The following is a 72,089-nucleotide window of genomic DNA, read 5'->3' as shown; positions in this document are numbered from 1 at the left end:
TTGATCTATCACGTTTACGGCCCCTATAGGACATTATTATGAACTTGAAAATTTTAGAATAAAATATATATTCAACATTAGTGATAAAATCTAATTACGACGAAAAGATTTACAAAATTATATATTAATAGCAATTTAATAAATTAATTGATAGTACAATTCAATGAAACAATGAAAACAATTTAATAAGCTAATACAAAGTAAATGGTTTGAACGTACTATAACGCATTCGAATGACAATTTTACGTTCGAACGATAAAATATATGGTCAAATGGAAAACTGAAAACCATTCGAACGTTTTAAAAATGTTCGAATGTCAAGGTTAAATCGTTCGAACGCGTTCGAACGAAAACCAGATCGAGCTCGGCCATGGCTGAGTCAACTCAGCGGCCATAAAAACACCCAAAAAAGCATCGATTTTGTGGTTTTTTCGACAAAACACATACTACTCTTCATTTCTAAACATCCTACGATGGATTTGTGGTGTTCTACAGTGACTATTGATGAAAAAATATAATTTTTCTAAAGAAAACAAATAAAACCATAAAATCATAAAATAAACGGTAAAATAACTTTTAAAATGCATACATTCACTTGGGAGGAAGAGTGTTTGATGTAGGTGCTGATTACAGCGGCAGACGGTGGTGATTGATGGGCATTCAAACCTTTTCTCTCGTTTTCAAATGGTGGGGACGGCGGCGTAAGAGAAAGTTCTACCCGCGATAACTTTTATGTGCATAACCGTTCGAACGTTATATTTGACCATTCGAACAGTTTTAAATTACGATTAGAACGTTAAAATTTACCGTTCGAACGGTATTTGTTTTAAGTTTAGTAAAAATTTATATTAAATGTATATTAAATTTATAATCCTATAATTTAATATAATATATATACTATTATAATATATTATATATACTGTAATATTGATGTAATATTATAATATATTATAATATATATTGTGATAGTATAACACTTTAAATGAAAACATAATAACTTATATATATATATTTTTTTATTATAGTATAATAGTAATATATCGTAGTACTTTATTATCAAAGTGTTATATATGAAAATATATATATATATATATATATATATATATATATATATATGATAGTATATAGTACTATATACTATGAGTTTATACTTAACTAATATATATGATATTATATATTCCATTATATTTTACTATATATGTTATATATGATACTATAAAGCATATATATATATATAGTATAGATTACTAATATACTATCATCTTATAAATTTCTCTATATTTTACTATGTGATCTTAGTATATTTGTGGCTATATACATGTGAGTATATATTACTAATACATATGATTTTATATTTTCCACTATATTGTAGTATAGTATAATATATATGATACGATATATATGATATATAGTATAAATTACTATATATCATATAGTATATATTACTATATATCATATAGTATATATTACTATATATCATATAGTATATATTACTAATAGATATCATCTTACATTTTTATAGTATACTTTAGTATAGTATAATATATACTATACTATATCTATGATATTTAGTATAGATTACTATATATATAATAGTATATCTTACTAATACATATGATTTTATAGTACTTTTCATTTAATGATGAAAATAAATATATTTAAACATTAAGGTGATGTATTCAAACGATATTAGTAAACCGTTCGAAGGCTTTATTTGCGTTTGAACTTATGAAAAAAACATTTGAACGATTTATTGTAGTGGTGGGAAAATATTCCGTCAATTAATGAATTTAGATTATTGTTTGAATGTTCTTTGTCATCGTTCGAATAAATTATTACAGTGGTGGGAAAATATCCCACCAATTAAAGAATCTTGGATTACTGTTCGAACGACATTTTTTGCTGATCGCGTTGCCTTGAAGAAATTTGTGCGGGCGGGAAAATTGGCACACTGAAATTATTTCGCGTTCGACCGCACTTTATTTACGTTCAAACAGTTGGTCATAACTTATAATCTTCTCACACGCTGTAAATCCCTTATTTTTCTCTCCTCTTTTTCTCTCTTCTCCATTTTCTCTCCAAAATCTTACATTTTCTTCACACAATCCTGTATTCTATCATCTTACAAAGAGGATTGCTTAGTATATTTTGCTTAAAGGTATGACTTTCTTTATCATTTTACTTCTAAATCTATCATTTTTTTATTGATTTTGTAGTTTATATATTGTGTAGGTGTTTGTTAGATTAAACACAAAATATGTTTGTTAGAGAGTTGCTATTCGAAGTATATATATTGTATGTTTGTTAGAGAGTTGCTATTCGAAATATATATGTTGTATGTTTGTAGTGTTTTCTGAATATGAGTTTATGATGTTTTGTGAGATTGTGTCTCGTTTGAACTGTCTGGTGTTTGGAATCTGGGTTGAGACCGTTCGAACAGGTAATATTCCGTTCGAACGGATAAACATATTCGAACAGTATATTACCGTGTTCGAACAGTTGTAAAAACTATTTTAAACTATTATATAAATATGTAATATTATAGTAGATTATATACATAAGAATTAATAAAACTTAAACTCATATTAGTATTTAAAAAATAATAGTTGTAAAAACTATCTTATAACTAACTTAAAATGGGCTAAAATTATATTATAAAAACATAAGAATTGTTAATACTTAAACTCATATTAATATTTAAAAAATAATAGTTGTAAAAACTATCTTATAACTAACTTAAAATTGGCTAAAATTGTATTATATAAACATAAGAATTATTAATACTTAAACTCTTATTAATATTTAAAAGATAATACTTGTAAAAACTATCTTACAACTAACTTAAAAGGGGTTAAAACTATATTATAAAAACATCTTGTATTATTAATACTTAAACTCACATTAATATTTAAAAGATAATAGTTGTAAAAACTATCTTACAACTATCTTACAAGGGCCTAAAATTATATTATAAAAACATAAAAATTATTAATACTTAAACTCATATTAATACTTAAAAGATAATAGTTGTAAAATCTATTTTCCAACTAACTTAAAAATTAATAAAATTAAATTATAAATAACTTAAAAATAATAAACATAAGAATTAATAATACTTAAATTCATATTACTACTTGAAAGATAATAGTTGTAAAAACTATCTTACAACTAACTTAAAAAGGGTTAAAATTATATTATAAAAACATGAGGATTATTAATACTTAAATTCATATTAATATTTAAGTATTAAGTAAACTATGAGGATTAACTTACAAATAATAATAGATAATTAACATTAAACTACCAGAACTAACTTAACAAATAATAAAATTAAATTTTAATTAATACTTAAAATTAACTATAATGTATAATTACGCTAATACGTAATACCCATGATATATTTAGGGTACTTAAAATACCCATGATATATATAATGTATCATCTTGTATTCTCGCATTTTTTATTATTGTTGTGTTTTAATATCGTATCTTCTACTTGGTATTGAAATAAACTTTAGACCCGTTCGAGAGTTATCAATCATATTGAAAGGTTGATTGATAACTCTTAAATTGTCCAGAGTGGACAGTTTGGGATTGTAAGATCATTCTCACAAACTATCAAACTATATTTATTGCATCAGACATTATGATTTTGGTAGAGTCATCCCTTATTGTTCTCTGGATATGCAGTTTCGGTGAAGGTGCATCGGTGTATTACTCGTCTGTGTGCATGACAAAACAAGCATATTTGGAGAACTATGAGGAGATGCTGCCGAAATTTTGTTGAACATGATAGATAATAGTTGGTAAGTTGACGATTATGATCTTACAATCCCGAATGGGATAGGACCAACTACTCGGTGAAATGAAGAAATTGCACAATATGTTAGATAATTGATTGTTTGTTAAAGTACGTAACTATTTACAATAGGATATTATACATAGATAAGAGTTGTATGCGAGTTAGAGATCGGTTGGGTGAGGATTAAAATGTATACACTGAAGGAGTAAAGAAATTTTTAGAGTTCGCATCCTATACAATTAGCAGTGACAGTCGTATTAGATGCTCATGTCAACTTTGCAAGAATTTACGTTCTCATAAGATAGAGCTGATGAGAAAGCATCTGTTTGTCAAAGGTATTGATCAAAGTTATACCGATTGGGTCTTACATGGAGAACCATATCCAATGTTATTCGAACTTCGAGATGAAGAAGAAGACATCGATGAAGATGTACATCCTGAGGTCGTTGGTGACGATCCCGAACAGGATATGGAGCAAATTCTGGGCGACATTGGTGCGGCAATGTTTATGGATAAAAGTGGAACAGATCCATCAAATTTAAATGATCCATGCCATGACACTTTTACTCGCTTGTGAAATGATTCACAGCGTGAGTTATATCCACGGTGTAGAAGGTATAATAAGTTGTTATTTACAGTTAAACTGCTTCATATAAAATTCATGTACCGAATATCTATTAATACTATCAATATGTTGCTCGAACTGTTTAAAGAGCCACTTCCATCAGATAATATTTTATCCCGCAACTTTTACGAAGCAAAACAGTTGAAAAAAGAACTCGATTTTGATTATAATGTAATACATGCATGTAAGAATGATTGTATGTTATTTTGGCGAGAGAATGTGCAGTTGAACGAGTGCCCCATTTGCCATGAATCAAGATGGACAACTGAGAAGCAGAATGTGCCGCGGAAGGCTGTATGTCACTTTCCATTGATACCTAGATTACAATGGTTATTTATGTCACGTTCAACGGCTGTGGATATGACATGACACTCATCATCTAGAGTCAAGAATGATAATGTTTTGTCACATCTTCCAGGCTCTCAAGTTTGGAAGGAATTTAACTTGGAACACCCATGGTTTGCTGAAGAATCTCGTAATGTTCAACTTGGGTTAGCAACAGATGGATTTAATCCGTTGGGAACATGAGTATTGGTCATAGTACTTGGCTAGTTGTACTTATATCGTACAATCTACCACTGTGGAATTGTATGAAAGATCCATATTTCATGATGAGTTTGCTCATTCTAAGTCCGAGATCACCAGGAAATTATATAGACATACACTTGCAGCCACTGATAGCAGAATTGAAGGATTTGTGGGAGAATGAGGTCTTAACATTTGATTTATCAATATGCAAGTCATTCAAGATGCATGTTGTGGTGTTATGAACAATAAATGACTTTTTCGCTTATAGAAACTTGTCAAGTTGGAGCACTAAGGAGAAATTGGCATGTCCGACTTGTAACAAATATACTTAATCTGAATGGCTTACGTGGAAATGGTAGATGGCATGGAAATGGTAGGATATTTGATGGCACTGTTGAATGGGGGTACCCTCCACCATTCTTGTCTGGTGAAAATATTATTTCACAGTTTGTGAATGTTGGAAGTAATGATTTTGGTAAAAAACAACGGAAGAGATAATGAAGTGCGAATGAGTTGAATTGGTCAAAAAAATATATATTTTTTGAACTCCCCTATTAGTCGACGTTAAAATTGCAGTATCGTCTCAATGTTATGCATATTGAAAAAAATATATGCGAGTCCGTATTAGGAATGTTGATGTCAATTGAAGGTAAAGCGAAGGATAATATAAACTCACTTAAAGATCTAAAGCGGTTGGGAATTAGATCTGAAATGCACTTGCAATAAAGTGGTTTGTCTGTTTACATACTAATTGGGTGGTATACATTGTCAATGAACGAAAAGGCTACATTTTGTGAGTGGTTGCAAAAGATTAAATTACTTCACGGGTATGCCTCCAATTTAACAAGCTGTGTGCGAACAAATAGCTGGAAAATTATTGGACTAAAAAGTCATGCTTGTCATGTATTTTTACAACATATCTTGCCTGTTGGTATCTGTTGGTTCTTGTCCAGAGATGTGCAGGTTGCGTTAATTGAGATGGGTGCATTTTTTTAAAGATTTATGTGCTGGAACATTGAATGTAGAAGCTTTGGATCGTATGGAATGGGAAATTGTAGTTATATTGTGTAAGTTGAAGAGTATTTATCCACCGTCATTCTTCGATATCATAGTTCACTTAGCCCTTTTTTTGCCACGTGAGGCTCGACTTGCATGACCAGTCCAGTATAGATGGATGTATCTCATTGAATGGTTTCTTGGAAAGTTGAAACACACAATTGGTAATAAGGCTCGTCCAAAATGATCAATTGTAGAAACATATATTGATAATGAGTGGCATACATTCTGTTCCAAATACTTCTACCGCGTTGACACAAGGTTTGATCGGCCGGAAAGAAACTTTGATGTTGACCAAGCAAGACAACGGAATGAATTTTCTGTATTTTCTCAACAAGTACGTCCACTTGGTACTCAGCGTGGTTATGATTTGTGTGAAAGGGAGTTCAAGAAAGTTGAGTGATACGTGCTAAATAATTACCCAGAGATAGAGAGTCACTTGAAGTAAGTTCAAATTAATTGTTAATTAATTATTGAATTTACTTATTAAACAATTATACAAATAACTTATTGTTAGTAATTTTTAATTTCAGTGATCATATTAACGTGCTAAAAGAATTGGGAGTAAATGATATAGACCAAAGAAATGAACAGGAGTTTCCGAAATAGTTTGAACAACGGATAATGACATTAATACAGATGCAATTTTGCACTAACATATTTTAAATAGAGATGATTGTTAACGGTTGAATGTTTATACTTTATTTAATATATAGGTTGTACAAATGCATGCGAGTAATTTGAACGATATATCAGACAAACTATACGCACTGGCGCATGGCCTCTCGAGACACACTGCTCGATATTCTGCATGTATTTCTCGAGGAAAAAGGTATCACACAATTGATCGAGAACTTTATAGGAAAACACAAAATAATTGTATCATTGTCGAAATGAGTCATGTGGAGACGATGTTGATTTCTATGGAGTTATCATAGGTATAATTGGAATGAGATATGTGGGGAAGCTTGTGGTTTATATATTTAAGTGTGATTGGTGGAATTTAAGCAATCTTCGAATGGGAAAATGCCATGATGAATATTTTCTGAGTATTAATACATAAAAAAAAATGGTATAAAAATGATCTTTTTATTTTGGCTTCCCAAGCATCTCAAGTATTCTATTTAGACGATCCTCAGTTAGGAAATCAATGGCAAGTAGTACAAAAATTTTCTCCTAAAAATATTTATGACGTTATTCCTAAGGCGGAGGGGCAAGATGAAGAAAAAGATGATCCCTCTACGCAAGAAGCATACCAAGAGAGTCAACCTGCCTTTAATTTATTTGTCGATTTGAGTCAATATGAGATGATCATATTATATATGGAAGATATTGAGGTTGGAATAGTTTAAGCGACAGTTGATCAAAGTATTGACTCATTTGAAGTATCTACAAAAATGAGAGCGAATCTATAGATGAAATTGATACAGATGATTGATTGGTTTTGTGTTCACATTACACAGAATCTCGCAATTATGCCACGAAAGAGGAAGGAAGTTCGCATCTCATCTCCAACTGTTCCTAGCTCTCTGTCTGACTCACTATTAGAGACTAGCATTACAGAACAAGATAAATGGCTAATACTCATTTTTTCAATTAAGATATATGATAATTGATACAAGGTAAATAACTAATATTATTTTATAGAGATAATAGTACAATCTCGTCACGGACGAGGCATTACTAGAGGCATGACGTTGGAGAAATATCGTAAAGTAGGTAAGATTAAGGTTAACATTCTTGACGAACATATCGGAGGCGAGGGACAACAAGCAGCTTGGCTTGCATCGCATGTGAGTGCTCTTATACAGACTTATGTACCTTTGGCTACGAGTTCATGGCTTAAAGTCCCGCAAGATGTGAAAGTATTTATAAAGAAGCGTTATTTAGTACATAATATTTAAATAATAAATTGTTATTGATATTATTTAATATTCTAAAGATAATATCTTTGTGTATATACTTTTTCAAAAATGACTTCGAACTAAATTTTGGTCAGAGAGAGGAGCATAGGACTGTCGAAGATGTAATGCATTCCACAAGTATAAGACGAGGTGTCACGAGTATTACAAGAAGTACGAGAACAAGGAAGATGCACACTAGCATCATTTTCAGGATGTCTGACCTGAAGAATGAGAAAAACTTTGCGACATGTTTGAGAATCCATCATATAAGGTAAATTAAATGAATTCTTTATATATCATATTTGTAATTTTCACTTACTACCTTTTACAACTTCTTTGCAGGAGCGAAGTTCTGTAAACAAAACGAATAGATCGAAGTTAAATATTTATCATCATGCAGGCTCAAAATCTTTACATCGCCTTTTTCAGAAATTGGTAATGTAATTTTTTTTTCTTTTTTTTTTTATTCTATATAGTTTGTTTTTAATATAGACTTTATATCTTAACAATGTCTCTTGTAGAAAGAGTCAGACACCAATTATGATATGACAAAATTATATGCTGCATCACATACTAATAGTAATGGAGAGTGGACTCATCCCGATGCTCGTGAGAATTATGTAAGTATTATAATTTCTTTTAATTAACTATATTTAAATTATTGTGTCAATATTAATTTTATATGTTGTATGTATGATAAAATGGTTGCCCTTCATGCTGAAACTGCATCATATCATAATTCATCAACAAGTGATGTTGAAATTTTTACACAAATTTTAGGTCAACGTTCAGGCTTCTTGAGGGGTTTGGGTCACTGTGTCAAGCCTTCAGGCTCTTCATCAACGTAAACCACTACTGTCATTGCGTCAAAGAATGCAAATTCTAGGATCGAAGAATTGATGGCAAAATAGTAGAAGTTAGTATCTCAATTGACAAAACAAGTAAATATGGAAATGAGCATAAAACAGCAAGAAAATCAACAAAGAGATATGCAACTACAAATAAAGAACAAAAAAGACAGATACACCTTCAAATGCAGATGCTTATGCAACAATTCAAGCCTCTAAACAATTGATTTTCATTAGAAGTGTTTTTACATATTGAACAATTATATATCATGTACTGCTAATTTTATTAATATTATTAGTATTTTATTTATTTAGTTCTGACTTATTATATTAGTTTTATTTATATTGAACAATTTGTAATGTATTTTTAAAATATAAATATCTATTTAGTTTTAAATTAATATTGTCGAAGAAAATAATAACCATTCAAACTCTCATCAAACGTTCGAACATATATTAATCGGACACAACCGTTCGAACATTGCAAGTTAGAGTTCGAACGGTAAAAATTAAGCACCGTTCGAACAGGCAATTCACTATTTATGTTCGATCATCAATTTTTTTGTTCAAACGTTTCTTCATGTGTATTTGGTCGAAAGGACTAGTATCAATCGACCGGTCATGAAATACCCGTTCGAACAGTTCCTCATTGTTTGAACATTACTTGCTACGTTCAAACGAATTTTCGAGACAAATTTAAATCGTCCCAGAAAAAACATTTGTGTGAACGTGATCAAACAGTCAAGCCTAATTTCATCCCAAAAGATATTTTTTTGGACAAATTTGTGATTTTCGTCCCAAAATGCCTTTTGAGACAGTTTTATTGGGACGAATTTAAGACAATTTTTTTCATCCCAAAATATACTTTGGGACGAAATGCCAGTCTTTTTGAATGAAAATTTTTGTTCTAAAAGACCTTATTTATAGTAATGGAGGCTTTCTCCACTGTGCAAGGGATACTCTTTGACACCTATAGTTTGGCAGCTGCATTTGATTCGGGTCAATTTTGACGGGCACTGTGGCCAGCCACTTCATTTGGACGGCCGTTACAATTGTTCTCACGCCAAACTTTAGGTTGCGTTTGCATTTTTTAGGTTGAAAAGTATAACCCTTCATTCTATAATGTCCTCTTCGTATTACTTAATGCATGATCTCTTATTAATATATCACGGTTTGTCTTTGTATGTTGCATTAAATTGCCTTGAACCTCGTGATACATATCCAAACACCTAGCTATTCACATTTTTCAACCTCAGCTCGCCATTGAGATTGCTTGCCTGATCTCCTTTATCCACCTTTGCTTTAAGACTCATTTGATCAAACGCTAAAAATATTTCAAAATATTTATAAATAATCGTGAAATAATTTACGAATAAAAATGAAATAATAATAAATAATTTATAAATAATAAAACAATCTAAAAATAATTGTGATCCTAAACAGATCCTTAGTCACCTCTCCCTTTCTCAACCTCCACATTGCTCGCCTTTGTCTTGCCTCACCATTGAGAAGGGGTAAGCTGGTTTAATTCGGACCAAACTTTTAGCCACAGTACTGGGCTCACAAAGCTCAATTGCCCTGCAATAAGCTACAACTTAACACCGTAGTCTCCTTACTGATGATGGTAATTTCGGCTATAATAATCATTGAGGCTCATGTAGGGTTTAAGTTCATCGAAACGTCAGCACACATGTTTTCACCGCCAATTGTTTCCATCTCCCCATGCTAATTAACTGTTGTTTCAATGCATGATCAGCATTAATGACTACCTTCGATATATTGTTCTGCCACATTTTTCGAGCCTTCCGCGGTTTCTAATACAACCCAATTGACCCCTATCCTCGTACTTAATTGTCTTGTGATTAAGTGGCATAGAAAATTATTGTATTGACTAGCAGCAGTATCTGGAACAGAGCTCTAACATATAAATATATATATATATATATATATATATATATATATATATATATATTGAACTGTCCAAATGTAACCACAAACGTCAAGACCTAATTCATTATTGGCTGGATTCTCAACAAAAGTCCATGAAAATTGACCTATAATACCTGATCTTCAAAATGCTAATAAAAGGCATGCCGACAATCAAATCCACTGTTTCTACACAACTGGAATGAACAAATAGTTCATATCTAAATCCCTTCCGGTTTTAAATCAGTAGTAATATACCTTTTTTTATCTTACAACGTACAAGAAATTTTGCTGATTGACACAAGTTTGGGACACTATAGTACAATGTATGTAATCATAGAAAGACTAGCAATAGAATAAAATTTTAGGTGGAAAAATATTATTAATAATCTTTTTAATTATCGTCATTTTATTATTCTTGATGATATATTATCAGATATTGAAAAACTATTTGTTATTATTACGCTCGGTAATAATATAAGGCCATGCTAGTAGATATATATTATAACCTCAACAAAATTGAGTATTTTTATTTCCTTTTAGGTTGCGTTTGGATGTTGAGCTGAACTGACCTCAATTCTTTATAAATAGTAGTGAGTTGAGTAGTAGAGAGAGTTAAGTGTGGCCCATCTAAAATTAGTTTAAAGTGTATTTAGATGTTAAGATGAGTTTAAATATATTTATAAGAATTTATAAAGTTGGTGGGACCTATGACTATTCATTGGAAGTGCTTGTCCCCCATCGTGCCAACCTACAGTGATATTTTGAAAAATAAAAAAGACTTGTGCTAGCCGGAAGAAAGAAATGATAGAGAGAGTTGATGGCTTGTCAGAGAGAGAGAGATGATTCTTGTCAGCATAGAGAGAGATAAGGTTGACAGTAGAGAGAGTTACGGAAAAAATAAAGTTGCAAGATCATTGTCAGTCCATCTACAAGAACAAAACTCACCGAATTCATATTTGAAAGCAGTTCACTTGATTATTTGAATGGTTGAAAGAGTTTTAAGTGAAAGGAATTTAGCTGAGTTTGGAAACTAAACACAGATTTAATTAAAGTTCTTTTTCTACTTTAACAATATTTTAGATTGTACTGATTAATTGGCTTGAAAGGGGTTCAATGGATAACATTAATCTTGAATTCATGTCCAGAAATGAGAAACAGAAGACTACATGAGAAGGATGCTTTTAGAACTAAGAAACCAAAGCATAGTACATTACGGATGAACAGTACAATGACTGGAACAGTGAGAAAAAATGTTGATACAAGTAGGCGGCGGCCTATATTGGGAGAAACCGAGATGTTTAAGAATTATGCCATTACTAAACCAGCCACTGCACGAAAGTACTATTTCCTTGTATGATTTTGCCCATGCCATTGCCGACACTGATCAGTTTCCAAAACACTACCTAGCTACTACATATTCATGATATATCAGAAACTAGATCACCTTATGATCATTGTATATTATAAATAAGGAAAGTTTAAATCTCATATTAAAATAATTTGGATCGTCACATCCAAAACTATATTATATATATATATATATAGAGAGAGAGAGAGAGAGAGTATTATACAAAGCGAAGATAGAGATAGATGTGCGCTCACAGCTAAACCAACAAAACATCAAGATATTTTGGCTTTGGATACCTTATTTTTAGTATGTTCGATCGGTACTAATTATTCATACCAAACCCACAATATAGACTGATTTTACACTGTTATCAATGACCAATTAATCCCTTCCTGAGATTGGCCGATCGATTTGGGATGCCAAAACCCGTGGTGGCAAGTTTGTTAGCAAGAGCCAGGGCATTACTAGTTATATGAGTAGCATTAAAAACCCGATTTCGAAGTAACTTAACCTGCTCTCCCTTTTGGCCTTCAAAACCATCCAAGCAAGTATCTTCATCGGTGAGCACTGCACTAATCCATGTGTTGAGATCACTCATTTGCATATCGAATATATATGGTCTTTTACTTAGCCTTCTTAGAACATAGAGTGATTTGTGAAGCTCGTCAATGGCGTCCTGAAAACATTCGATGCAATCTGAAAGGGCGACTCGGTTCCTTCCTCGCATAACCCGATGTTTCTTCAAAATTGTCAGGTACTGCGCAGTGCTCTTGACCTCGGCTAAGGTCACCGACACCCCGCCCGTGCCCACTTACTTGGGCTGCTCTTACAAGTGCGTGAAAACGATGCTAGTGTGTGAACACAGAGGTCATGATACCTTGTCACACTGCAGGCATCATCAACATAGTTGTCTACCTTTCCATAAGCTATTTGCCCGAAATTTGTCAGCCATGCTAGAAATATGTACGTGACATGAAATGTTATATGAACGGATGTCATTCTCAGTCCAGAGAAATATGAATTCAGAAAGGGAAGCAATTGAAGCAGAAATTAGTACTAGTGAATCATGAATAGCTAATTAGTACTGATTCTGCAACAAAAAGCATGCACCGATGCATGTAAGAAATAGGAGATCATCGAAGATGAATAAGCTGGAAGAGTCATGCTTTTCAATGTGGGTGAGAGAGCTTTTTGCAGGTGTTTGATAATTTCGGCAAGAAACAGGTGATTGTAATAAAGAAAGGGGATAGGAAGTGGTGATGATAAAGAACGTGTGAATGACAGGTGAGTCGCTCATTTACATCGGATAAGGAGATGTATTATGGGTACTAACCTTTCTTCCCCAAAGACACATTGGATCGAACAGGTTGCATCTGAGATCCTGTAGAACATTGTACCAAACGCAAACAAGTCATTAATTATAAGCAATTTAACGATAGCGACCATTGAGGGCGATTGCGCCGTGTAACTTCGAAGAACCTTGGATTCATCATGTGTATGTCCTTTATTAAGTTGTGGGTAGTGACCATGGACAGATCAGAGACATATGTGGTCCATACCTAATTAGACTGGTATTGAAATAGAATAGCTAGTTAACATGATAAGATGCCAAACCGGAAGGGTAGTTTTGAGAAAAAAGAAAATATTGATCGGCCTAGATTTTGATATTTTCAGTTATATCTACTGATCATGTATTTTTAAATGAATGTCTATTTAACTTATAAACATATAAAATTACCTGAAATATGTTATATCAGTACGAGTTCTTCTATTATGAAGTCTATCTATATTAGTTAAATAGTAAGACTTGATTAGTAAAACTCAAAATTTTAGGATTTTTCATATCAATTCTATAATATGATTAAATATGAAAATTTTAAAATAAATAGTATAATACTTTAGGGAGAATTCTTTTTGTGAGGCAGCGTAAAAAGACTAGGCTGATTCTAGCTCTTATCTGGGGTTAAAATCAGCTTCCTTTTGTAGGCATGGCGTACTGATTTAAAATTTGAATAGTGATATATAAAGTCTTAAATGTATAAGTCTTGTACATGTGTTTTATAAAAATGTAGATCTCATCATGAAAAAGTGTGAGAAATTTTAAAAAATAAAAAATAAATAAATAAATTCTATTTATCATTCTCTATATCACACATCAATATGTAATTTATTATTTTTATCATTCTATTTAAACATATTTATATTAATGTGTCAATATGTGTGCTTAAATAGAATAAAAAAATAACAAATCACATATTAGTATGTAGTATAGAGGTGATAAAAAGCATTTTTTTCTCTAATCTACTTTTTTACAAAACACTTACACATGACTTATATATTTAGGACTTGCATACAATCCTAGCATTACTCTTAAAATTTATCAAGTATTGCCTTCGACAACTCAATTCACGTCATTTTTTCTAAGTTTGGTAATACTTCATAAGAGTATGTACTACAATAAGTCGCATTTCATCAGCCTTGACGTAGTGATTTGTGTTTTTTTAGAAAAAGTGAGTTAATACAGAGTTTATATGAAAAAATAATAATTTTTTAATAATATATTCTATTTTTTTTTAAAATGATTGTACGGTACTTACGCACTCAACAACTATACATAACATTACTCTTAAACTGGACATTTGCCGGCGCATAACAATGGCACAGTAGTCGTGAGGCGAGAAGTATTACTCGAACATCACGAATTTGAAATTTTACATTTACATTTTTGGGGTTCTCAAATTGGAAGAATTTTTCTTTAAATTATTCGAAATGTCCTTGAAAAGAATTTCTTGACGAGGCATGTACCAGTCTTGACTTTGTCCTCAATAGTAACGTCAATAAAAAAAGTTAAGGCACTTGCTCCATGATTTGCGTAGAAATTCCTCAACTTTATTTATATTTTGCTAATTACATAGAAAGTGACTCCATGTAAGACTTATCAATTGTATACACGAGTGTCACATGATTTTCTTTTATTGAGTACTCTTATTAATTGTATACACCATAGTGTCACACCAAAGTGCATAACTTTAATAAAGGGAAGGACTAGATCTTGACAGGATTCTATGATAATCTTGAGGCTGCTAGAAGGACTGAAAGTTGGCTGTTGCTCAAAGCTATTTGTAACACCCACATCCCAAAGGTTAGGAGTGTCACGTACTTTTCATAAAAATAAATCCGGCAAGAGATCTCAAATTTCATAAATGAAATTAAAAATTTATTTTGTAAAAAATATCTAATAAAAAGTCTTTCAAAAACATTAAATAAATAAACTGATAAAATCCATATCATAAAAGCATGTTTTTATTTTTATTAAATCTGAACTAAACATTATATGCTCCTTCTATTTCTGGTCTGTCTGCTCGTATTCATCATCCTCACTTGGGTGGTTAAAAACATGAAAACAAGCAAAAATGAGTCAAAGACTCAGCAAAAAATCCATCACAACGTAAACATACTAAACATAAGGTTTTCATAAAAACTTTCATGCTGAGAGTTTAAATTCATGACTATTCATGCTGATACTTGTGCTATGCATGACTATTTTAACTGAATTAACTGAATTAACTGACTAATCTGACTGATTTATCTGACTGATCTGATTTATCTGACTGGCCAACACACTTAACCATGTGTGCGAGATTGTGCACCGGCCCCACATTCCGCTGCAGCAAAGGGAGCCGCTGATAGTATTCTGGCATACTATGGTGGACCACGACTGAGTTCGCGGCTTGCACATCCACCCGGAAACTGAATTGCATTGGTATTATGCATCTGAATGGTCATCTTATTAACTGATCTGATCTTATCTTGCACTTTAAACTTAAGATGGCTTACGTGTCTTATACACATGAGATACATGACATAATACATACATAATTATAATTTCTGAATCTGAACATGATGCGGAATGACATGATCGCATGCTATACTGGAAGACATGTTTGCATATGACATGAGTAGTTCATAAATAATGGCTATCAATGAACTGGCTTGAATAATAATTATCTATAAATTGAACTGTAATGATCCTAATTTGTGATCAAATTACTTACCTCGCTGCGTTTCTTCTTGAATAACACTTCGTAACTTGATACCTATATAAAATAGTAACTATCACTAAATTTGTCTGGAAACACATGAATTAATATCCTACTAAATTAAATTCACAATCTAAAAGATAGTCAAGTAAATCTTTTGTTTAACACCATAATCAATAAATCCTGGCATTTAAATTACTTAGATACTAATTTATAATTTAGTAAAATATTCAAGCTATTTTAAAATAATTCATAAAACTTAAATTCTTAAAATAGGTTTCATTTCTTATAATTAACATAATTAAACAAGAAATAATGATATAATTTAAATATTATTAACATGTTTCCTTATTAAAAATTACAACTTTAATAAATATATTAAAATCTACTATAATAACATTATAGGTTCATTTCATACCATAGATTTAAAGATTTAAACATAAACAATTAAACACTTGCTATTTTCTATTGAAATTTATTTGTAAAATTAATAATAAATACTATAGTTTAAAATTCCTTAATATAACATAATAATTTTATTAAAGAAAATTTGACTAAATAGACAAAGGAAATATTAACTAAAATATTAGACTCAATAGTATATTTTAATAAAATATATTTCAAATTCTTTTAACACTTTCTTATAAAAATGAACACTTGACTAATATATTTATTTAATAAAATTAAACTCCACTTCAAAAATGACATATTAATATTCATATGTAACATATATTTAAACGTAAGGTTATAAATGAAATTATACTTAACACTATGAGAATGAATTAAAAGGGCATAAAAGTAATCTCATTTAACACCTGCACTTAGTAATTTAAAACCTAAAAGCAACTAATATATGCTGTAGAGAAGCAAAGGCAACGGGAGAGGGAAGCGCGCGAAGCAAGGGCTCACCGAGAGAGAGGCGGGCGTGCGGCGGTTCTGGGTTGCTGGCTGGAGGTCACGGCGGCGCGACTGGGGGTTCGTCTGTGGTGGTGCGACGCCGAAGGAAGCGAACCATGCGGCAGTGCAACCGAGAGGGAGGGAGGCGCACGTACAGAACTGGGTGGCTGAGGGTCGTAAGCCAACCAGGATGGAGTAGGTGCCACAGAGAGAGCTGGTCGGCGGTTTCTGGCACTGTGGGTGGTGCTCCGATGTCCTGGGGTGGTCGGCGGAACAACCTGAACTGACAGCGTCGAGGTGCTCGGCAAGAAGCCACCGCGTGGAGTACGTGTGACAGGGCTTGGAGGTCCTTAACGGTCATGCATGGTCTGCGCAGCGTGTGGTTTCGTCGTCAAGTCGTGGCCTTTCCGGTTGTTGCGTCTCACTGCGGGTTCAAGGCTGGCTACGGTGCATGTTGGGTAGCTTTCGTGTGGGATGGATGCGTGGAGGAGCCATGCTCTGTTTCGGTGTGTGAAAACAGGGGCGATTGGTGCCGTTTACCTGGGCTACTGGATGACTCTGTTTTTCGTGTGCTGGTTGCTGCGTGTAGGAAGGATCGTGGCTCTTGATGCACTGTCGTGTGTGTTGTGCGGGTGGTCTGGTTTATGGAAGGAGGCCAAGTGATTTCTGCTTTACGTGGAGTTAGGTAGTGAACACCATAAAAATAAACCCTAGGGAAAGAGACGTGCATGTGCAGTGAAGACGTGCGGGACGGAGAGGAGGGAAAACATGGAACTTAAAAGTATGAGTTATCTTAATAATAATAAAATATGAATAGTAATAATAATAATGATACGATAATAAATCTATTAAAATTACACTTTATTAATAATATAAAATCTGATAAAATAATAATAATAATAATAACAAATATAATAAATTTATAGCTCTATGAAAAAAAAAAATTACATAACACTTATATTATAGCCTAAACTTAGGATCGGGTTGTTACACTATTAAACCTAGGGTAGAGGTTGTTTGGTTGTGTGTGGGGGGACTTCAATGGGATTGTGAACTACAATGAGAAGGTTAGGGAAGTGGTAAGATGATATGAGCAGATTTAGAAGTTCAGATTGACAATGGAGGAGTGTGATTTAAGTGATTTGGGATTTATGGACAAGAAGTTTACATGGTGCAATAATAGGCATGGTAAAACATTCACTAAAGAAAGACTAGACAGAGCTTTTAGAAACTCTCAATGGCATGATACTTACTCAAACATTGTTGTCTTTATCCTTCTAACTCAAAGCTCAGATCATAGACCCCTTCTCATCTCTATCAAGAGTGTATACAGTAGAAGATATAAACCTTTCAGATATGAACTATGTTGGGCACAAAGAGAAGATTGTCATCAGATAATTGAGAGTGAATGGAACAAACCCAAGTTGGCAGACAATAAAATCAGGTGCATGTCAGAAGGGTTGAAGAGATGTCAAGGAAAGATGATGCTTTGGAGCAAACAGATTTATTGCAGTACAAATAAAGCAATCAGCTCCAAACTTAGTCAGATTTCAAAAATTCAGCAGCAGAATAAATGAGACTTAAATGACAAAATAAAAGCTCTGCAAAAGGATGTGGATAAATTACTAGATGAGGAGAACCTGAAATGGAAACAAATAGCAAAACAAAGGTGGTTGAAGGAAGGAGACAAAAATAATAAATTTTTTTACCAATGTGCTAGCCAGAGAAGGAAGGTAAACACCATCAAAAGAATTACAGATGATTATGGGAGTGAGGCATGAGTACACTTGAAAATATCAATAGCCAATTCCAAAAAAAAATTCAAGAGCTTTTCACCTCATCTGGACTAGAAGGAGTGGAAGAATGGTTGGCTGCTGTGGAACCCAAAGTCGATGCAAAGATGAATAGAGAACTTCTCAAACCTTTCACTGCACAGGAAGTGGAGGAGGCAATATTTCAGATGAATACTCTTAGCTCTCCTAGCGCAGATGGCTTCCCAGCAGCATTTTATCAATAGCACTGGAGCACAATAGGCAAAGAGGTTAGTGATGTTGTTTTATATGTTTTAAACTCAACTAGCATGGTGAATGAAGTTAATGATACTTATATTGCTCTTGTTCCAAAGAAGAAGTCTCATGTCAAAGTCTTTGACTTTAAACCAATCTCTCTTTGTAATGTTAATTATAAAATGATTTCAAAGATTTTAGCAAATAGATTGAAGAAAGTGTTGCCCAGTATTATTTCACAAACTCAATCAGCTTTTGTACCATGTAGACTTATATCAAGTAACATCATTGTAACTTTTGAAGCTATGCATACTATGAATTATAGAATTTCAGGGAAGCCTGGTTATATGGCCTTGAAACTAGACATAAGCAAGGCCTATGATCAAATTGAATGGAGTTTTCTCAGAGCTATGATGTGGAAGTTGGGCTTTAAGCAAAGATGGATTGATCTGGTTATGGAGTGCGTAGAACCTGTCTCTTATGCTATCTTGATAAATGGTATTCCACAATGCCCTTTCAAGCCATCTAAGGGTTTAGGCAAGGTGATCATTTATCACATTACCTCTTTATCATATGTGCTAAAACTTTGAGTTCATTACGCAGGAAGGTAGAAAAGATGGACTCATTACTAGAGTGCCTATTGCTAGAGGCAAGATTCTCATTAATCACATTTTCTTTGCCGATGACAGCCTATTATTTTGCAAAGCTAATTCGATTGAATGTAGTAGATTGATAAGTATCCTTAGCATCTTTGAAAAGGCTTCTAGCTAAAGATTGGATATGGAGAAGACTTTAATTCAGTTCAGTAAGAATACTCCTCAAGAAGGGTAAGAAAATATATTGAGCATAGCTGGAATCAGATCAGCATTGCCTTATGAAACATACCTTGGTTTGCCTGCTTTGGTTGGAAGATCTCGAGCAAAATCTTTCAGGAGTATACTAGATAGAGTTAGGCTAAGGCTTAGCAGTAACAAAGTAAAATCTCTCTCCCAAGCTAGAAAGGAAATATATCTCAAGGCTATTGTGCAAGCTCTCCCTACTTACAACATGAGTGTATTCAAGCTCCCAAGGAGTCTTCTTAGTAGTACCAACAAAATTATGCAGAAGTTTTGGTAGAGACAGCAAGATAATGAAAAGAAGATACACTGGATTGCATGGAAAATAATGGAAAAAGCCAAATCAGCAGGAGGTATGGGGTTCAAAGACTTGGAGAGCTTCAACCTTGCTATGCTTGCTAAACAAGGTTGGAGATTAATTCACAACCCTCCCTCTTTAGTAGCACGGATTTTAAAGGCCAAGTACTTTAAGGAGGTCTCGTTCTTTCAAGAAAAACTAGGAAGTAAACCTTCATTTATTTAGAGAAGTATTGTTGTAATGAGCTAAGCCTTCAATAGAAGAAGGTACTATATGGAGGATAGGAACAAGAGACCAAGTAAGCATCTGGCAAAATAAATGGATTCCCAAGTCAACAACCTCTAAAGTTCAACGATGTATTCAAATACTTGAGAGTAGTGTCAAGGTTCAAGAGCTTATTGATTATGACACTAGAACTTGAAAAATTGGGTTGATTGAAGAAATTTTTTAGAAGGAGAAAGCTGACTTGATAATGCAAATCCCTATATCTTTCTCACAATTCTGATAAGCTTATTTGGAAAGGCTCCTTAAATGGTCAATTTACAGTCAAGAGTGCTTACCACTTACAAAAAGATTTACAGATGACTTCTAAGGATCAGCCTTCATGCAGTTATAGAAACCAGAAAGTATGACAGCAGATTTGGAAGTTGCAACTCCCTCCAGCAGATAAAGTATTTATATGGAGACTTGTCTTGAAGCTCTTCCTACTTAGGCTAACCTATTCAAGAAGTAAGCAGTGGAGCAATCCAAATGTCCTACCGGTATGGAGGAACCAGAAACAGTGGCTCATGCAATATGGAATTGTGTAGCAACAAGAGATATTTGGGGACAATGCTCAAAGAAAATTCAAAAGAGTCACTTCCTTGTTGGCAGGTTTGTAGAGATAATGGAGGAAATGTTTTCAGTATTTGGGTGTGAATATATGAAGGAAGTGGCAGTTGTGGCAAGGAAAATCTGGCAGAGGAGGAATGTGTTTATTTTTAATGCAGAATTTTCTCATCCCAACTTTGTGGTGAAGTCATCTCAGGACATGTTGCAGAGCTTAAACGAGTTAAAAGACAAGCTTCCTAAAGGCAATGTCTCAGTTAGTAGCATAGTGAATAGCCAGGATCCTCCCCTATGAATGTTTATAAAATAAACTGGGAAGCTGTAGTGGATAAGGCTCAATGCAAGATTGGTATAGGCATCATTGCTCGAGACTAGGAAGGCAAGGTGATTCCTACTTTGAGGATGAACAAGCAATTTTTTCCAGACCCTTTACTAGCCGAATCTTTTGAGGCTCTTCAAGCAACAGTTTTTTGTCTTGAGTTGGGATTAAGAGATGTGGTGCTAAAGGGTGACTCTCTTCAAGTTGTAAAGGCTCTGACTACTACAGAGGATTCTTTGACTAATGCTGGGATGTTTGTGAATGAAGCCAAGGAGAAACTCAAGTGCTATCACCAATGGAAACTATACCATGTTAGCAGAGATACAAATGTAGTGGCCCATGTTTTGGCTAGGAATTCGTTAAGTGTTTCAGATATGATTAGTGATATGGAGAAATTTCCTTTGTGTATTTCTTCAATGGAAAGTATACCATGTTAGCAGAGATACAAATGTAGTGGCCCATGTTTTGGCTAAGAATTCGTAAAGTGTTTCAAATGTGATTAGTGATATGGAGAAATTTCCTTCGTGTATTTCTTCCTTGCTTAAAAGGAATGATCAATAAAATTACCTTTCCTTTCAAAAAAGTACATGCATCTACACGCTTTAACTTTTTTTTTTTTTATACATTATCTTATTGAAATTTGATTTATTTTTTATTAGTACTTAATTTGAGCTTTTTATAATTTCTTGTACTACTATTTGTTGGTTTTTTTTCCTCTCTCTCTCATCTTAACAAGTGTATGTATGTCACACATAGATTTACACATATGATACACATGAGTGTCCATTACTAATTAGAACAGGATTTTCCTTTTTAAAATCCCAATACGTAAGGAATAAAATGTAAATTTTTTCTAAAATGCAGTGACAAGTTTTAAGAAGGTAACAATCATGATATGGGTTTTCAATCTCTCTTCACTGGGTTTGGTCTATGTGAGGTGAACCAAACTTAAGCTTAGGATTTGGGTCTAAAACTGGGTTTCCTACTAATTCGGGTTAAGGCTACTATGGTGCGGGTCAGACTCGCCCCAAATTGACGCTACAACTAAAATCAAAGTTTTGATTTTTGTTCTGTTCTGGTCTGGCCAAAAGTTCCTGTACTGAAACATTATGCAGTACGGTTTAATTAAATATTCCGTTTCGGGTCAAATTCCAGTCATTCCAGAATGTTTGGATCCATTCGGGCCGAATTTCGGTATTTTGGCTAGAATATGGGTTTCATCCTGAATTAACGTGAATGGCAATTTGGTTAAGTTTTTTTAAATGGTTGGAAAATTGTAATTTCGGGTTTCTTTTTTCGTACTCCGAGACTACGACAAAGGCAAAACCGCAAAACACTTCTCCCAATTTTCTAATCCATATTTTCTCTCCTAACCCAATGCCAGACGTCTTCCAGTCTCCAGCCTTCCACCGCAACCAGCAGCTCGTTGACTATTAAGAATCCACATAGATTAACAGGGAGGAAGATGAACAATGAGAAACTAGGTATAAATCTGTAATTCAAATTTCATGAAAATGAAAGATAGAGGATAGTTTGAGACAATCCGACCTCAAGTACGTTCCAAAATTTTAGTTATTCAAAGATAAAAGTTATTTCTTCTTTCTATCATTTTTCCCTCGTATACGCAGACCCTCCTGACAGAATTTCTCCCACTATTCACGTAACAAAATACAGAAATATAAGCATGGATTGGATATAGAGATGTTCCAACTCATTCCATCTTATCTCAATATCTAAACGCTACAAATACAAACACTTTTCAATTTCAAGTCTTCAAGCTTTTCATTTAATTATTACCTAATTATTACAATTTTTCTTAACTTCCAAACAAAATATAAAAAATAATTCAAATTTTTCAAATCTAAAAAAAAAATATTAAAAATTTATCTTCTAACAATATTTTAACTTTATAATATTTTTATTCAATATTTTCTCTCTCATTTTCTAAAATCTCAGAAAATATTTTCACTCAAACTATTTTACTACTATTTACAAAACTTCTTACTATTATTCATAGACCATCTCAATTCATCTCATCTCATCTCAACTCACTATCCAAATCAGACCTTGACAAATAAAACTAAAAGAAAGCTCGCAATAGATAAAATGCGTCGTTTTGTTTGACCCAAAACCCAGCATATTAGTACAACCATAATAAAACTCGAGTATTGCTACAGAACAGTCATTATAGCTGTGCACACATTGCACACACTACGTGGCTGCTTCTTGTCTTTTCTTTTTCTTTTTCTTTTTTTGTGCAAAACTCACTAGACCTTTTGGCCTCTCTCTCTTCCTCTCTCTCTCATCATCTCTCTCTCCAGCGTCTCTCTCATCAACTCTCTCTTGGCAGCTCTTTCTCTCTCCTCGACTCTCTCTCTCATCTTCTCTCTCTCATCGACTCTCTCTCTCATCCCGCATCCCTCATCGTCTCTCTCACCTACTCTCTCTCTCATCGGCTCTCTCTCTCATCTCAGATCTCTCTCTCTCATCGTCTCTCTCTCATCTCCGCTCTCTCTCTCATCGTCTCTCTCAGTCCGGTAGTAATTTCGAATTTAAGAGATGTGTAGTTTAGATGATACCACATAGCGTGTGCAAAAGTAGCTGCTCCCAATATTTTTCCATAAAACTCCAGACACTATAAAAACACAGCGTTCCTTTAATCAAAACACAGTACTTCATCCTGTAGAAAGAAACGACATTGTTTCGCGTTCTTTTTCAACTTAACTTCTTCGCAGACTTCCTTTCTCAGTTCTTCACTTCACTCTGTGTCTCTTTCTCTTCTAGGGTTTCTAACATTGACTCGGTCCCCTCCATCACAACTCTTTTTGCTCCACCGCAAGTCGTTGTTCGATCCTCCATTCCACCGGTTCTTCTCTCTCTCTCTCTCTCTCTCTCTCTCTCTAGCTTCATAAATTGTTGGTTCAGAACTTCATACTTCAAATCTTTTGGATTTGTACAAATGTATGAGGCGAATTGTTGTATTGAAGTCAGTTAAATGTATTGAACTGCTGTACGAGGCGACCTTCTTGACTAAGAAGCGCAATGTTGTATTGAAGTACTCTTGGTTACAAATTTACAGTACTTCCATAAATAATATTCACTACAACACCATTGTAGAATCACGTACTTATTATTGAAAAAAAAACACCATCCCATAATATATATGGAGCCTAGTTGTATGGAAAATCTCTCACACAGATCATCATCATCCAAAAAATAAAAATAACGTAGTCTACAAACAAGAGTAGGAAAAATAGTGACTTCAACATTAGAAACCTGAACTTTTTAAAATTACTACAGATAAGAACTCCCAACTATTAATTAGTTGAACAAGACTTGGATTTATATTATTTTTATGATATGATTAGCTATAACATACCCAATAGTCGAATTAGTCATTAAAATCATCCTATTCGTTTTATCAATTCAGTCTAAAGAAGGATTTTCCTTTTAGGTTTAAATGCCAGCACAACCATCAAGCTTATCATCTTAATGAACAATTGTTTTTCTATATATAATCTTTTATATAGTTTTTCTTATAATTTTAGAATATAGTTTTTCTATATAGAATTGTTTATATATATATATATATATATATCCTATGTATATAACGACTATCCTAAAACGATACACCGAAATATTCTATTCCAGTAACTCAACCAAAATGGAATTCAAAACTTTGCTCAACTACTTTCAATATGAAATGTCTTTTTCTTTCAAGATGAAATGTGTCTTGTTCGAAGACCAATGATTATTTTTTTGAACAATTGGATTAAGAAGTTAGAAGTATTATTTTTTTCATATATATATGTTTTTAAGACTTGTATTAAGAAGTACTATTGAATTTTTTAGGTACGTATGTTTTTAAAACTTGTATTTATGTTAATTTGGAATATAACTTTTTTTATATATATAATTTATCCATATAACAATTATCCCAAAACAGTACACTGAAATATACCGATATCGAAATATTCCGTTCCAGTAACTCAACCGGAATAGTCACCGGAACAAAATTCAAAACTTTGACTAAAACCCTACTGCTAAATCATAAACCCTTCAAGCATGGCAAAACACGAACACAGAAGAACCACAATCCACTGCCTATATATGCATTTTTCTTTCGAAATTAGCATTAGCTGGCTCGTCAAGACCCTAGTATTTTCTCAGGTTTCTTTGGTTCTATAGTATTTGCGCTTGTCCTTGTTCTTGATTGATGTGCACTTAGGTATAATTACATAAAATCGTGGATAATTTATGCTTTGGATTAGAAAAATTATATGCATCAGTCACTATTCACTACCTCATACTCTATGAAAAAAAAAACTATAAGTATGGGGTGTAAAAGTGAATAGTGATTAATGCATAGAATTCCTCTTTGGATTATGCCAAATGTTTGTTTTATTTATTTTTAGGTGTGCAAGTTATTTAATCGGCCGGAAGGATTATTGGAAGCATGGCTCGGTTCAAAAGTGTAAGTAGAATTTGGCTATGTTTGTTTTTGCTTAACCTTCCCCGCAGTTTGGTTGCTGGGAAAAGAAAGACAAGGAAAATAAAATGAACTGCGGGTCGTTAGGATATATTTTGGTTTTAATTGGGAGATAGAATTGATCATGGGTTCGAGCACCACAGTGGGCGAGTAGAATCTGGATTCTTAAGTTAGCATACGAAAATGCCAATGACTAGTCAATAAAGAACTTGGGAGGTAGAAAAGTTTTTTAGTATTATGTTCGGATTTCGATCTTTTCTGTTTTTAATTTGTTTCTTCCATTTGCTGGGAAACAAAACGAGTTTGTATTTGTTTCCTGGTTGCATTTTTTTTTTAATTGTCATTTTAATTAAGCAGAAGAAAAAGGAGTTTGTGAAGCTCGTTGTGAAGAAGAAGCAACTTACTGTGGATCATATCACTGGCAGTATGATTCCAATGAGCTTTGTGTTTTCAAGAGGGAAGTTGCCTGGTCCTCTCAGACAACTTCAAATGGATTTGAGAAAGTTGATGCTCCCATATTGTAGCACTGGGACCAGCACCAAGCTTGCATTCTAACATTTTTTGGATTTAAATGTATGAAAAGTCTATTTGAGATTAACGAATAATTTTTGAAATAGACTATAGGTCTAAATTTTATTTTGGTGGATATCAAATTTTTATTGGGCTTGCTAATTAAGTTAAAATCATTAAATATTTTTAGATTATGTGGACTTTTTTTTATGGGCCGAGAAATTTATGGGAGAAGTTGAGTTATTTTAGATGTTGGAACTAGGCCCATGAGTATTGGTTAAATACTTGACCCATGAAAATACGATTAAGCCAAAGAGATTTTTGAACTGTTCTAACCGGTCCAGCCCAGCCCATTTGTTAATTCCATACACTACTCAAGATGTGGCCCCAAATAATTTGAAATGGCCCAAAAACCCAAGCCATGAGAATCAAGGATCAGACTCGTCTCCACGCCATGCACGTCTTACGCCATGCACGTTTTCCTTCCCACTAGGGTTCTTCAGCAGCCGCTTTATACACACGTTAGAATAAAACGTTCTTCCCAAGCTAGGGTTTTCACTCAAATATACCCCTCTCACACAACCCCTCACTCACAAATAGAAGGCTACAAGAAGAACCAAGCATTTGCATGGTGAAGTCCAGCAAGCATCTCGGCAAGCCACACGTCTAACACCCAACACCAAACAGAAACCACAATCCACCATTGGACTCTGCCCAATGGACGTTCAGCACAGACGAAGACAACACCACCTTACATCAAAATCGTTGTGGTAAGCCTTCACTGCCAGAGCCGCTACTGTGATCACCTCCGCAAGCCCTCACTCATGCAAGCTCAATCAGCACCACCATGAAGGGCTCGCCATCCCCAAACCACCCATCCCAACGCACCAAGCACCATTGCCGACTTCAGCCACCACGTCGCAACTTTTACCCACTGCACAGTAGTGCCACCAGAAGGCTGAGAGCCATGCTGCCATAGGAACCACATGCAAGCCTCACCACCACAGAAGACCCCTGTTCTACCAAACCCAAAACAGAGCAAACAAGTGGGTTTTTCCACACCTATGCTCTTAGCCACCACGGCTGTTCAACTAATGTTGATGCCACGATGCCACTGCTAATAGAAGACGTCGAAGGACAAGCCTCCAACTTCAGGCACTGCCTTGGCTGAAAATTTCTAGTCTATTAGATCTTTTCTCAAAAACTTGCATTTATTCTTCCCCTCTTATTCTCAGGAAGTGGTGATGTCACGAAAAAGCAAGACAATGGGGAAGATCGTGAAGACTAGGAAGACAAGGTTGAAGATCAGGAAGATATTGTCCAAGATGAGGAAGATGACGAGGAAGATGTAGACTAGCTACTGGCCAAGTTGGCAACTGAGTGGAAGTTCTTGTTGGCATTTGAAGGGAATTTCTGTATCTATATCGATTGGGAAACACTTTAAAGAGTTACTATCACCGGAGAGAGGGATGTCTCTTTTGCGCTGTTGCCCACTATCTTAAACATGTTGATGTTCTGTTTTAGTAGAAAGAAAGAAAAAAAAAAAAACATTAATTTGGATTCAACAAAAGGATTTCTTCCTCTACCCTGGCCTTGGTCCTTGTCCCGCAGTATAATCAAACCATAAACCAGAAAAGATATTCGGCAACTTTTCTTATAATATTAAACTTGTGAACTGCGAGAATGTAATTGTACTCATACTAACTTTTGCAGAAAAGTAAATCACCATCCAGGAATTTAATATCATGTGAACTACAAAACATGACCCTTGAGGCCAGAGGTTTTAAGACGATGGTTTACAACTACAAAAGTTCCTCTGCAACCACCCCCAGAAGTTCATTGAGAATTATTGCTTAAACAATAGCAAAACAGGACCTATGACTGAGTCCCTCAAAGAACACCGTGGAGGAGCACTACCGAGGAAGTAAGATACATAGTCATCAATAAAAGGCTCACATCTGAGACATATAACAGAACATGGTATTGAACTCCATTAAACCTCCTCCTCTTAGACGGTCTTAAGAATCTCTTCTGAAGGCATCTCAAGTGTTGCTCCTGCATGCTCTTTACTCGGCTTCATTTCTGAAGCAATCGATGTTGGCATGTAAAAAAAGGTCAAATTCTTTTTACAAAATAACATGGTACATGCAGTTAACAGATAGAATTCAAGCCGTCACAATACCTAATCGAAAGGATACAAATGGAACAATATACAATCAAATATCAAGATCCAAGTTTATAGATGATAAATCCACCCCTAATGACATTTAGAAAGGCCGATTCCACATTTTAACATATAAAAGTGCAAAAGTCTAAACCACATTTCAAGATTTTTCTTTTTATCAACAAAAACCTTCCCTAAACATGGAGGAGCGGTGATGAAATTAGAGCAGCACAGAACCAAAACCCAACACATGATTCCATGTAACATTGTATCGGTTCCTATTTTTAGGGCCATCCAAATGAATTACCGTGATGTAGGAGATTTTTTGAGCCAGTTTCCTCCCAAAGAAATGAAAATTTGAATTAGTATGTTTCCCCCAAGTAGCTGAAAATTAATTGTTTTAAGGCTCGTCCTTCTTCTCTCTCCTCATTGGTCTCTCTCGCAGAAAACACCCAAATCCATTTATTCTCACCAGAGCTCCTTTCCTCTTCCCCCTTCCCATGTTTATAATTTGTTTTCAGATTCCTTTTTTGTTTCTTCTCCTCTCTAGCTTGCTCCAGCCTGATCTCGTACCCTTCTAGTGCCAACACTCACACGACCACCCCATGCAACTCAACAACCACCAATCTCTCTGTTCCAAGACGTATTGCCACCAAATGATCGGGGTTGTTTAACCCTGCAGCCCCATTTCACAAGTGGCACATGAGCCTTGCACTTGGGCTTTACGCGCCTACATGACTCTAAAAGGTGACACATGCAGCATCGATGGATCCAGATCTCTCAGATCTAACCCACCCCATGCCACCACCCCCGCCACATGGATCTCACGCTAACACAATTGCAAATAAGTGTATCTGCCATCGCCAACTTGGAACACCTTAAGTTTATGTTACAGTTTTCCCTAACCAAAGACAGAAAGATGAAGCAGGTTTCTCCTTCAACCAGTCCAAGAAAACAAAATGCAAAAATGCACAACTTGCCATGGTCTCCAACCGTGGAACCACAGCCCCTCTAGTTGGACTGTAGAATAACTGCCATTCAAGGTAGTTCTCCCCTTGGACTTCCAAGAATTGTGGGGATGGGTGGGGACCAATTTATTGGTCCCGAAACCCTTTTTTATAATTATATTTCGATGTGCTTTCTAGTTGTAAGGTGTTTGTTGGGGATTGTCATTCACTTATGTATCTTGCTCTCTTTTATTAATGAAATGCTTGTTTAGTAAGGAAAAAAATTAATTTTCCCCGACTGTTCTAGTTTCTCAACTTCCCCAGTGGATCCGGTGTTTAACAATTTGTCTTCAACACATGCTTTAAACCAAAGCAAGCCATATCCACAAGAAGTACAAGAACATTCAGACTTATCGTATAAATCCAGCCGGATACTTAGGTACAATAGATCCTTCTGAATACAGCATTAGGTTTTGATATCAAGAGAAACGTTTTTGTCGTACCTTTTAATGATTTTCAATATCAGCTGTGAAAACTCGGATAAATTTTGTGGCAAATGTGCAGTTTGGTTTCTTTAGTAATTATGGTTGATTCTAACTTAAAATCTGTGGTTAGGTAATTAAAATTTCAGGCTAAATGAAAGCACGGAAGGCAAAAACTAGTCACTCGCATACAAAGAATTTTACAAACACAAGGAATGCATACACGAAAGAGAAAAAAACAGCGAAATCAGGGACGTAAAACTTTCCAATTTAAGAATAATTTAAATAATGATAAAAATATTGGATAGAGAAAATTACGGTAACCGCCGCGAGAGTTGAGCTGGGCCTGGACGATCATGGTGGATATGAAATGTGAGGCCTCACGTGCCTCGTCGAGGAGTCTCCGGATCTCGTCCTCGGAAATCACGTGCCGGTTATGCTCGAACTTTTTGCGGAGCTCTGCCGCCGACTCGGTAAGCATCAGAGAGTCGCCGGCGAACGTTTTGCGAGTCGCTCTCAGCAGCGCTCTGTACGCGCTCAGTGCTTCTGCTCTTGCCATCCCTCTCGCACTCCCTCTCTTTTGGGGCCACCCTTGGTACGTTAGGGAAATTCAATAAGAAATGAGCAGTGAACAAGAGACGATGTCGTTTGAATTTATTTCCCGATAGAGCGATGTCGTTGACTTTGCTAAAACAGAATTTAATTTTGAACAACCTTTAAAAAATTATAATCTCAATAAAACGTACTTAGTAGACATAATTTAATGTAAAATATTAATTTTAAAATTTAAATATTACAAATTAAATAAACTATTCTTATTTAAATTATATAAATGATATATTCTACACACTGATCTGAGAAAAAAATAACTCTTATACAATACATATGACTTATTCAATTTGATAATATATTCAGCACCACGTCATTTTGTTTTTTTTTATAATAGAAGAATGTTTTATTAAAAACAATCCAAACTTACATCATAGAATCAAACTAAATAATCTGTGCAATACAATCAGGATATGAATCCCCATCAAATTATCAAGTCATCAACATTCCATGCATGTTTTGCCATTCTATGAGCTGCTTCACCGAGACGGCCAATGTGTTGTATGGTACATCTTGGTATCAGTTTCATAAGCTTCTTTATCTCATAAACCAGATTGCCTAGTAAAGACCTTGATTCCCCCTTTTTCAGCACCTCAATCACCATAAATAATTAGTCACTTTCAATATGGAGTTCAAGAAGGCCTAGGGGTATACTCAGTTGTAATTCTCTCAAAATAGCAAGTATTTCAATCCCCAAAGGATCATTAATCTCATGTTCTTTCTTATAGATAGAGAAAATAACTCCTCCCCTTTCATCTCTTAGTACCATCCCCACTCCTGCTCGATTCCGATCATGAAAGACTACCCCATCTACATTTAGTTTTAATACCCCAAGAGGAGAGGAGGTAACTTTCCTTGCTCTTGCTACTCTTGAACTTCCTTATGTGCCTGTTAAAGTGACGGAGCATTTTCAGCCACCTGTATAGAATTCAATATCTTATCTTCATACACATTCTGGTTCCTTCGATAACACATACCCCATGCTATCGTAAATTTTTTTCCCAACTCTCCATTGTTTCCTCTAAGCATCACCTTCTGCGCAAGTTGTATTAAATCAGCTTTCTCTGCCAGCCCCATTAAATTACTAAACTGATTTAGACCAACAGTCCCTTATGGATGGACAGTAGAGTAAAGCATGATTCACATCTTCATCTTCTTCATTACACCACTTACAAGAGGCCTCCATAATTATTTTTCAATGTTTTAAATTCTTTAGAGTAGGAGTCTCATTTCTGCAGGCTCTCCATGCAAAGACTTTAATTCTGTTGGGGACCTTCATCTTCCATATCTTCTGCCACAACTTTTTTTTATTCTCAACATCTAAACACTTACCTTCATATATTGATTGTCTAACTGTATGAAAAAAACTTTAAGCACTTTTAACACTATAAAATCCATTTTTTTTCATTCTCCGAAATGAGACAATCTGGTCTGCTTTCAAAACTTAGTATAATCTTCAGGACTTCTGCTGCTTCTCGAGGAGGTTTAACTCTTCTAATCTTTTTCACATCCCACCACTTATTGTTAGCATCAATGAGACTTTCCATAGTTACATTTGCTTGATGTACTAGAACATTAGCAGAAATTAGACTGAGCTTGTGATCTGGCAACTAGAAATCAATCCAAATATTAATAGATCTCACATCTCCCACTCTCCATCTACAGCCTCGCAGCAACAAACTTCTTTTTGCCTCCCATATACCTCTCCGCAGATAAGAGGGAGCTACACCTAATCTTGACTCCTTAAAGCTAGTATTTGGAAAATACTTAGCCTTGAAGACTTTGTGCATCAATGTAGACTCTTCTGTTAAGATCCTCCAACCCTGCTTAGCTATTAGTGTCAAATTGAAAGTCTGCAAGTCCTTAAACCCCATGCCTCCACTTCTTTTTGACTTCTTCTTCCCCCATCTGATCTTATTCTCTTTCTTCTTTTGGCCCCATCAGAATTTTGCAATTCAACACATTGAGTGGTAGGGAGTTTGAAGCAGCTCATTGTGTATGTTAGAATGGATAAAGCCACTGCTTTAATAAGAACTTCTTTACCCCTTGAGATAACAGTTTCTCCTTCCATCCCTGGAGCTTTGTCCAAACCTTGTGCTTCAATTCTGAGAAAGCCTTCTTCCTTCCTCTACCAAGCATGGGAGGTCGTCCTAAGTATTTCTCATATTGTTAGTAGTTTGGCACACCCCAAAAGTCCAGATCTCTTCTTTGTTGACTGTGAGGGACATTTTTGCTGAAAACCATAGAGGTTTTTTCTTTGTTCACCTTTTGTCCCGAGGCCTACTCATAGATCTTCAAAAGATGTAGAATGTTTAAGTTGTTCTGCATATTTGCCCTGCAAAAAAGAACATTGTCATCTGCAAATAAAATGTGTTTTATCCTTGTTGCCCTCTTGCATATTTTTAGCCCTCAATTTGCTTATTCAGCTCAGCTTGTTGTAGTAAGGATATCAATCCTTCAGTGCACAACAGAAAAAGATAAGGGGATATGAGATCCCATGTCTCAAACCTCAAGTTGGATAAATAAGATCTTTACGTTCCCCATTCATTAAGAGAGAAAAAGAAACTGAGGTCGCACACAATATCACCAATTTCACTCATTTCTCATCAAAGCCCATCTTCTTCATCACTTTTTCTAAGAAACTCCACTCAACTCTGTCATAGGCCTTACTCATATCAAGTTTTAAAGACAAAACCTAACTTTTTAATTCTCTCTTGCCTCAGATAATGAACCATTTCATAGGCAACAAAGACATTATGTGTAATAAACCATGTCATTAATGAAATCATCGACCCTACACAATACACCTACTTTTGTTTCTTTTCTTTTTTTTTTTCCTTGGTAAGTGTGGTGTAAGATTGCTGAATGTTATTCATTATTATTCAATATTTTATCATTACTATTTACAAATAAATTGAAATATCCAAACGTACAATTTGATACATCGGCATTTATCATCTCTTTTAAAAATATATTATAATTAAAATTGAAACTGTATTAAATTCAAATACAAAAATGAAGAAAAACAGCACCGCGTCATTATATAATAAATAAAGGCAGCAAAGCACGTGTGTGGTATTAACCAGCTTCAACGGGTGTGGCTCAATCACAAACCAAAGTATACAATAAATAAAGCCAGAGTTTTTTGCTCGTATTTTAACAATCAACATCCATTAAAGCCTTGAGCATGATACAATTGCTGATATATGCTGACAGAGTTCGGATGATATGAACATATGGGTAAAGCTGTATCCAACAGCGCTATGAAGAAGTTATAATCACTTGCTAATTTGTGCAGCACTGGCTCCAATCTAGGAGCCAAAAAACCCTGCTGATGGGAAGCCAGAGGAATTGGCTCTAAACAAAGGAGCTCCGCCGTTACCGCGGTGAATCCACCATTCTGCAATCATGTTTCTTACGCCGGCATCTGTAATGGGTTTTTTGATCTGAGAATGTATTCTCGCCAACCATCTCCATTTTAGAATGTGCCTCTGCTGCAACAAAACGGGCATATCACTGTCATGAGCTTGAATGAAACAAACCGAATGCTTTGAACAACAAAATTTCAGCTCATTGAAGCCCAGCTTTAAAGAATAATGGAGCAAGCATAATGAAAAGCTACTATACAAGTGAAAATCCCCCAATATATCTCTCAGTTCTGTTTCCCTTTTCTAAAATTTTCAGTTCCTGGTGCACTATTCCCCATTTTCACAAGATTATAGTGGAAAACCTTTTCCCACTTAACTCATTCAGTGATTTGTTTTTTTTAATCCGCTAATTAAATTTGTTCAATAGTTTAATTGCAACAATTTACGACATGACAAGGACAAGAATATTGATGTATGAGATCAACGTCCAAAGTTATAAGGAGCAGGCAAAATACTGGAACTAGACACAGGTGGAAGGTGTCTGAAACCTTCTACCGAGTCTAGAAGTTCCACATATGCCCTCTTTTCTCCGTTTAATTTACTTTCCTTGAAGTGATCAAGTGCTATTATTTCTCACCACATGCCCTTTCGTTAAATCTCCAAAAAAGTCATCTTCAGTCAACAATACCATGATCAGAAAGCAAGACTTGTTTATCAACGAATAAATGGGAGATACATGTCAACTCTGATTCAGATTACCACAAACTATATACAAACATATCATAACAATGCTAACAGTACCATTATTGCTACACGATGCTTTCTTTATTCATTTCCAACAAAATGCACGTAGATAAGCCTCTGGAAACCCAATTCAAACATTGTCCCCAAACTTCCATGTCAACCTTTTATGGATGAAAGGAGCATATGAAAACTAAGATGTGAATTCACAATGTTCCAAACATTTGAAAGCTTCAATTAAGATAAACAGAAGAAAAAATTCTACCAAACACAGCAACTTCCTGAGACACAAAGACAACCACCATCGATGAAATCCCCAAATGAGAGAGAATTTGCAGTGGTTGAATTGCATGGTTTTCATAACATGAATTATATTCGAGTTACAAGATCATTCTTGACAGGCTTTCTGCATTCTTCTTTCATTCACAGGTTTTCATAACATTGTTTCACATTCCTCAAACACGATACACAGCAATAGAACCAGAAATGATTCGTGAGTAAGATTCTTCCAGAATACGCCCTTAAATAAGTTTTACCAAATCCGCCGTCCACTTTTATACATGAAGATACCATAGCCAACTGAACATGCATTCAGTATGCCTGAATTTCAGCAAGCCATAAGACCAACATTTCTCCCATGGCTAAACTAACTTCCAATAACCTAATTGGTGACACATTCCCCAACTAGAGAAAACTGTTGAGAAAGATAGCTCAAAAGGACTGAGTTTTGAATTTCCTAAACCCACTAGGGCCGCTACCGCATAGTTCGTTCAGAAGGTAAGGCCTTCGGATCGATGGTACTTAATTCGCCATATTCAGAAACATTTTACAAGGAAACTAACATGTTTTTTTTTCCAGGCACGAACCAACATATTTACCATGTATATCTAATAATGAAAATATGAAGAAAAATAAAGACTACAAAAAAAAAATAAATAAAGTACCTCCAAATCGCTCACCCCAGAACAGCAATTTTGCATCATCCTCCTCCTCATCGAGCTCGTCCCCATACCCAAATTCCGCGTCCCCGCGATATCCCGGTTCGCTACCATACCCAGACTCGTTTCCCTGAGCATCAAAACCACCAACGGGCCCAAACCCATGACCCGTAGTCTCCTTTTCCCCACTTCCTCCTCCATCCTTATCCCTCCTCGAATTCCTCGCTTCGCTCACATCGGATGCCCAATTCGCATCCCCATTCCCAAACAGCTCTCCACTCGAGTCCGTCACCGGAAGATCCGAGCACGTCCCATATGCTGCAGATGCGCCCACCGAGCAGCACCGGCGGGTGATGCTCCTGTCGCTGCTCCGACCCGAAACCGATCTCGACCCTCGGCGACGTCGTTTCCTGGCGAACAATCCAAAGCTTACGCGATTGTGGTGGCCGGTGGAGATCGGCCTGTCGTCTTCGATCAGGGTGAGCTTGGACATGTCGATTGCGGCGGCGTCGACAACGGAAAAGGACGTCGCGCGGTCGGAGAGGCAGGGGCGCTTGGTGTGGACCCCATTAGCAGAGTAGTGGTGGTAGGGCTTTGAGTAAGATGGGTTTGTGGTGGTGGTGGCGAGGTGGGAGTCGGAGTAGTCAAGGGTTTTGGGTTGGAACTTGAAAGGTCTCCAAGTGTGGAGCTGAAAAGTACACGACTCTATGGAGGGCCGCGAGTCTAGGGCTTTGTGTGACATTGGCAGGGTTTTGGGCACTTTTTTTTTTTTTTTTCCCTAAGAGTTTAGGGTTTAGGGGGTGTACGTGCAGATTTTACCTCGTAGCAAGAAGACCAGGAGGAGTTTCTTTCAGAGATACGAATTTTCTCTACGACTTTGGGAGAGATTTGGAAACGATTGGCACAAGAGAGGGGAGACCAGTTGGGAGTTGAGAAGACTTGCAGCTGATTTTTAAGAGAGAGAGTAAGGTCACTCGCGAGTGTATGTGCGAGCACATGACACGTGTCCCGGTTGAGATTACACGACATGTGATGCTCAGTACGAAATCAGATTGTTTGCTATCCAACTCACTTCGGATAAAGAGATGAAAAAGACATGGACTCTGCCAAGCATTGCTCCTTTCTAATTTTTTTTATTTTCAGTGCTCGAGTAGAGTACTATTTTTATAAATAAAAGCAGAAATTCAGGGCATTAGAAGTTGTCCAAGAAAAAATTAATTATACAGAAGTTGACCCTTTTTATTGTGAAATAACGACAGAGAATGAGGGATTTGGATTAGTAGGAATGTTATCGTAGGCTTGAGTCATCGATATCTATTGTGCCAAATTGTGCGCATATCGATTCATTGAACGATGTATTTTTCTAACTCTCTATTCTTTGAAGGAAGTGAAATGATGCTTGTTATCACCCATAGTTAGGATCATGGTCCAATCTTATACAACAGCAGAGTTGGATAATGCCTCTATGGTAGTGCTTGAATCACCTTCCAATAAAAAATTTTACAGATCCAATCTTTTTGTTTCAGTAACTGCCATCAAGGCAGCCTTGGCTTCTCTTAAGTTTAGACTTATACTGCATATGAAATCAGTAATTGCAAAGATAGCTTCTCCTGAGTCATTCCAACATAAGGCAACTATTATAGAACCTTGGGTCTGAACTGCAACATCAAATTTGAGAGAACTGACTCTATGAAGGAAAAAGGTGTTGGAGAGGAGGGAACCTGATTATGGATTATTTGATTTCTAAGAAACCAGATACTATCCATAGCGATTAGAGCAAAAAGTTGGAAGGAGTGACTTTCTTCCTCAAGAAATTTTAGGACAGTTGAAGAATTGAGGATGTTTTTTAACCAAATAAGTATGGGTTGTCTTGAGAAAGAAGAAATGTCAATTGATCATTTAGAATGCCTCCACAGGATTCTAGTGTAAATGCAATTAAAGAAAAGATGGGAGGTATCTTCTGGTTCTGTGTTACATAATGAACAGAGAATTTGCTCTGCATCAAGATGCATGACATTGTTGATCTTTGCTTTGGTAAGAAGGATATCATGGCTTGTTTTCTAGAAAAATAATTTTAATATATCCTGCACTTTCAATTTTCATAAATTCTTCCAATTGAGAGTCTGATTGTTGGGATTGGGAGGATTATTATCCTTGACAAAGGTAGCATAAGCTGATTTGACTGAAAATTTTCTAAATGAATAATGAATCCAATTGATCTTATCTTGAACAGTCTGAAAAATTATAATTGGCCAGGGGAATTTTTTGGATTTCTCTAGAGGAATGATCCAAAAAAAGAGTATTGAGGAGAAGAATATTCCAACGTCTAAGTTCCTCTAGAATGAGTTCCGAGACAGTCATGTTTAGATCAAGATCCAGATTGTTTTTAGGATTTGGATCATGGATGAAATTGTGAATGGTAGGGATCTAAGGGTCAGTCCAAACCTTAGTAGAAGTCTCATTGTTGATTTGATAGGTAAGCACTAAATCTCATAAATTCTCTCTGTTTAAGCAAACTTTTCCAGAATCGGGAATCGAAAACTTTAGGAGTAACTTCGAAAAAAGTTTAAAGCCAAGATATTTTTTTGAGATGACCTCCTTCCAAAGACTATTAGGACCATTGAGAAGAGACCAAACATTTTTTAAAACCAGAGCAGAATTAAAAGAAGACATGATTCTGATTCCAAGTCCTCCCAACAATTTAGGAATGCAAATAGAATTCTAAGATTTTGGGGTGAATTTCTTTTTTCTTTTTGTCTTCAAACCCCCACCAGAATCTTCAAAAAAAGAATCCAGGTTCTTTGTTATTGCTTTGGGAACAAGAGTGGATGACATCACATATGACGGAATGGAGCTTGCAACTGCTCTTATAAGAACTATTTTCGCAGCTTGTGAAAGAATCTTAGATTTCCAACCCTGAAGTTTGTTTTAGACTTTCTCCATTAAATCCTCAAAAAAAAATTTCTTGTCGGCTCCATTTGAGAGAGGTAACCTTAGATATCTAGAATTTGGGAGGGAAATTCTAAAATTGAAGGAGCTTTTAATCTCATTGATAGAAGCAAGATTGACATTTTAGCTAAAATGGAGAGAGGATTTAGTTTCATTAATACTTTGACCAGACCATTGATTGTAAATCTTCAGGCAATCAGAAAATTTTTTTTGCATTCATAACAGATGCTGACCCAAACAGAAACAAGTCATCAGTAAAAAGAAGATGGATAATGCAAGGACCACCTCTAGAGAGCTTGATACCGTTGAGACCATTGGATTGTTCTTTTTGAGTAATCAGTCTAGACAAGACTTCAGTACCAAAAATGAAGAGGAAAGACGATAACGGATCACCTTGACGTAGACCTCTGGAAGGATGAAAGAAACCTTGTGGGGAACCATTGATGATAATTGAATAGGTCACCGTGGTGATGCATTCTTTAATCCAATTGATCCATTGTTGTTTAAAGCCCGCATGTTTTAGGATATCAAGGAGAAAGGATCATTCCATGGAATCAAAAGCATTAGCCATATCGATCTTGATGCCCATTTGACATGTTCTTCCCTTCTTTTTTTCATGCAATGAAATATTTCTTGGGCCAAAATAGTATTATCTTGTATAAGGCGCCCAAGTAGAAAGGCAGATTGGCACGGAGAGATGATGTTGGGGAGGACGGATTTAAGCCTATTAACAAGAAGTTTTACTATAATTTTATAACAAACATTGGAAAGGCTTATGGGTCTGAAATGATTAATATCATTTGGATTGGCGACTTTTGGGATTAGAACTAAATTGGTGTGATTGAGTTCCTTTAACAATCTTCCATGGACAAAAAACTCCTAACAGCAGCAATCAAATCCAATTTAATGACCTCCCATAAGGTTTTATAGAAAAGACCCGTAAAACCATCCGGACCAGGGCCTTGGTAGAAGGGAGGTTTTAACAATGGAAGCAATTTCATCATCATTAGGAATTTTACACAAAAAATCATTTTCTTGATCAGAGATTTTCCTTGGGAAAAGGGAATCCATGTCGACTAGAGGTGTCAAATGAGAAGAGGAAAAAATTGTTTGAAAGTGATCTTGAATCTTGGAAAAGATTATGACTTGATCAGCCATCCAATTATTTCTTCCTAGCTTAAGACAATCAAAACTATTCCTTCTTCTTCTGATAGAAGTTGAAGCGTGGAAGAATTTTGTATTAAGATCAGAGGTTATCAGCCAAGTTATTCTGGATTTTTGTCTCCAGAGAGATTCATCTCTAAGAAGCAATTCATTGATTTTTTCTTTAGTATCCGCTTCTAAATAGCTAGATGAGGATTGAGCATTTTGATCTTGAAGAGATGAGAGATTAGACATCAATTCTTTAAGATTAGTCTGAATATGGCCAAAAGACTTTTGATTCCAATTCTTGAGGGCTTTCTTGGTGATTTTTAATTTCCTTAAAAGAATGAAGGTCCCATAAATTGAGAATTCCAGACTTCTTTAATAATTTTGAATATTGAAAGATCACGGAGCTATAATTCTTCAAATTTAAAATATTTGGAAAAAATATTCCTCTTTGTTGTGTCCAAAAGAATGAGAGCATGATCTGATATTACCTTAGCAAGGGTAGTAAGAATGGCATGGGGGAACAGATCAATCCAAGAGATATTAGCAATACCTCTGTCTAGTCTCCTTAATCAGATGAGGACCAGATCTGTTATTGGTCCAAGTGTATTTAGGACTCGAAAATCCTAAATCCACAAAACCAAGATTTTCCATGAAAAGTGTGAGATCCTTGGGTTTTGAGGATTGAGCAAAAGGGAGACCACCAGATTTTTCGTTTTGGCATATAATGGAATTGAAATCACCTAATACCGGAGTAGGGCCAGAAAATGAGGATGAAATACCTGAGAGGAGGTTCCAAAAATTTTCCTTCCTATTATGAGATGCGGGACAGTACACCAAATTAAGAAGCCATGGACAATGACGAGGATCAGAATACACTAAAACAGAAATAATATTACTAGAGTTATGTACAACTTCAAGATCGACCCCAAGTCGAAACATGATCAAAAGACCTTTCCATTTACCGATAGGAGGAGAGTACATAAAAGAGACATACCCCAACATATTATCAGTGTATACACATTCACTAGAAGCTATTAAACATTCTAAAAGGAAAATAATATCAGGGTTGTGAACCCTAATATTTGCCTTGAGAGATCTGATTGCAAGAGGTCGGGCAATGCCTCGGCAATTCCAAGCAAGAAGTCTCATTGTTCTTTTGGTGACAGTGAAGACCCTGCCACTTCAGTCATTGGATTCATAGGGAATAAATTCATGGTTTGAGACTGAACCTTGTTGCCCGTAGCATTCAAATTCTGAGTTTGGTATGGTGAATATCTTATTACTGTAGAAGTCTTCTTCAGCTGCTTCCTTGAGGCTTTATTTTTCTTCAATTGTTGCGCTGCTCTGTTCTAGTTCGTCTGCTCATTTCCATTTCCTTGTTCTCCTACTTTCACGTCGATGGGAACTGGAGTGATGGTGCTGAAAGAACATTTTTTGCGGGGGTTAATGAACTGTTCCATCTCCGAAAAAGTAATTTTCCTTTTTCTCTTAGTGTCTTTTTGAATGAGACTTGGAAATTGAGACTCAACATCTGATGGTATTTGCATTTCAGGTAGGGTTTAAGTCAAATGGGGAGGATCGAACTGGATGAATATGGCTTGGGATTCAGGGTAAGATGGGTTGGATTTATGTGTTGGAGAGAAGAAGTTTGTTGGGCTAAGTTGAATGGTGTTGATTGCAAAGCAGGCCTTACTAGATGGGCTTACTAAAAGAGAAATATTGTGACTCGGGTTCTGGAATTGAGATGGACTTTTATGTTCTTTGAGTTGGGAGATGAATTGTTTGATGAACGATGGGCTGGAATTGGGTTCGATTGGGAGAGGCTCGATAGGTTCTTTGCCCGGTTCCAATAATTCAGACGGCTTTGTGTTTACGGGTAAGGACAAGTGGACATTGAATTGATTTTCTGTGCATAGAGGGCAGTGATTAAGTGAGGTGCGGGACATGTGGAGTGAAAGGGATTCCTTGGCAGACAAAGGTGTCGGTGATGCAAGACCCAAATTATTGCAACTGAGATTTTTGCTGCTAACCTTAATTGGGTTTGAACCACTTCTCTGATGAATTGCAACATTTCCACGTGGCGGTATATCTTGGTCCTGATACAGTGGTTTTGAATGAACAGTGTCGTCCCTAAGTTTCTCCTGCTTCGCCTGAGAATGCAGAGAAAAGCTTCCTTATACAAAATTCATACCTTTGACCTTCTTCTGTGATGACAATAATTGTTTTTCCTTTCCCCAGGTGTTCGATTATGTTGCTCTTTTTTGCTAGGTCACTTGTTCCCGAGCCTTCATGAAACATTAGGTTGATTGATTCTTTAATATAGACAGGTGGAAGGGTAGGAGGAATGAAGTTCATTTGGTCTAATAGATGTAGGACTTGGGTACTGTGTTGGTCTCTTTAGAGTTCTTCAAAACGCATCTATCTTCTTAACTCTTGGGACTCAACTCGCATCCAGGGACCCAAAAAAAGTTCTTCCGCCGAGTTGAGTAAAATATGGCATGATTGAAACAGATGACCAATTCTTCCACAACCATAACAGAATTCCAAAAGTCTTTCATATTTAAAACTGATCTTGGCTGGAGGACGATTGGGACGTGGAAGAGTGAACCCTTCGTAAAGGGGCTTTTCTGTATTAATTTCTACATGAATCCTTAAACATTGTTTAACCCATTAGTAGGTAGAAAGACTTGATCAATTTCGAGTAAATTACCTAGCACTTGTCCTATTTTTGCTGCATTATCTTCAGTCATCATTTCAAGTGACAACCCAAATATTTGGATCCAAAAAGCCGAATGTATTAAGTCTATTTCTTGGAGATTTAAACCAGGAGGCCATTCTTTGAGCACCATGTGATAACCCTTAAAGTTCCAGTGCCTTTGGGAAAAAACTCGATATTTCACAGTCGAGAGAAATACATTGGGTCCAAGGTCTTCGATGGTTAGACCTTGTATGAAGCTCCAAACCGCACGGATTGTGGAATGAAACAAATGCTTGTTCAAATTTTTGGAAGAGACCAACTTACCAATCAAAGCATGATTCGAAATATTAGCTGTTGTATCTGCTTCCGGAACCAGACTAATGTCATCCCAAGTTAAAGCCTTAGTGCGTTCAATGAGAGATTCCAGATTTTCTTTGTCCTTTTCTATTGGCATCGTTGAAAAAGATTTGGTTGGTTGGGATTTTGGAGTTGGTGGTTGGTGGGGTATTGATGATAAAGGGGTTCAGATGGTGAGTTACAAATGGTTGGTGGGTAGAGTGAATGGGGTATTGATGACGATGGGTTTCGAGACAGTTGTGATGGCTATCAGATTAGATATACAGAAAGAAATGTATCAAAAGGAAAAAACTACTAAGAGGAGAGGAAAACTCATTTTCAGAGAGAGAGCGGTTTTACAAAATTTTTCCATTTTCCTCTCCTTTCTAATTAATAATAAGAAGATTTGTAAATAGGAAAAAACTTTCACTCGTTGGTTGAAAATTCTATTTTAACATCAGTCAATAAAAATTTACCACGTAAGATGTGCAACAAACAAAAATTTACACCCACGTATAATAGATTACTTCATTTTATTTTTGATGTCTTCTCCTCTTCTTTCTTCTTCTTAGGAGTGTAACTGGTCCGGTCCGATCTGGTTTTGAACATATTTTATAACATAATCGGTATTAACCGATTTTAAGATTTGAAAAATTGATACCAAACCGGTTATACTCTTAAATCAGTACTTTCGATTTTATCGATTATGGTCCTATTCGGTCTAATTTTTTTGGCATATTATATAATATATATTATAGTATATAATAATATAGTGATAATATATTGTAGTATACTATAATATATATTATAATTATATTATAGACTATAATGATATATTATAATATATTATAGTGATAATATATAGTTATTTCTATAGGATTTTAAAATTTAATATTATATTAATTAGTAATTTATCATATAATATAAAATTATTTTATATATAATTATATATTATTAGGGGTGATAAATGGTCGGTCTGGATCGGAGAAACTGATCGGACCGGTCGTTTCTGACCAGACAGGACCGGAACTAAGGCCGGTCGGTCTCGGTCCATGTTTTAAAGGACCGAAAAGTTTTAGTCCGGTCCTGGTCTAGGGTTTTTCCACCCCGGACAGGACTGAATAGAAAATAAAAATAAAAAATATATTTTATATATATTATTTATATAATAACTGTACAATTTATTATATAATTTTCATCTAACCCATCAACATTAACAACATTAATATTCTATCAATTAACTGATATATAATATTAATCAACTAATTATATAGTAATTATATAAATTAATAATGTAATTTTTATCTAATTTATTATCATTGACCATGCAAAACATTTTTTTATTGAGTTAGTTACATAATACACATTAATAAGTCACTTCATTTAAATAATTTAGTATTTTAAATATTTTTTTTATTAATTGATTTTAAAAATAATAATAATTAGGCCAGAGCGAACGAATTGACGAGACCGGACCAGACTGATAGCTTACGTTCCAATCCAGTCCCAATGGGTGTTCAGCCTGATCTAGTCTGGGAAAATGATGGACCGAAAATACCAAATCGGACCGACCGATTTGCACCCTTATATATTATTATATTATATATAATATAAAAATCATACAAAAAATATTTATACAATATAAAAAATTAAAATATATATATATAAATCGGTCCAGTCCGGTTCAATCCGGTGTTAGAAAAAGGAAAACCGAAACTAAATCGATTTCGGCCAGTTTTGAAAAAAATAAAACCAGTACCGGACTAGACCAAACCGATATCGGACCAAACCCACCGATTCGGTTCGGTCTGATTTAGGGGTGGGTAGCAGGGCCCCGCACCCAGTTGCCCCCCAGCTCGTCTCGCCACTAGCTCCTTCGCGGCTATGACTACCCTTTTGCCTAGCCGTCTTCCGATCCGTTTCTTCCATCTCTATTCGTCGCAGAGTTGTTAGGGCTTCGAGGGTGTCCTCGACGTTGATGAATCCGTCTGTCTAATCCATGAACGCCCTCAGTGTGGTTGGAGTTCTTCGTGCTACTTCGGCCATGAACGGGTTCCTAGGCCAGGTCCCACCTAGGACGGCTGCCAAGGTAATTTTTTCATCTCGGTTGTCCATGGTCATGTCCTCTTGATTGAACAGGGAGAGATACGACTTCATGCTCTCTCCGTCCCGTTGTTTAACCGTGAGGAGGTAGGCGACCGAGCGCCTCCTCTTTCAACTTGCCATGAACCGTGTCATGAATAGGCGAGCCCGTTCGTTGAAGCTATCTACTGTCTAGGGTGATAGAGATTTGAACCAGGCCCGGGCGGGTCCTTTCAACGTCAGAGGAAAGGCCTTACAGACGATTTCACCTGGAAAATTGTGCAAGGTCATGTGAGCCTTGAACGTCTCCAAATGTTTCAACGAATCTTCCGTCCCATCGTACACCTCAATCTGAGGGATTTTAAATTTGGGTGAAAGAGGCACCACCATGACTCCCAGGGTGTATGGCAAGTCGGTACTGACGAGGTGCATCTTGCATCTCTCCTCCTCTGCCGTGGGGTTCACAGGGATCCGCTGTGAATCCACAAGCCCAGTTCTACTCGGTTCCCCTCCTCCCACCTACTCCTCATTGGTCCGCTTGAGTGCTGCATTTTCTTGGCGGAGCGCCCCTATCTCCTTCATTAGCTTCCTTATCATCTCTTCCATGCTTGCGAGTCTCACCTCCATGTCTTCGCCCTAGAGTTCTTCTCCCTGTGTGGTCTGGGACTATGTTGCTGTCGGCATGCGAAGTACATGTTGTTTATGGAAAAAGATCCTATAGACGACGCTATTGTTGAGGTCGTGTTTTGCAGCTCGAGCAGTGCCACATTCGCTAATCCTACACCACCAGCAACAAGGAGGGAGAATGGACTCCGCAGTCGGGAGCCTGGGATTCCCGTAACTCTTGAGGCCTGGGCTCTACCGAGATGGCCCCCTACACCTGTAAAATAAAAATTGACCAAGTTAGATTTCATTCATGTGCTATAATAATATTAATTTGAATTACTGATAAGATAAAAAATCACTAGAACACCCATAATCAAGAAAAAGCTAAAAAAGATGGGTATCGATCCAATCACCCACAAGCCAATCTTTACCGCCACTGAAGAACCCAACCCTAACAACAATTGCAACAGCAACCAGAACAAGAGCAAAAACAGCATTAAACTTCTCAGATTGATCATAGTAAAGCTGAACTTGATCAAAACAATGAACCGGACACATCATTACAATCATCCTCCATTACTGAAGCCGAAGAGGAAGAGAAACAACATGACAACCCATTTGACCCAATGGAACTCATAAATAACCAAGGGCAACTTCTTCATCCACTTCTTCCTCCTCATCCTCTTCTTCAAATTCCTCCAACTTCTTGCAAGAGTACTTGGATCAGTTCCAGGATCAAAAAAAAACAAAACAAAACCCAAATAAATACATCTTACCCACCAAATGTATCATCAAACAAATCATAGTACCTCAAAAAAATAGATGAAGAAAAATGGAGAACATCGGGTTTACCAAAAGAATTTGGGGTTTTGATAACTAGTGGAAAGTTTTACGAAGACGCAACTTCAAGGAAGTCAGAGAGAGAGAGATGGGGCTTGCAGGCGACGGGGGGTGCGGGGTGGGAGAGAGAGAGGAGGAGGGAGGACAAAAAATAAATAAATAATCTAATTTCCTGTCGGTGTAAATTTTGATTTGCTGCACGTTCTATGCGGTGGATTTTTACTGATGGGTGTTAAAATGGGGTTTTTTATTCGATCGGTTGGAAGTTTTTTTTTTTTTTTTTTTAATAATAATAAGATAGTTTGAGTAAAGTATTTATTAGATTTTAAAAAATAAGAAAAAAAATTAAATAAAAAATATTATAATATTATTATAATATTATTTTTGTTTTAAAATTTAAAAAATTTGAATTATTTTTTATTTTTTACTTAAAATTTAAAAATGTTATAATAATTAATTTGAAATTATTTGTATTTAAATGATGTTTAAAAAGAAAATGAGTTAAAATAAGATGAAAATATTTTCCAAACATCCATCCTCTTGAGTCAGAGTCCGCGACCGTGTCACTACTCTTCATTCCCTCCGTTTCCTTTTTCTAAGAGCTTAAGGGCTTGTTTTGGGAGTGAGATGATATGAGAATTTTATAAATAATAGTAAAATAGTTTATAAATAGTAATGAGATTGTTTGAGTTGAGTATTTTTTAAATTTTGAGAAAGAATAGAAAAAAAGTTGAATAAAAAATATTATAAAATTAAAATATTGTAATAATATAATTTTATAATATTATTTTTATTTAAGAATTTGAAATAGTTGGAATTGTTTTTTATTTTTTATTTGAAAGTTTGAAAAAATTGAAATTATTAGTTTGCAAAAATTGTAATAATTAGTTTAAAAATTTTGTATTTAAATTATGTTTAAAAATAAGATGGAATGAAATGAAATGAGATGAGATCAAATAAAAATTTGGTATCCCATCTCAAGCCTGCCCTAAAATCTCTCCAACTTGAAACCATTTTGACTTAAAAAAAAAAACCATTTCTTTCATTTTATCACAATTCGGTCGAACCGTTAGGAGCGGCCCAAAAAACCACATCATCCGGACGGTCATGAGCAAAGCCATTACCTTGTTTGTTAATAACTTATCTAATATAATTATTATAATTTTTTTAAATTTCATACATAAAATATAATAAATAATTCAATTATTTTACATCTTAAAATAAAAATAATATTAAAATTTTATATTAAAATAATATTTTATTTAATTTTTAATTTTTTTATCTCATATGATCTGTGTAACTAAGCAATACCTTAATGTTTGACAGGAAATACAAGTCAAATGGAAGTCCGTTATTCCGAGCAAGTATAAATATGAGAGGGCTCCCCCTACTCAATCCAAAGAAAGTTAACTAACATCGTTAAGTCTACCCCTGCTAGACAATTTCTTTCTAGTGACAGAGTGTCGATGTGGATCAGGTTTAACTCGAGGTCGGCAAGGTGCTTCGACAAAATAATATTCCCACACAGGATCATTTAAATACAATATTTACTGTTTTTTTTATATAATGTATTTAGTAGACTAAAAATTACGTTATAAAACCCGACAAACACAGCCAATAATGTTATAACTACCACACGAGTACCCAAACGCAACTTAACTTTACCAGTAGCAACATGTATAGATCTTATTACCAATTCTAAAGCAAGTAGCTTTGTTGTCGCACAGGCCCCTCAGGAAATCCTCTTCTTAAGAGTTTCTCTAGATATCATGCAATCCTTTTTGGAGTGTAGCTGCATAATTACCAAACTGAATGTCGGAAGGTGGGTGCAGGTCAAAAACATAAGAGATGGGCCTCGATACCAACATCGGCTTCTTCGTGATGATCGGGTCCGACAACTTCCCGAAGCTTGTTTCATCAAATGGAAATGACTCCGTGAGGAAGAAGAAGCAATCATTGCCCAACCTTTCAACCTGAAACAAGTAGCAACCATCAAAGTAATATCAGCTGCACCTTCCTCATCCTCATGTTTATTGGCTATCAATGAAACTCTATTATTGTCAAGATTTTCATATCAGCTATCCAGTAACCAGCATTGCATTTTTTATGAATATAGTACATTAAAATCCACACAAATTCCAGGTAGAACTACATTGTTTATTTATGATGAAGAATTCCACCGATCAGACTGTTAGATAAACTCTAGATAACCTCGGCGTCCACCTACCCCATACCCGGGCATCAATTTGTGCACCGACCCAAAATCCCAGTTGGAAGGCGTTGCTTCTGGCCAACCCATCCATAGCCCACCCCGGGGGAAGGGCAGGGGAAAGAAGGGTGGGGGAGGACTACATTGCTAACACAATGATTATCAAATCAAATGATCGCCAGTTTTTAGTATTCCTCTTAATAGATCCAATAGCATAGCATGTGGAGAAAGCAACATGCAAATGATTAATAGCATCAAGCATCACCTGTAGTTGTGAAAATCGGACATTGTTCAGAGTGAGGATAACTTGCACTTCATACAAGGCATTGGCCAATATCCGGATGGCGAGATACTCGAAGAAATTCTGCAAGACAGCTTTTTGTCCATCCAAATTTTCATCATTACCATCAAAGTTCGGAAACCATAGCACACACTTGACATCTTTCCATGGGATCAAATTCTCTCCTGCTTTGGCAATGAGGGTCTCATATGGGTGCTTAAGGCCCCACAAAATCCTGACACCTGTCAAAGATGTGTTACAGATGAAGGTATCAGACAAACATGTTGTGGAAATTATTTTAGACGGATTATAGTGGCCAGCAAGATTTGAGGAGAAGTGCAAGTCCATGTCATCCAATAGGAGAATGCATCCATTTGAAGATATGGGGAACAATCGTATAAGGGATGCAGCATTTGCATCACCATCTTCTGGAAGGCATAAAGTTGAGCTAGAAGATACTGATGGACCCAGATCATGAGAAAATACACATGAACCTCCATTTCGACAACCCTGTCATAAATGAAAATACAAATTAAACTGCAAGCAGAGCATCAAAGTAACTAGAGATGACAGTCATTAATTATATTTTTCCCACCAAAAAAATCTTATTCTACAGAAGAGTGAGTTCCCAGACAGACAGGCCTTCTGCAAGATTAGGCATGAGAAAATATGCACACAACTTCTATGACAAATCCTGAGCCCATTCACCACTAGTACATTCCAAAAATAGATTATTATGATTCAATGTTATTTATAGCAAATTGGGTGTAGACTTTAAACTAGGATCCAGATGTACAGCTCATCATATATAACTTTCTAGAAGGAGATTCTATCCCACACTGTCCTATGAATAAGTTTATATTTCATGCAAGCCCATACAATAATATATTATTGAAGGATCTTTACTAATTACTATTAGTTTCTTTATTTTGCAGTTTAAGCATTTCAATGTCTAATATGCTTAAAGCATAGTGGGCATGATGTTAGAATGCTCATAACAAGTTCACTTCCTAATATTGGGTTTAATGTTAAGATGATAATAACAAGTGCATTGCCTGGAATCGGGGCTTCATCAAAGCAAGTATCCAATTTAATTGTGCATTAAAGATTTGGCTATCATTATGTATATGCTTATCAACTAACTCCTAACTAGAAAAATATACGGGATAAATAAATTCTGTAGATGATTTTACCAAGTTCTAAGTATTATTTGCATCATGAAGGTAGAAAAATGAATACTATCATCTCCAGTTGGTAATTATGATCGAGGCAAATTGTTGGACACAAACTTGCTGGTGGCAAAATGCAAAATTATTAATCTATAATAATGAATATATTACAAGTTCTGGCAATGGAAATTCTTAGCAAGTAAAAAGAACAAAAAGAGATCAGTCCAAAGAGTTTCAAGGTAAAATAGGCATTAGTATAAGCATGTAGTTAGTTTGTAGATCATACCAACTATGAAAAATTAAACAGAAGATGACCTTAACAAGAGCTTTCTCTATATTTATCATAATTATTCCATCAGCCAAATGGCATCGAGAAAAATTTAAGTGATATAATCATACGATACTTTTAGCTGGAAAGTCAGCCTGGTTTGTATATTGGGTGGGTGAGATGGGAAAGGTTGACATGTTAGGTCATCCCAACAAAGAGCAAAACTATCTACACTATTGTACCACTGACCAACAAGAAAACCATTTAAAAACTTCAAAGGTAATATTCAATATTGCAGCCACGGTGAGATACCTGTAAAGAAAAGAAGAATTTACATATGGGTCTTCTTGCTTTAAGTGAATGAGAAAACAAGCATTGACTGCCCTTGTTGCAGGATCCATTAATAAAAAAAACACATATAGGAGCCTCTCCATTGACATGAGAACCAACATCAACATTTCTTTGCTGATTACCACATTTGTCTTCTGTATATAGAACTTTTATCTGTTATAGCAGACGAGTAAAGGAAGCATCAGTTTTTCTATCAAGAATAGTTCACACGAGAATGTCAAAAGAAGATACCTCTTTAATAGTAGCTACTAACTTTTCAACCACATCACTGTTCTGAAAGTTATGGGAAGCAACATATGGTACAGCAAGGCATTTCCTTATTTCATTAGATGGATGAAGAGGCTCATCATCCGCAGGAGGTTCATCAGTATCACCATCTGGATGAAATTTGAGAAGGCACGTGTGTTCAAATTCATAAGGATCATAGTACAATGGCATGCCATTCGATGTAGCCAGAAGTTTTGGCCGAAAACGGTGCACTGAACTTAGTACATCTTCATCTGAAAAGAAAGACACTCAAACTTGAAATGATGCTTAATACTATGGTTTTTTTCTGTAAAAGAGTGCTATTAAACTGAAATTGAATATTACATTTATGCCATAGACATTATTTTGATATGAATGCACAATCTTCAAAAAAAAGTTTAAGCTATATAATCACAACATAGATCCATCATACATATTTCTGAGACATGCCGTAGTGATGACTGTGCAAGGTTATGGAAGGAGCACCATTCTTCTTCAACACTGGGTAGCAGTGATGTGGCAGCTTTTACATCATTGAACTTCAAAAGTTGCTTCAAATGTTCAAGACGATGCTTATCCTTCACAAAAATAAAAAATAAAAAATAAAAAAAAAAAGAAGCAAACAAACAAAAACAAAATGTGTGAATCATATTCAGAATCTACCCAAACCCCAAACACCCTAGCAAAGCATAATACTTTACCTTGAAAACACGTTGCCAGAATTGAAATGCACATAAGTTTCCCATGAATATCACCTCCTTTCGTCCAGGTAGGACTTTATCATAACTCTCTCCACCAAAGTAGCAGTCAAGGTACTCAGTGAACTGGGGAATAGAATTAATCAAATCAGAAAAGGCAATTGTTCACGTAATGAAGCACATTTTTCGAAATTGCTAAGTTCAATCACTTGATAAACAATAATACCAAATCTTCCTCTCCAAAAGGATGAAGAATGGGTAAAGGCTGTGTATCCATTAGTATACCCAGCACAATGCCTTCACGCAGCATTCCGATGTCTCCAAACTTTAGTATTAGCACAGCAGCATCAAAAGACAATGAAAAACTGGCAAGCAATCGTCCATAAAATGTAGGCTCATACCGGCCTCTTGGAGATGTCTTCTCCAATGCATGCATGTGAACAAGCAAACTCAATGCATCTTCAACAACTTCAATATTTGGTGGATCTAGAGCCTTCTGCAACAAGGCTGGCATCAAATTTGAAACGGTTAGCACTGTATTTACTCTCATGGTAGAATGCAATGTGCAACAGACCACGTAATTTAGTAATTATGATATAGCAGATATTGTTATGACTCCCTATATCTGCTAAACTATGAAATTGTACCGAAAACTATTGACTTCACAACATTTTACTGATAAAAAAAGCTATGGACTTCACAACATTTGAAGATATTTGAGTAAATTGCACTTTCTCCATCCAAACTACCACCCATTCTTAATCTCCCCAAACTTCAAATCATTGCAATCACACTCAACTCTATAATTTTAATAATTAATACACCTTGTTTGCTGCATGTGCTGCTTGCTATGTAAAATGCCTAAAGTACCCATGAGTGTGACTGGAAATATCCAATAGGCCCTTGAGCATCCTTGCCACTGCAGGCCATGCATCAAGTTTGAAGCCAATGACGTGGATGCTATTGTGACCATCATAGCTTCTAATATTGCTGGATTTTCCATGAAATGAGCAAAAAATAAATAAACCTCACAAAAGAGCAAATGACATTCAAGTTTCTCCGATACAATTTATTGAGCAGTTGATGGGCATGGAAACCACTCCAACCTTAAAATTTTAACAAACCTTCCATTATAAACCTTTCAATAAAACGCCATGACAACAAAGAATCAACATTCGCAGATAATACCACAACCACCACCAAATACACGACCACCCATTTAACTGCAGTTCACTTCTTTGACTTCAACTTCGACTTGGACCTTGAAAACCACCTCTCTGAGAAGTTAGACTTCATCTCCTCCTCCTACTTTCCTGCATTTCATTTCTGTGTACTTTTTTGTACCCAGGGTACCAAGAGAGAAGCACACACCATTCAATGATGAGTTGCACCTCCAAATGGTATAGATAAAAGAAAAAAACTCTCCAAAGAATATTCATTATTCTTGACTATCTGTTCAAACCAGAAATGGGACAAAAACGGGTGCTCAACACACTGCTGAGGAAAGAAGGGGTAGCATAGGTCATATCCATAGCAACCTCACAAGCATCACCGCCCAAGCCCAACCACCTGATCTTAGAAGCAACCACTAGAATGTTGTTTTAACACGCTCCTAATATCAAACTGTTTGCAATGTCAGCCACCAGATCATAGAGATTTTGATAGCAAACTCCAATGATCAAATCACTATGGAAGTTGAAAGGTTCCTTCTTGTAACACCCCGATCCAATATTATTAGGGATGGAATACGGATAATTTTACTAGGCCTAAATTAGGTTTTATAGGTCATATTAGATAAGCCCACAAGCTATTAATTACTAAGGTTGATTAGGGATTTTAATTAGGCCCAAGCACCCAATTACTAAGGTTGATTAGGGATTTTAATTAGGCCCAAGCACCCAAAAGTTTATTTGGAAGTTTTAGTGGACGATTTTGGAGGGAATTAATGGGCCAATATTTTTAGAAGCCCAATTGAGGTTTATTGGATAATTATGAATAGGCTATGAGCCCATGGTGGATTATGGGATTTTTATTGGGATCATTTTGAATTTAAGATCCACCCATTAGGGTTGTTAACTAACTTAGCCCACAAGATTATAGCCAACCCTCCCTCCCTCCATGCACATAAACACCTAGCCGTATCTAGAGTTTTCTTTGTAGTTTGCGGCAGCCATCTCCTTGGCAGCAAACTGCCGGCAACCCTACATCTCTCTACAAAGCATAGCCACACAGCCACCGCACACTCAACCTTCACAGTGTGGTCCACACAGCCCACAGCCAAGCCTAGCAGCACGTCTGAGAAACATCCTCCATGCCAACAACCTCTCCTCCATTGTCAAACACCGAGACCACTACGTTGAACCACTGTGTAGAGCGCACGAAGCTTCTAGACCAGCAAGCCTCCCTAACGCCTCCGCCCTTGCCTTGCCACAAACAATAGTACCGTCAAACACAAGCAAACAAACAGAAACCATGGAAACCACCCAAGCCCCTACGTGGCTATGTGTGCAACACCGAGAAGGAGCCGCTGCCAAACATCCATACGAAGTGAACTCGGCCCAGCCCGCATGGTGAAGCTCCTCCCCACACAGCACCTCGACCAGTTTCTCTCTCTACCAGCCACCACTGCATGTAGCAATTCCTCTCCCACGTCCGCCACCGTCACAAAAGCAACCTCATGACGTTCCCTTGTTTCGGCATCTAGGAACTAAGCACATGTCGCCCCCCTCATAAACACCACCGTGAGCCACTACTTCACTCCGAAACCGCCGCAATTGCTTTCACTAGACCACAACTGTGAAACCGCCACGACCAGATGGCCTTCCATGCTGCATCATCATGAGTCTCTCTCTATCTATCTCTCTATCTATCTATCTATCTATCTATCGATCTATCTATATATATATATATATATATATGTCAACTTCCCCTCTATATATATCTCTATGCGATGTCCTCCCCTCTCCCTGTCTAAGATAGCTAAATTACAAAACTAACCTTGCCCAATACTATTTATGATGAATTCCTATAATAAAATCAAGAGAAAACAGATGTTTGGATGTAGAGATATTTTTAGGGTTACGAGAGTTTTAGGGTTTAGGGAAATCTAGATTATTTTAGTATTTTAGGTTTTAATTACAAAGTACGTGATTAATTAGAAATGACATAAGTTACGTGCCTATTTTATAGGTAATCAGCTTAGCCCATAAATATTGGATTAACGCTACAAGATAAGTAGAATGATCATACCCTTACAAGTATGTACGGTAAACAACATGTCTTTTATAAAAGTATTATGCATGTACGCCCTCCATTGGAAGCCCCTTTTTAGGTACCCAAGTCATGAAGGAAATTATTTTTGACTGTCATGATAGATTTATAAATGTCATGATTTTATGCATAAGTTTTATGTTAGTTACATGACACGCATCAAGATATTTTATGAAAAGTCATGATTTTATATGAAAACTTAGGTAAGGTTTGGATAGTGAGTTAAGATGACATGAGTTGAGATGAAAGTTGAAAGTTGAATAAAATATTGTTAGAATCTTATTTTTTAATATTATTATTGTTTTAGAGTTTAAAAAAGTTGAATTGTTTATTGTATTTTGTGTGGGAATTTGAAAAAGTTGTAATGATTAAATGAGATGAGTTGAAACCATCTTTGTATCCATACGTAGCCTTATGCATCATAATACATATCAAAAGTCATGATTTTATGTGAAGAGTTATACATCAAAATATTTATAAAATGTCATGATTCTATGTAAGGAAACATGTATCACGAAATTTTATGAAAAATTACAGTCTATGATATGATAAGGCAAGATATGCGAAGAAAGTATGCATGTATAATTATGATGACGTATGACTCTTAAGATACATAATGGCCAATGTTATGATATGAAGATTGTACCATATGTTTAAAGGGCATATTGCATTGCCAAGATTCACACATTGGTAGTGCACCCAGTGTGTCTTCCTTATGTATGAATTCTCAAACCCGTGGCCATGGGCCGAATTGGAATCTTTAATATTCGCTAACCCTAACTCACAGGAGTCAACAGTGGGTACCATCCTAAGACAAGTTAGCATTTCATGCACAGTTCAAGTTCATGTTATTTACATATATAACTGAGTATGCATGATTTTCAAGAAACCCTATATTCATATTATGTATATTGTATGATGTGTTGGTTATTGAATACTTTGACTCTTTTTTTTATGTTTTTATGTTTTAACCACCCCAGGTGATGATATTTATAAGGATGGAGCTGCAGGACGAGACTTGACCCAAGGAGGCAAGGCAGAGGCCTAAACAATTTATGACATGATCAGTTTTACGATTTTCAGTTTAATAAGTTATTTTGTCAAGCACATGTGACTTGATTGATTTTAATAAGTGCTTCCGCAAACTCTCTTTTAAATTTTAAGTATTCTAATAAAGAATGAATCTGTTTTGTTTTATGGAGTCTTTTGTACCTACCGCTTCCTTAATACGAAAATTTTAAAAGTCAAGGTTAGTAGCATTTTGGTTCCCCTAGATTTCTAAAAATTACATTTTTCTTAACCGGGGAGTGGGGTGCTACAATTCTAAATCAAAGAAAATCCAACGAGAATCTTAGAGTTCAACCCCACATAGTTTGGGTGGGTTTTGAACAAAAAGAAAGTGAAGGGATTATAAGGATGGAGAGGAAGAAAATGAGGAAATGGGTCAAAGTTTCAAGTTTGGATCATGTTTGTTACTAGGCCTGCTAGGTGAGCCCCCGCATCTAGCTTGCCCAGCCCATCTACTCGCCCCGCCCCCCTCCCATGTGGGCCCGAGCGGACAGGCAGGCCGGATTTTATTAGAGTAGACGCGGGTGGGTGGTCGTAGTTCTTTGCCTCGAGCCACAAGTGGATCTGAGCAAAGAACTATGGCCATGATGGGCCTTGGGTCTCTACGCAGACCCATGGCCATGACTAGTTGTGGTTCTCTGCCCCGAGCCACGGCCACACAGGGTTTGCTCAAAGAACGACATCCATGACAGGTCGTGGGTCTTTACGCAGACCCATGGCTAGTTGTGGTCATGGTTCTTTGCTCAGACCAATGGCCAAGACCGTGGTTGTCTGCCTCGAGCCACAGGCCACGGCGTGGCCTTGGGTTTGCTCAGAGAACCACGGCTACGATGGGCCGTGGGTCTCCACAGAGGCAGATTTGGGTTGTTTGGCAGATACCAGATGGGTTGCAAGGCCATTCGTCAGCCCGGCAGCTAGGCGAGGTCACCCGCCCATGATTGACAAAACCAGGTGTCGGGGTCCATATGTGGCCCCCAACCCATGCGGGTGCGGGGGGTGGGGAGGCTGGCTGGCTGGCTGCCTGCCCACTAGGGGCGGGTAGTAGGCGTACCTTCATACTGAGAGATGCAGATTTCTTCTTTTTTTCCCTTTTTTGTCTAACAAATGAGTATTGGAATTTGGATCTCAAAATGTGAGGCAAAAACCTTCCAAGAGTAATATAGTCATTTCATTAAACTCAAACATACATGTAATGCAAGTGATGCAATTTGCATTCTTTTACTGCCTAATTTTAATGAAGAAAATTAAAATTGAAACTTTGAACTAGGGAGACTATTGCAGTGATTCGAAGGTTGTGAGAGATTGAGAATGAGTTCTATTTTGGAGGGTAAAGGGTAGTTTACTCGAGCTATTTAGTTGGTGTAACATCTTCTAACTTGACCTTAAACACTAGTATCACTTACACAAATCACTAGTAACTATTCATTCAACTATCACACAATCAGACATAAACAGAACATCATTAACTTCACCAACATGATAAATTAAAACGTTTCTTACAAGATAGAAAGGTAGGGGATGCCAAAAATATAATGATGATAAATTAACTCAACCCTAATGTAACAAAGGAGAGCCCAAGCCATATATAAACTTAGGTTAGGTTTGGATTGTGAGTTGAGATGACATGAGATGAAAGTTTAAAGTTGAATAAATTTTAGAATATTATTTTTTAATATTATTATTGTGTTGAGATTTGAAAATGTTGAATTGTTTATTGTCTTTTGTGTGGGAATTTAGGAAAGTTGTAATAGTTAGATGAGATGAGATGAGATTGGTTGAAAGCCCCTCTCAATCCAAACCGAGCCTTATACTTCAAAAGGACTAGGCAGAGTTACCGTTGGAGTCTCTTGTAATTATTATAAACCGCAAGAAATTCTCCTTCCAAGTTAATGTGGGAGGATCTCATTAACCACTCACATACTAAATTTGGGATATTATTATCTCCCGCTTCTCTTCTTAAACCCCTAACATCCTCGTCAAGTCATTCCATTATAGGGCACAGTTCAGATCTCATACTTTTGACTACAATCGACTCTTATAATATTTGTAACAACCTAAGGAAATTCCAGTCCACATGAGTTTAGACTCCAAAAGAATTAGTCAATGTTACAACTGAAGCCTCTTTAAATCATGATTAACACTGCTCCCTCTTAAGTAATGTGGAATTTCATTCACCACTCCCAGACTAAATCCCGGGTGTTACACCTAATCTAGTCAAAGCGTCTTTACCAAGTAGAGCGGATACAGTGTAAATGGTAGCTTATTTCATCTATCTTGTCTTTCTTAAAACCTTTATCATGCTATCCATTCAAAATCATTCATATGATAGTCATGTTTTTATTTTTATAAGTGATAGTCATGTTAGTAAAAGATTAGAAGACAATATAGGTGGTATTCTAATGAGTGATAAGTACTCCAAAGTGGGAGTGAAAACAGCTACCAAATTCTAAACACGTGGGATAAACTAACAAAGTCGTTGCTTGGACGTAAGTTATAAGAACATGCTAGAATTTTAAAGGACTAGATGGGAAAAACAAATGAGAAATCAAATAATTAAGAGGGCAACTCAACCAAATGCATTATTACAGATATTTATAATCCATATACAAGGTGATACAAATAAATATATTACAGGATAATTAATCAGATAAATATTTTAAGTATTACATGACAACTCGTGCAAGCACTCATTAAGAGGGTATCTTTGCTTGATGTTTGCACTCATCTCCAGGCCAACATCAAGTTAAGCAAGAATTGTCAGCTCATGCACATAGCAATTAATACATACAATTTTCTTCTTCTCTTTCTTTTATTTTTTATTTTTGGTGAGTACAATACATACAAACACTAGTGGAGTACCCATAACAGTTCCAAACTTTTTTTTTTTTGACGGATAAGTAATTTTATTGAGACAAGTAGTAAGGCAAATTATACAGGAAGTATACATAAATTGAACCTAGTTACAAATCATGAGCTAGAAAAAGAAACAAGGAAATCATGGACACTAGTTCCATTCAATACAATAGCCGAGGCCCATTGAAATAAGGTACTAAAGAAAAAATGTCTAAGATCATCCAAACAGTTCCACACTTACTCTCTTTTATATTGGGCTTTGATCAAAAATATTCATATGTGAGTGAAATAAACAGGATCTATATTTCCCTTAAAAAAGTAACAAGAGGTCAAGAATTTATGGCAAAAAATGAGATCATAGCACCATACCCTTGGGATCATTAATGGCTTTAGATTCAGCACAGCTGATCAAAAGAACTTGCTGCCTCAGTGATAACCTCAGTATAGATGGGGGCTCAAATTCCTTAAGTTGGCTGAAAAATGAACTTGTAACCAACCGATAAACCTGGCCATCACAAGTTCGACCAGTTCTTCCTCTGCGCTGCTCAGCCTGCAAAACAACGTGAAGATAAGGAACCAAGCAATTAGCAATAAAAATAAGTCAATAAAAATAACCAGTACATCCCTCATTACCTGAGATTTGGAAACCCAAACAAGCTCTGTAGAGTCCTTTTTCCGGTTACTGTCCCAGAAAACTTGTAAAGATCGACACGAATCAATAACAAATGCCACCTTAGGTATTGTGACCGAGGACTCCGCAATATTAGTAGCCAATATTATCTGCACAACATAGTATTTTCAATAATACACCTGAACGACAACTAAATGTATGACTAATGGGAAAAACCATCTGGATGAACAACAAATAAAAACAAGAAAACCTTGCAGGCTTGCAGTGGCAAAATATTGGTAAGGGAATGAAATTACCAGAGGAAAGGCCTCGTTTGGTTATACAGATGAGATGAGATGAGATGAAAGTTTAATAAAATATTGTTAGAATATTATTTTTTAATATTATTTTTTGTTTTGGGATTTGAAAAAGTTAAATTGTTTATTATATTTTGCGTGGGAGTTTGAGAAAGTTGTAATGATTAGATGAGATGGGATGGAATGGTTTGTGTAACCAAACGAGGCCTTAGACCTACACTGTAAATAATTCAAACTAACCAGATTTGCAGTATGACGGGCACACAAAAAATCATGCATTACGTAGAAGCAGCATCAGATTACACTGGCGCTTATAATCTCCTTATAATAAGGAGAGCATAATTAAAGGATAATGCAACAACACTAAAAAAAGATCATGTTCAACAAAATATCAAAGATTGTTTCTTTTATGATTAAATATCAAATCCACTTCTATCCATCCATGTCTTCCCTGACCATGACATACAAGTAATAATAATGCAGCTTCAAATAGACAGAACCAATTATGGCTTACCTTTCGATGGGACTTCAAGATCTTCATAGCCATAAGAGCTTGTTCAGTGTCAATACTGCTATGTAAAATGTGAACTTTGAAAGATGAACTAAGCGGCGTCAGAAGTTTCCATTGTTGCTCCAGTGAATAGTATGTTGGAAGGAAAACCAAAATGCTCTTTTCAATGTCTGGCTCATTCTCATGGATATGCAATATCAGATTATGAATAAGTTTGTGTACAGCAGGCTTAATGTTAGCATTAGCCATGGAAGGGCTAGGACCAGAACTATATGTTGAGGATAGTAACTCTGAACTTATTCCCAAAAGTTCAGTTATCTGTAAAGAAACAAAAAGTATAATGAACAAATATATCATCTAACCTATAAATGCCTTTCAGAATAAAAGATCATTTGCCATTATAAGTCTGAAACTGACTCTCTGAACCTATTGTATTCAATGTTCTATGTTTCATGTGCCATCACATAGTCTGATATTTCTCAACCAGATCATGTTAAAGTATTTTAGGCCACATTATTCACAATTAGATTGTTTTTCATCATACAGTGCATATGCACTACAAATAATATATATTCTTTAATAGAACTTGAAAAAAATATATTGCATATTAAATCTAGATGCAACCAATTAAAAGATGGGACACCAAAGGTCCCATGTCTTGTATTATTTATAATCTACGTATTTAGTTTAACATTTATTCATTGTAGTTTTCAATACTTAACATAAAATATATCTATTTGTAATGACACCTGTTTATCCTTTGATACAACTCTGGCTCTAATTTACAACATTAGATCCTACCCTGAGTAATACAAGTGATATTACATGAACTTTATACCAAGATTTTAACTTAATACAATTTTCACTAGTCAAGACTCTTCATATAAGTCCCAATATTTCTCTTCAGAACTGAATCATAGACTCTTTCAGGACACCTTATGCACCAACTCCAACCTCAGCCTGACAATATTCCCATCTTAATTTACTAGCTAAAACTTTTTTTTTTTCTTTTTTTACTAGCTAAAGCTTACTCCATGGTTTCATGTTACTTTTAAGAGAGATGCCTTTATTCTTTGAATTGATATGAGTACCTCCCATGAACAAGCAATAAAAAAATGACACATGCAGAGAATAAAAATTGCCTGTTCAAGATATGAAACACTTTGCTGAAATATGGTTTTGTGGTTGGACATGGGGATTGCAAGCACTTCAACTCGTTCCCCCCTGCCAAGATCCTTGAAGTAATCCTTGTATCGTGTAATATCTGCTGTGGCAGACATCAAGACCACCCTGTAAAATTTTAGTTAGATCCTCTTATAACCTTAGCCCCCAACTCTTCCAATCAAAACTATGCATTTACAAAAAGAATAGATATCCACCATTCCTTGGAAGTTTAAAAGATATAGTCGAGCAAACAACTGGACAATGAAGTAGAACAAACTCAAAAAGGGCATTTAAATTAATTTGGTTAAGAAAATTCAGTACATAAATTCCACCAAGTACAACATTAGAAAGAAACTGTCAACCTGAGGTCATTGTTTTTTATCAGAAACTGCTTCAGGCAGACAAGAACGAGATCAGATTCTATTGATCTTTCATGTACTTCATCAAGAATAATAACCTTGTACTTGAGTGCATTCATTCCCTTTTCTCGCAGTTCATCCAACAAAACTCCAGCAGTTTTAAAAACTATCCTTGATCTGTGAAACAATACCAGATGAAAAAGCATAACTGTTATAAATACACTTGAGTAAAAAATATGCCCATACGAACAAGTCATTGAGTAAACCTGAGCACAGTGAGCGAGAGAGAGAGAGAGTTGGCATTAAAAAAACACATGCATAAGTCAATTATCACAAGATCCATTCTAAGACCGATTGCATGAACTTTTGCAAGTTGCAATCAGCTCAAAGACAACTTCTCCATGAGATCCTACACTGGTAAAATGATTTGCTGGGGACAACGTACAATAAGAGAAGATAATGTTAAAGATGTGATGACTGACCTTGTCTAAGCCAAACAGAAAATTGTGCTCAACAATACAGTTTTCTAAAACCAGCTCCTACAGGTGTTTCTCTTTTATACGTACTATGTACTTGGGCTAAGCCTTTATTTTAATCAATAAAACCAGCTCCTAAGAAAAGGTTTCTTTGTTTTATCAGGATCTGAGTGCATCCTAAGCATAGAAATTCAGACCATTACGTCTGTGCGCATATACAACTTCAAAATAACATATCCCAATACTAGAACCTCACATATGGCAACAAGGAAAGACAGTGAAAACAATCAAACAAGTAACTGCCACACAAGTCAAGTGATAATATGAAGCCTGAACAAATATAATAATGTTATTTGACTGTAACATACCTTGGTGATAAGTGCTTCGAATGACCTATGTGATATCCAACTTCCCCTCCCACTTCACAGTTTCGAGCCTTTGCAACCATTTTAGCAACAGCTACGACCGCAAATCTCCTAGGTTGTGTACAAAGTATGGGTTCCATGCCTTCCTCCAGGAGAAACTGTGGAACTTGCGAGCTCTTTCCTTGAATTAGACCAAGAGGGTGTTAGCAAGATGAAGAGGATAATTAAAAAATTTATTTATACTGGGTTTTGGACTCAGATTACATAGTGGACAACAGCAAGTACAAGAATGTACCAGAAAATTGTGCCAATGTTCAGAAGAATATCTGTTAAAACCAACCTATACTATAATCATTTCAGTTTTAATCACTTTGACACAGAGAGAGAGAGAGAGAGAGAGAGAGCGAGGGGAGGGGGGACGGAGGGGAAGGACGCGAAACAAAAAAAGATGAACAATTTCCATTTTATTGGTCTTCAAAGAATGAAAAGATCTCCAATATTTGAATAACAGAGTTGAGAAAACAATCACGTTATGAAGTCCAAAGCAAAGAAATAATTCAAATTCAATATAGTAATATATTTTCTTTCCCTACCCTATGCATCACATCCGTAAAGCCAGACAAAAACCATACTCATCAGTATTGTGGAGATAAGCTCGCTAAGGACGGACATGCCAATCACAAAATTATCCCACTCTGTTGCTAAGAAATTGGGTAATTAATATTTATATTTTCATAATCCTCGTCGCCTGAGTTACAAAGGAGAAAAAAAGAGCGGCATCTATTGGTTATTTGGCTGACTCAGAATTTTCACTTTCTTAACAACGATAAATTGAAACCGAGATAGTCTAATTTGAATTTTTCATCAGAAAAACTGAATACTCTTTCTATTTTCAGTAGTTTTCTTCCCTCAGTTTTCACAACATTCTAACAAAATCAATGTAAGAATTCTAAAGCTCATTTCCTGTTCTTAACTTTCCTCAAAAGCATTCGAAATGACTGAACACGTCCTAATTTTCTTGCTGCCGTGTTTTAACCAAGCAGGGCCAAACCAAAACGAGACAAACGTAGGCATTACAGTTCCCCAACCTCCAGCATTCAACGCAGTAGTGAACGTTAACGTAGAGAGAGAGAGAGAGTACAGATTAGTACCACAGCCAGTCTCGCCGACGATGAGAGTGACGCGATTTTCGATGATTTTCTCGACGATTTTCCCCCTGAGCGACATTACCGGAAGAGACGAGAACTTGGAGGACGAAAATGGAGACGAATACGATGAGCTACACGACGAAGTTGGAGACGCCATTGCCAGAATCCCTCTCTCTCACACACACACACACTCTCTCTCTCTCGCGATGCTATGGGAGGGAACAAAGCGAAGGGAGGTGGAAATGGAAATGGAAACGGCTTAATTAGCTTTCGCTTTCTGCAAGTCTTCCTCTTCCAGTCGGTCTCTCCCGCCCTGGTGAGGAAGCGACCATATACGTTCGGGTTTACGTGAAATTGGGAGACTCGGCGAATAATCATTGACGAGGGTCCGAGCGTTCTCGTTCGATTTTGACCATTTTTCAATAGAGTGGACGGGAGTACGTGGAACTGTGGAAGAGCTCCTCGATTCTTCGTCCGCAAGTTAGCTGGAAAAGTGTGGGCCCGCCTTTTGCAGAATCTATGTAGTGGGACCGAGGAGGTACACCTCGTGGAGTCCTGGTCGTTGATTTCGAGGACAAAACCCATTGTCGTGATGAGTGGTCGATAACCAATCAGATTTCAGTTTTAGAAAATCCCCGAGCCACCAAAGCATGTGCAAAGAAACTCTCTATAGACTAGTTTGGGTTTTACTGTAATAATACCTAACTATTATTTATTTTTTTATTATTATTTTTTATTTATTATTTAGTATTTTATTATTCTTTTTTATTTATTATTTATTATTTAGTATTTTATTATTTTTTTTATTTATTATTTTTATTATTTATAGAATATTTGAAATCACCTCACTGCCCAATTACAACTTATCCAAAATGACCCAAACATCCGAATGAGCCACGGCATGCTCTCCACTTCTATAAAAATTCTCCCTTTAACTTGTGCTACTTAGGGCTCGTTTGTCTTCAGAAATGAGATGAGATGAGTTGATATTAAAGTTAAAAAGTTAAATCAAATATTGTTAGAATATATTTTTTAATATTATTTTTGTTTTAGAATTTGAAAAAGTTAAATTATTTATTTTATTTTGTATTGGAAGTTGAAAAAGTTGTAAGATTAGATGAGATGATATGAGATGTTTTTTGAAAACAAATGAGACCTTAGAATTCAGAAAAATATTAATAGACTTGGGACATAAAAGTTAGGTGAAATACACAATAATATAATAAAAATTATAATAAAATTAAAATTAAGATGAAGCAAGTTTGGACTAAGGCACGAAAATATCACTATTTTTAAAGAGATTCAAGCTCTCTGCGGTGTACAAAGTCTCAAATTAACCTATGCAGCATAATTCATCTTGACTTGACTCCTCTAGGATACAACAGTCCAACTGATTGTCGTATAATTTGAACCAACTCTACACAAGCAGTTGAGTCCAAAGCTCTACTCAAAAAACACCTTTATTTTATCTGAAAATACTCTTAAAAATATATATTCACTAAATTTATTTTTCTTATCTCACTTTCTCTTAATAGTCACATGCACGTAACCAATGATCAAAAGAACATTTATAGACCATATGGACAATAAACGTCCCACGAGGTAAAAAGACTAACGGGCAAAAACAATAAAAAAGAAATAAAACACAAGCAGCCCACCAACCTCTATAAGAAAGATTAAAGCAATGAAATTGCTTGAAACCCAAAACGGTACCATCAAATACACAAACTCTCTCCAACGAAAAAGCTATTAAATACCAACAAATTATGAGAGAATGAAATAGGGCTGAGCAAAATTTTAGAAATTTCAACTCTGACCGACATCCGCTCTGATTCTGTCAAAGTAATCGGCTTTCGGAGTAGCTCCAAATCCCGTGTCGAAGTCGGAGCTTCATGGAGCTCTGAATTCCGACTCACGTCGTTTTACATCTGGGGTTTTGTTAAAAAAATATAAACAACGCCATCCCACTTAATGTGGGACGGCGTCGTTTTAAGGAACGGAGGGGGCCAAAACGCAGGAGCCCCCCCTTCTTTCTTCCTTCTCAGTTCTCACTTCTTTGTTCTTTCTCGTGACCTCGTCTGCTGCGTTCGTGACTCCGCGATCTGCTGTCGTGCTGCGTCTCACGTCGCTCTCGCGTCTCGCATCTCCGTTACCGTCGTTCGTCGTTGCTCTTTCGTGCGACTTCAAGCTGAGCTTCAGCCTACAGTGAGAGTGACGGGTTCCGAACTTCTGAGCCCTAGAATTAAATTTAGTAGTTTAATTAATTAATTTTATGTAAACGTCTCTCACTCTCTTGTGAATTGGTATTTTGTTGTGATTCTTATGAATTGATTTTGTAAATTTGTAGTAAGGAAATGTGTTTAATGAAATGTATGATGGGTTTGTAATTTGTTTTGTATGCATGCATAGTGTTTGATAAAATGTGTAAGAGATATTCTCAACACGTAAACGCTGTGTTTTTTTTTTTACAAGTATCAATATGTGCATATTGATATTTGGGATAAATCTTAGACTTGCAAACGAAAGGAAAAAAAGAAAAGGGAAATCAAAAGAAAAAGAAGAGGTTTAGGAATATACTAGGCGGGAACAACGTGCAAAGCACGTTTGCCTAGTTTTATGAAATAGTTATTTGTTAAAAAACAGCTAACTGAAGATTCAAGATGAAGGGAAATACCTCCTTTCACGGGTAATGTCCCAAATCAATTGGGTTCTACATCTACATCTCCTTGCACGTTTAAATTCTTGAAATAGGTTACCACACCTTCACACCCGAAGATTAGGAAGTATGCACACTACTATCCCAATATTGTCGAATGAGAATAAAAAATAAAAATAAATTTTATAAAGTGCCTCATCCACCCCTGTTCACAAAATGCTCAACATTAATCATGTCAAGAATTGAGGAAGTTGATAAAAATAAAATCTCGAAAAAGAAAATGAAAATGAAAATGAAAAACATTAAAGAATTGATCACATTCATTTACTCTTTCCCAAATAATGAACCAAACACCACACTCCCAAGTCCCAACCCATTTAATTTGTTAGTAATAACAGTATTTCGCCAGACATTAACAAATTATATATGCTACATCTGATATGTATACGCTTCCACTTGTGACTATCAATACACAACACCCACCACATCCAAAATTGGTGACGCTAGACAGACTCTGACCAAGAGAGAGAAAAAAAAATTCTCATCCATATAAAAGTAGCCTGAAACTGAAATCATATGGCATTTACTTATACTAATTGTGATAAGGGTTCTCTTCCTCTTCTCTCAAGACATTTGACTGCTTCGCTACGAAGTTCATCCGGTAGTTGCAAACAGATCCAATCCAGCAATGACTCCAAATCCTTAGCATAGTCAAGTAGATACCAATCTTGTACCTTGAGGATAATTAATTTATTTGTCTTGGTAAAGCCGACTGCTGCCTGCAAGTAGTCCCTCTTTACAACTTCCAACTCTTCTTCCACTTGAGATGCTGTGTACACCCTCACCTTCATTCATAAGTCATTGATTTGACCCATTCCCATGGTTAAGTAATGGTGCAGAACTCCTCTGATACTATTTCTTTCACAAAAGTTATCGTGGAGACTGAGAGATCCTTTTGTACCATTTCTTTCTTTATAGTAATTGATGCAATAGTTACGAGTGTGTGCAGTTACTATATTCTATACAAGCTGGGAAGTAGTATTATGCTAAACTAATTATAAGATAGCACTTTTGCAAGAGATGGAAGTAGCAACATAAGATTCATAAGAAAGACAATCACCAAGTATATAAAATAATTAAACTCAATATAACAGTTTAAAAATTATGACAAGTATTTATATAAAAAAAATCTTGAAAAAACAAGCTGAGCAATGACAAATATATATATATATATATATATATATAAACACACACACTACTACACATTATTCCTATAATACTAAAAATTTTAACTTTTTTAAGTCTGAAGTAAACTATGATTTGACACCGTGACAAAAATAGAAATGACAAATCTCCTTTAATTAGTTTTGCAGTTTTTCACATCTTTATCCATTGAGTATTAGGTTATTTTGGGTTTATTATTTTTCTCCTTTAAGTTTTGACAGTTCTGTCAGTCCACCATTTTCATGCTTTTTCGTTGTATGTTTTTTATTTGGGTTTATTATTTTTATCCTTTATATTTTGCCAAATGTGTCAGTTCAACATTTTTATGTTTTTTGTCTACTTTTTCTGCTCTGCATGTTGAATCAGTGCATGCATATAGGCTACATGGATAGACCACATACATATTACACTGTGGAACAAGGGTTGGGCATGACAAGGAGAGAACAATAAAGTAGCATGTATTATTATTTTAATAAGTTGTTTATATTCTTCTTCTAGCTTACAAGGGTCCTTCATTTTAACTCCGTTCTTCCATAGAGAATCGGCAGTGGACCTTTTAGTTCAGAGTAGTAATTGAGCTATCATAATATGGAATATCATAAATGTGTCAAAACCAGGACAAGGGATGATGGATGCATACATTCATAATCAATCAGATCAACTGCATGAATCCCTTTCTTTGCCCAAAAAAAAGTACAGCGGACTCAAAATACCAAATATGCACTAACTAATATCATATAACAAAAAACTCAGCAACTCACATAGCTTTTGGGTTAGAGATATCCAAAAAGTCCTTTGTGTTGGGTTGCAACTTGACATAGGTTCCCTTCGGAAGAGTCATATTTTTTACACGAACAATGTCCCCCTCTTGTAAGAGCATGTTCTCCATCATCTATATAGAAATAATACAAACATAAAAGGAATAAAAAAATGATAGAAAACATCTTTAATAGTAAATTTACCAAGCAAATAATAGAAAACGATTTTGAATCCCCACCCAATAAGGCATATAGATCATGCCTTCTTCTGCAATGAACTCAAGAACCCCATAATGAGAAATCCGCTCAGCAGCATCATTCCGAAGTTCAATCAACATTGGATAATCAATATGTAAAGATGCTGCAAGTTTTTTATCCACATTTAGCATTGTTGATATCTTGAGTACAAACTACATTAAGCGCAAGTATAAGATTGCATATTAGAGGTTAAATTAGACGAACTAACCTAGGCGGTCCAGAGCTGAAGGGGCCATTATAACTGAAACAAAGACTTTTACAAATATATATCAAGAATAAGACGCGTAAAACTGAAATCCAATCATAGCAAATGGGATGAATTTGAAAAACTTACTTTTATCACCGCTTTCGATTTGCGGCTGCAGAAAATATCCCAAAAATAATTAGGATTATAAACAACAGAAAAATTGAGAAAAAGAAGAATGTCAGCTTCCAAAATTAGAGAGAGAGAGAGAGAGAGAGCGTCCTCAGGGCCAAAACATAAATGACCAAATTGGTCGTCTAACTAAAAATGAAAAGGCTAAAAAAGCCTGAAACCTAGAATTAGCTGTGCTACTGATGAAAGTTATCAACCTCGAACACATATGATCTAATGGTGCAGACCAAGTGCATATAATTCACTACTGTAAAGATTGAAAACCTCCCAATGAAAAAGTCAAGCAAGCCTTTCGAGATCATCAAAGGACGACTTTAGCATGAATTTATTTGCTCTATAATGAATTACTATGACACTGAAGAGTTTTAACAAAGCTCAGCCATTGTAGTATTTTTTGACTTCTTTTTTTCCTGTTGATTTTTACTTCTCATCTCTTTTTCTACTGGTTTATAATGTTTATTGCTGATTTTTACAGGTGATTACTTTTCAGCTTCTTTTCCAGTTCTTCTAAAGTGTTCTTAGCTGGAGATTTAAAAAACTGGAACTTTATGTTGTTCAACCACCGTGAGTGCATGATTGTTTAGTGTAATATTTTCTAATGGTTGTTTAATATAGCGTTTTCTGACTTACTTTTTTTTTTTTTTTGTTGGTTCATTGATTATTGCTTAGTATTATCTATGAGTTATTTTTAGTGGTTTATTTTCAGATCTTGTTGGTTGAGAACTTTCAGAACTGGACGTTTCTATTTCTTATCGTTGTAAGTGTATGTTTATTTCATCACGTCGTTTGTTATAACATTTATTTTTTCAAATTTTTAAGCTATTTGTTATTCTATTTTATATTATTTTTTTGGCTTGGTCGATACTGTGTTCAAACAGAATATACAATATATATGAAGTTCTAAATGGAAAGTGTTATGCAAGTATTTAAAATAAGGGCTCGTTTGTTTTCAGAGATGGGATGAGATGAGATGAGATTAAAATTAAAAAGTTAAATAAAATATTGTTAGAATATATTTTTTTAATATTATTTTTGTTTTGGGATTTGAAAAAGTTGAATTGTTTATTTTATTTTGTGTGGGGATTTAAGAAAATTGTAATGATGAAGTGAGATGAGATGAGATGTTTCTTGAAAACAAACGAGACCTAAGTATTTAAAAGAATCTTGTGTTGTTATAGATGCCTGTTCTTAAAGTAGTAGTGTTCAGTTAGATAGAGACAAAGAAAAGGCATCTATAAGAACACAAGATGATCAAAATCAACAATAAACATTGAAAACCACTAAACAACCAGCAGTAAATCAACGAAAAAAGAAACAGAATAACATTAAAAAAAAAACATTTTTTTACTTCCCTTTTTTTTTTCGTTGCCAGATATGTCACATAACAATGACATGTAAAAAAAAGAAAAGATGCCCATCATCCAACTTCAGATCCATATAAATTTTAAGCGAAATAGGCCAACCCTCAAAGCAAACAGCCCAACCCTGTTTGCTCGGCAATTTTTATATACACGCTTTTCTTGAATGATTTTTAAAAATGAGGAAATAATTACTTAATGCTAAACCCAAGTCAAATTTCTATGTATAGATAGGTCAGACAGATATGTCACACAGCAATCACATGTAAAAAAAAAAAAAAAAAAACTGCAGATCATCCAACTTTAGATCCATACAAATTTTAAACGAAACTGGCCAACCCTCAAAGCAAACAACCCAAACCTATTTGCTGGGCGATTTTTTTTTTTTTTTTTGATAAGTAAGAGTGATGGGCGATTTTTATATACATGCTTTTGTTGGATGATTTTTAAAAATTTAGGAAATAATTACTCAATGCTAAACCCAATTCAAATTTCTATGTATAGATATGTTAAAAAAAAAAAAAAAAACCGCACATCATCCAACTTCATATCCATACAAATTTTAAACCAAACAGGCCAACCCACAAAGCAAACAGCCCAAACCTGTTTGCTGGGCGATTTTTATATACATGCTTTTCTTGGATGATTTTTAAAAATTAGAAAATAATTACTTAATGCTAAACCCAAGTCAAATTTCTATGTATAGGCCTATGTATGACCCATAAAAGAAAATTATTTCCGAGTCCAATTAGTTTTTAGCTAATGAGAAAGAAGCATTACTCTGATTTCAATAAAATTCTTGAGTTCTAATGGAAAAATAAAAAACTAAAATCCTAAAGAAATGAACGAAAAACAACCAGTACCATACAAAGACCTGCAAACCAGAATCTCGAAACTTCCTGCAATCATACAAACCAGAAAAGCAATTGATCTGATTTTTTCATTTTTTTTAACTAAAAAAAAAAGAACTAAAAGCCTAAAAACAGAAGGGTACAAAATATATATATTCCACAATACATACTCAAAACTCAAAAACAATATACAGATTGAATGAAAAAATTAGAGTCATATACAAACTTCAAAGCAACTGAACTGCAAACCAAAAACTCGAAACTTCCTGCAAGAAACACACCAATAAATCAGATCAATTAAATTGAAAAAATAATAACACAACAATGCGGTGACATGTAAAAATAAATAAAACTCCTATTTCAAAATTGACTGAGACAGAAGAGTTTAAAAAAATAAAAAAAGAAGCATGCACTAAGAAAAGAAACACAGAGTAACACAGAAGGGTAAAAAATCACAAAATAAACATCCACCGAGGAGAGGGGGCTCATGGTGGGGTGCGGCACGGAGGAGAAATAAGGAAATAGAGAAAAGAAGAGAAATAAGAAATAAAGAAAAGAACTTTAGGGTTTTAACAAACGGAAACACGATAAGAAAGGAAAAAAAAAACTATTCCAACTGATATGCATATTATACAGACAAAAAAAAAAAAAAGAACTATACCTAGATCCAAACCAAAAGATTATCGAGAAATAGAAAGGAGAGAACAAACAACCAAGAAGAGATTCAAATCATTCGCTATCTGAACGAGTCCGATATGCAAGAGATCTACAAGAACTTCAAAACCAAGACAGATACATTTCGCAAGAGCCCAGATGTTTGGACTGAAACAAAAATGTAAACCCAGATCGGCGGATGAGGCTTCTCCCGGTGAGGCTTCTCCCGGTGGTGTGCGTGTTGGACGATGGTTACCGGAGGAGCCGAAACGGCTACCCCCTTTATTCGGCCAAAAACCTAAAAAAAAAAAAAAAAACTCAACAAAACCACTGAAGACGAAGGGCCGGTGGGGAGAAGGAGGAGGGGAAGAGGAAGAAGAAGAAGAAGCCGAAGCTCCCCTTCCCCCAGCTGGATTCG

At 35.6% G+C, this 72,089-nt stretch overlaps 6 protein-coding genes across 11 annotated transcripts; all 6 read right to left on the bottom strand.

Moving 5' to 3' along the window:
- Positions 1 to 12,204: 12,204 nt before the first annotated feature.
- LOC121261611 (pectinesterase inhibitor 6) lies at positions 12,205 to 13,383 on the bottom strand. The gene is given in 2 exon segments (XM_041164056.1): positions 12,205 to 12,840; positions 12,843 to 13,383. Coding segments are annotated over 2 exon segments (627 nt in total). The 5' UTR covers positions 13,039 to 13,383; the 3' UTR covers positions 12,205 to 12,409.
- A 14,584-nt stretch (positions 13,384 to 27,967) lies between these two features.
- Positions 27,968 to 30,478, bottom strand: LOC121260903 (mitochondrial zinc maintenance protein 1, mitochondrial). Its single transcript, XM_041162979.1, has 2 exons — positions 30,174 to 30,478; positions 27,968 to 28,344 (listed from the first exon to the last, which is right to left on the bottom strand). The coding sequence occupies exons 1-2, from the start codon at positions 30,412 to 30,414 to the stop codon at positions 28,271 to 28,273; spliced, it is 315 nt and encodes a 104-aa protein (XP_041018913.1). The 5' UTR covers positions 30,415 to 30,478; the 3' UTR covers positions 27,968 to 28,270.
- Positions 30,479 to 33,539: 3,061 nt separating this feature from the next.
- LOC121260627 lies at positions 33,540 to 36,561 on the bottom strand. 4 transcript variants are annotated; one of them, XM_041162567.1, is made up of 2 exons: positions 35,533 to 36,561; positions 33,540 to 33,958 (listed from the first exon to the last, which is right to left on the bottom strand). In XM_041162567.1, the coding sequence occupies exons 1-2, from the start codon at positions 36,251 to 36,253 to the stop codon at positions 33,843 to 33,845; spliced, it is 837 nt and encodes a 278-aa protein (XP_041018501.1). In that variant the 5' UTR covers positions 36,254 to 36,561; the 3' UTR covers positions 33,540 to 33,842. The 4 variants fall into 4 exon arrangements, with proteins under 4 accessions (XP_041018501.1, XP_041018502.1, XP_041018500.1 ...); XM_041162568.1 differs by having other exon boundaries at positions 33,540 to 33,955; XM_041162566.1 differs by having other exon boundaries at positions 33,540 to 33,955; positions 35,518 to 36,556.
- Positions 36,562 to 44,511: 7,950 nt separating this feature from the next.
- LOC121259646 lies at positions 44,512 to 46,305 on the bottom strand. 3 transcript variants are annotated; one of them, XM_041161301.1, is made up of 3 exons: positions 46,115 to 46,305; positions 45,748 to 46,036; positions 44,512 to 45,608 (listed from the first exon to the last, which is right to left on the bottom strand). In XM_041161301.1, exons 2-3 carry the CDS (start codon positions 45,902 to 45,904, stop codon positions 45,346 to 45,348), a joined length of 420 nt encoding a protein of 139 aa, XP_041017235.1. In that variant the 5' UTR covers positions 45,905 to 46,036; positions 46,115 to 46,305; the 3' UTR covers positions 44,512 to 45,345. The 3 variants fall into 3 exon arrangements, with proteins under 3 accessions (XP_041017235.1, XP_041017236.1, XP_041017234.1); XM_041161302.1 differs by having other exon boundaries at positions 46,187 to 46,301; XM_041161300.1 differs by having other exon boundaries at positions 45,748 to 46,305.
- A 1,375-nt stretch (positions 46,306 to 47,680) lies between these two features.
- On the bottom strand, positions 47,681 to 63,968 carry LOC121259645 (DExH-box ATP-dependent RNA helicase DExH8). Its single transcript, XM_041161299.1, has 14 exons — positions 63,540 to 63,968; positions 62,392 to 62,569; positions 61,551 to 61,724; positions 61,167 to 61,314; positions 60,028 to 60,342; positions 59,220 to 59,366; positions 58,956 to 59,136; positions 51,622 to 51,902; positions 51,399 to 51,521; positions 51,131 to 51,275; positions 50,683 to 50,951; positions 50,413 to 50,604; positions 48,649 to 49,173; positions 47,681 to 48,147 (listed from the first exon to the last, which is right to left on the bottom strand). Exons 1-14 carry the CDS (start codon positions 63,691 to 63,693, stop codon positions 47,935 to 47,937), a joined length of 3,045 nt encoding a protein of 1,014 aa, XP_041017233.1. The 5' UTR covers positions 63,694 to 63,968; the 3' UTR covers positions 47,681 to 47,934.
- A 3,834-nt stretch (positions 63,969 to 67,802) lies between these two features.
- LOC121259647 (ubiquitin fusion degradation protein 1 homolog) lies at positions 67,803 to 68,683 on the bottom strand. The gene is made up of 3 exons (XM_041161303.1): positions 68,641 to 68,683; positions 68,414 to 68,535; positions 67,803 to 68,308 (listed from the first exon to the last, which is right to left on the bottom strand). Exons 1-3 carry the CDS (start codon positions 68,666 to 68,668, stop codon positions 68,174 to 68,176), a joined length of 285 nt encoding a protein of 94 aa, XP_041017237.1. The 5' UTR covers positions 68,669 to 68,683; the 3' UTR covers positions 67,803 to 68,173.
- Positions 68,684 to 72,089: the final 3,406 nt, after the last annotated feature.

This window comes from Juglans microcarpa x Juglans regia, chromosome 4D (assembly GCF_004785595.1).
Source record: "Juglans microcarpa x Juglans regia isolate MS1-56 chromosome 4D, Jm3101_v1.0, whole genome shotgun sequence".
Taxonomy (NCBI): domain Eukaryota; kingdom Viridiplantae; phylum Streptophyta; class Magnoliopsida; order Fagales; family Juglandaceae; genus Juglans; species Juglans microcarpa x Juglans regia.
Note: the sequence above shows the minus strand (reverse complement) of the source record. Positions and strands in the feature narration are given on the sequence as shown.

What these genes read in the sequence shown, in the direction of transcription:
- LOC121260903 (XM_041162979.1), bottom strand. Translation starts at nt 30,414, where the DNA reads ATGGCAAGAGCAGAAGCACTGAGCGCGTACAGAGCGCTGCTGAGAGCG. An exon ending in CAACTCTCGCGGCGGTTACC is followed by an intron (nt 28,345 to 30,173) that starts GTAATTTTCTCT and finishes CGATTGCTTCAG; the next exon opens with AAATGAAGCCGAGTAAAGAG.
- LOC121260627 (XM_041162565.1), bottom strand. Translation starts at nt 36,253, where the DNA reads ATGTCACACAAAGCCCTAGACTCGCGGCCCTCCATAGAGTCGTGTACT. An exon ending in CTGGGGTGAGCGATTTGGAG is followed by an intron (nt 33,959 to 35,517) that starts GTACTTTATTTA and finishes GTTTTGTTGCAG; the next exon opens with CAGAGGCACATTCTAAAATG.
- LOC121259646 (XM_041161300.1), bottom strand. Translation starts at nt 45,904, where the DNA reads ATGATTGTAATGATGTGTCCGGTTCATTGTTTTGATCAAGTTCAGCTT. An exon ending in CGGTAAAGATTGGCTTGTGG is followed by an intron (nt 45,609 to 45,747) that starts GTGATTGGATCG and finishes TTTATTTTACAG; the next exon opens with GTGTAGGGGGCCATCTCGGT.
- LOC121259645 (XM_041161299.1), bottom strand. Translation starts at nt 63,693, where the DNA reads ATGGCGTCTCCAACTTCGTCGTGTAGCTCATCGTATTCGTCTCCATTT. An exon ending in TTTGGGTTTCCAAATCTCAG is followed by an intron (nt 59,137 to 59,219) that starts GTAATGAGGGAT and finishes GTTGTTTTGCAG; the next exon opens with GCTGAGCAGCGCAGAGGAAG. An exon ending in ACGGCATGTCTCAGAAATAT is followed by an intron (nt 50,952 to 51,130) that starts GTATGATGGATC and finishes CTTTCTTTTCAG; the next exon opens with ATGAAGATGTACTAAGTTCA.
- LOC121259647 (XM_041161303.1), bottom strand. Translation starts at nt 68,668, where the DNA reads ATGGCCCCTTCAGCTCTGGACCGCCTAG. An exon ending in TTCAGCTCTGGACCGCCTAG is followed by an intron (nt 68,536 to 68,640) that starts GTTAGTTCGTCT and finishes AAAAACTTGCAG; the next exon opens with CATCTTTACATATTGATTAT. An exon ending in TGATCTATATGCCTTATTGG is followed by an intron (nt 68,309 to 68,413) that starts GTGGGGATTCAA and finishes ATTTCTATATAG; the next exon opens with ATGATGGAGAACATGCTCTT.